The sequence below is a fragment of the Vicia villosa genome, linkage group LG7, assembly GCF_029867415.1.
Source record: "Vicia villosa cultivar HV-30 ecotype Madison, WI linkage group LG7, Vvil1.0, whole genome shotgun sequence".
In the NCBI taxonomy this organism is placed as follows: domain Eukaryota; kingdom Viridiplantae; phylum Streptophyta; class Magnoliopsida; order Fabales; family Fabaceae; genus Vicia; species Vicia villosa.
In genome coordinates, this window is record NC_081186.1 from 7,447,762 (window position 1) to 7,519,850 (window position 72,089).

The following is a 72,089-nucleotide window of genomic DNA, read 5'->3' on the forward strand; positions in this document are numbered from 1 at the left end:
ACTTCTGAACCAATCAACAATGAGTTTTTAAATTCTTTGTATTTGAGAATTGCGACCGTTAGGTTAAATGATCTTGTGAGGATCACCTTACTTAGTAGGCACATTTCTTATTATGGTTAAGCACATAATTATTATTATGAGGATCATACACTTATATTCATCGACTCTCTGCGTAGTTGGTATCTAAGACGGTGCCGACTGCTAGAATAAACTACTAAGGGTTACTTCAAAAATTAAAGTCGATGGTTTCGGTATAAAGGGTATTCAAATCGGTTACGCATACTTGGGGGTTTTAGAGTGTAGGGACAATAAGGATATTGACTAAAATCTTAGCCAATTGCTATGTGTTCGGTGTTTAAGTAGCTTCGTATTTCTCGAACATGTGGGGTTTTTGCGTTTATCGTTTAAGAGCAAAAAATTTTGTTATGGCTCAAGAAAATGGAAGAAATTGAAATAAATACGGAATTATAAAAAATAACCCTTGAAATTCCATAAATATTCTTTATTGAATTAGAAAAAAAACATTACAAGGAAGGGAAATAAAACTAGAAAAAGGAAAGGAAAATAAACTAAAGCAAGTAATGCGACTCCCCGAGACTTAGATGATGCAGTGTCCTCAATGCATGAGAACTACTCCTCAATGTTGCGGTTGCGAGAACTGCTTGCGCCTCTTGTACGAACACGACGACGTCTATCAGTAGGAGAGCCACTCACACGAATGTTAAGATCATGCAATTGTGTAGCAATTTCAGTGTATTGGCCTTCGTTTCTAATAGCATAGGCACGGTGCTCCTGTTGCATCTCTCGAATAAGCCTCAGTGTTTCATTTTGATTTGTCTGCATAGCTTGAAATAGGTGGTCTTGTCGTTGAATTGCCGCATACATGGCATCAAGAGTGATAGGCGGAGGGTTGTTTTGAGGAGGTTGGTTGTCATCAGCTTGTCCTTGGTTGAGTTCTTCTTCATTTGCATCCACAGGTTCATTAGGATGATCAGGTTGGTTATCTTGAGGATTGTCTTCAATAAGCCTCCAACGTTGAACATAACGAATGTTGATTCTTTCGGGGCACGGAAGGATGACATAAGGAATCAGAACTTTGTTGACGACCAAGGTGTATCGGCCATCATGGCGGGGTGAAACCAAGTGGGAGTCACGGCAATAAGTGAGGTCGAGTGATTGAGTAGGCATCATGAGATGAGAGAGTGAAAGGAGCTCATCACCAAGACCTAAGGCACAGGCCAAGGAAGTAATAATACCGCCAAACAGAAAGGGGTTTGTAGCGGGGGCGTTGACACAGCCTTGGATGTGTTGGAGCATAAACGGTGCGGCATTGAAACGAAGATTGTTTAGCGCACAGTAGAGGAAAAATAGTTCATGTTGATTTACCTTGTGGTTGTTGGATCTCGCAAAAACAGTATGCCCCAAAACACGTTGAAAATAACGTATAGCGGGGTTTTGAATGTGAGAAGCATGAAGAGCCCTCCAACCAGTTTGAACTTCGCCAGTGAGATTAAACCATAGGTCGAAAGCATGCTGTTCCCATGAACGACCATTGAGTTCTTGAAAGATAGTGCGGAGAGCATTTGGTGACGTATTAAAGTGCAAATACGTAGCCACAACTTCTTGATCCAAAGTATATTCACGGTTGAACATCCGAAATTGGATGCTACCGGTTAAGAGTGGTTGATCAGAAGGAGTGTCGTAATTGAAAGAACTCAAGAACTCTAAGACGAGCGGCTCATAAGTAGGTACGAGTTCGGTACAAAGATGGTGTAGGCTAGATTTAGTGAGCAAACGGGTGACACCATCAATGAGGCCTAGAGTTTCTAGACATTCGGTGTTCACAAATTTTGTGGGAACAACCGAACGTTCATAAAAAGCGAGGTATTTGGTTCTTTGAGCATCATTGTCGTCTTCTCGGAATATAACATTGTTAAGGTTAGGGGGTGGTCTCTCAGGACGCACACTACGGATGATTGAACGTGGAGGCATGGTGAGTTTGAAAAAGAAAAATAGAAATGATAGTAGAATGGTAGAAAAGAAATGGTATGAAGGTTGTGAAAAATAAAAGTGGTGGTGGTGTGGTTTTATAGTGAGGTTTGAAAATGGTGTGGTTAATGTAGAATTAAAATGGATTAATGGTGGTGTTTGAAGTTTGAATGGAATGGAGAAATGGGAAATGATGTAGAGTTAAAGAGGTGAATGATGGAGGATGAATGATGTTTATGGTGTTTAAATGGAATAAATAGGGGAAGAATGAGGAAGAATGAATTTTGAGGAAGAATGAATTTTGAAATTCAAATTCAAAATTCAAGAGGGAATAAAGATGGTCTTTTGCGTGGTCAAAAGGTGCAGACTGCTGGCCTTGGGGGACGCGCGTCTCAGGCAGCCAGTCTGCTGGGGAGCAGAGCATGGAGACGGTCGTCTCCTGTCCTTAGCATGCAGGGGTTGGGTCCCATAGAGGTGGAGACGTGCGTCTCCTAGCCTAGGGAAAGGGGTTTCCACGCGTGCAAGGGTGGACCAACTCTGACAGTAGCATTAATACATAATAACAGCTCAGTACAGTGTAATTGTATCATACTATAAACGGCAAAAATATGGTATACAGGAATGCATAGCAGTTTAATAGTGATATAGTAAAAACACAGCAGCAGTAATAAATAGAAAATTGCATTTAATATTAAACCAGTACTGAGTGTAGACAGAAACAGAATGTAAAAGTGCAGAAAAATGAGAATCTAAACTAGGAATAGAAATTACTAAAACTAGGAATAAAATCTAATAATCTAAATGGTAACATCTAGCCACGTCTATTGTTGTGCACATTAGAATAAATGTGTTTGAAGACTTCGTCGAATTGAGCATTGACGGTGTCGATGAAATCGAAGAAATGCATTTGCAAAGTGTGAAGCTCGTTGCGCACATGTTGTACATCTTGTTGCAGTGCATTGATGGCTTGCTCGTGCGTGTTCATATTAGGCATTCTTTGATTCACCAATGCGGTGGATGCAGCGGGTTGTTGTGGCTCGAGCTCGATATCAGTCATGTCAACAGTGTACTCATCAGCAGAATCTTTAGAAGGAGTCTCAGGCTCATACTCGGGTATAGGTTCATCTTCAAGTAAAGGGTACATACTCAGGAATGGGTTCATCTTTAGGTAAAGGTTCATACTCAGGAATGGGTTCATCTTCAGGTAAAGGTTCATAGTATCTAGGAGGTGTTTCAGGCTCAGATTCAGATACATGCATTTCCTCATCAAAATGTTCATAAGCTTGAGGAGTTTCAGGTGAGGGCTCTCTCTCAGGAATCTGACCATAGTAAAGCCAGTTGGCAGGGTTGTGCACACTCGTCCTAGGATTCGGTAAGGTGAACTGATACCAAACTTTGTTGTCAATGAGCAATTCAAACCGATCAGGTCCAAGGTTACTGATGATACCTCGATTAAAGCAGAAGTTAATGTCCATAGAGTTATGGGAACCAAGAGGTGTCAATCTAAGCAAAGGTACTCTCATTCCTATAGCATTAGCAATCATAGTGACAAATCCGCCGATCCTAATAGGTGAAACTTCGTCTTGCGTGATGCGCTCGAAGTTTGTTAGCATGAATGCGATGGCATTAACCGGGCAATTCTGAGAGGAGCAGAATATGATGAATAACTCTTCTCTAGAAACTTCAGTGACATTATCCGGTTTTCCTAAGATGTAGTGAGCAATGATCTTATGGAAGTATCTGCAAGCGGGGTTATGGATGTTCTCAGATTGGACTTCGTTTTCTTCAGGGTTGTCGTTTCCAGTGATCTTGCCCCAGTATCTTTCCAATTCCCAGTAAGCAAGACTGTCTTCAGCTACTTTAGTGTATGCATCTGATCCATGAGGTAGCTCTAGCATTTCAGCAAAATCTCGGATGCAAAAATTAAATTCCATACCAAAGAGTCTAAAGAGAATGACTCCTTTGCTCAGTTCTTGTCCACTGTTGGGAAGATAGGTCAGGGATCTCAAGAATTCCAGAGTGAGCTTCCGGTAGGTACTAAACATGCGGAACAAGTGAGAACCAGTCCAACCGATTTGGTCTAGCAGGTGCAAAACGCTTTCTTCGATACCAAGTCGTACCATAGTCGGTTGGTGAGGGTAGCAAGTCAAATCCATTTGTCTTTCAGCCAGCTTATTAAATCTTGCTTCTTGTCCTCTACCACGGAACACAACTTCCATATTATCGACTTCTTGCATCTTAGTTAGTAGTTAAGAAAAACCTAGAAGTTGAAAATATTAAGATTAAGTTAGAATTAGGCTAGTGTTTATTTAAAATAAAAAAATAAAATTAAGTAACAAGTTATAATAATAAATATAATTATAAAAAGGAATATTTTCTCAATTTAAGATAGCAGTTATAATTATAGTAATTATTATAAGATGTATGAAAAAGTAAAAAAAATGATTAAAATTAAAATAATGAAAAATAGAATAGAATGTTTAAATGAAAATAAAAGATTAAAAATAAAAATAAATTAAAATAGAAGAATAAATAAATGTGGGTTGTCTCCCACCAAGCGCTTTGTTTTATGTCGTAAGCTCGACGATTTTAAAAATAGAAAACTATTTTTTCAAATGAGCGGGCAGCTCGTCAAGTTTAAAAACTTCGATGTTTTCATCGTGTTCGAGATGATGGTAATACTTTAGACGTTGCCCATTTACGACAAAAGGCTTTATGGTTTCTCCTTTGATTTCTATCGCTCCACTCGGAAATATGTTAGTTATTTCGAAAGGGCCAGACCATCTAGATCGTAACTTACCAGGAAATAATTTTAGTCTAGAATTAAATAAAAGTACTTTATCGCCTATGCTAAAATTTTTCTTAGATATACGCTTGGCGTGCCATTTTTTCGTTCTCTCTTTATAGATTTTTGCGTTTTCATAAGCGTCTTGTCTAAATTCTTCTAATTCGTTTATGTCAAGAAGTCGTTTCTCACCAGCGGCAGTGTAGTTTAGGTTTAAATTTTTAATGGCCCAATAGGCTTTATGTTCTAACTCTACCGGTAGGTGGCATGATTTTCCATAAACGAGTTTGAATGGGGTAGTTCCTATTGGAGTTTTGAAAGCTGTTCTATAAGCCCATAAAGCTTCGTTTAGCTTGGTTGACCAATCTTTCCTAGATATAGCAACAGTTTTCTCCAATATTTGTTTTATTTCGCGGTTAGATGCTTCTACTTGTCCGCTTGTTTGTGGATGGTATGGTGTAGCTATTTGATGATTTACTCCATATTTTCGAAGGAGTTTCTCAAGTACTCTTGAAATGAAATGGGAACCACCATCGCTAATTACCAATCTTGGCACACCGAACCTAGGAAAGATGACGTTTTTAAAGAGTTTGGTGACTACTCGTGTATCGTTTGTAGGAGAAGCGATAGCCTCTATCCATTTTGAAACGTAATCGACGGCTACGAGTATATATTGATTTCCAAACGACGATGGAAACGGACCCATAAAGTCTCTTCTCCAGACGTCAAATATTTCTACTTCAAGAATGCCTTTTTGAGGCATTTCATCACGGCTCGAAATATTTCCGGTTCGTTGGCATCTATCACAGTTTATTACAGCAAAGTAAACGTCTTTCCACAGGTTAGGCCAGAAAAGTCCAGATTGAAGGATTTTGGCGCAGGTTCTAGATGTGCTATGGTGTCCTCCACACGGTGCAGAATGGCAGTGTGTTATTATACTTCCTATTTCTTCTTCAGGTACACAACGTCTAAAGATCCCATCGGGGCCTCTTTTGAACAGGAGTGGGTCGTCCCAATAGTAATGTTTTAGGTCGTGAAAGAATTTCTTCTTCTGTTGGTAACTTAGATCAGGAGGAAGCACACCAGCAGCTAGGTAGTTTACGTAATCTGCATACCAAGGTGTATCAGAGCGGGCTAAAGCTATTTCAGCTAAGTTGTTAGTTTCAGCGTTTGGATGGTAAGGTTCGAATTCATTTGCTTCTAATTGAACCATGAGTCTTTCATAAGGGAAATCATCGTCAATTGGTACTTGTTCGGGTTTTAGATTTTCCAATCGAGAGAGGTGATCTGCTACGACATTTTCAGTACCCTTTTTATCTTTAATTTCTAGGTCGAACTCTTGTAGCAACAAAATCCATCTCAAAAGTCTTGGTTTGGCATCCTTTTTGGTTAGGAGGTACCTAATGGCGGCATGGTCAGTGTATATGATTATCTTGGCTCCTACCAGGTAAGAACGGAACTTGTCTAGTGCAAATACGACAACTAATAATTCTTTTTCTGTCGTGGCATAATTCATTTGAGCTTCGTCTAGGGTTCTACTCGCATAGTATATGACATGTAGTTTCTTATCCTTTCTTTGCCCTAGAACGGCTCCTACTGCATAATCGCTCGCGTCGCACATTATTTCGAAAGGCTCATTCCAGTCGGGAGGTTGCATAATTGGCGCAGAGATTAATGCTCGTTTAAGCGTATGAAATGCATTAGTGCATTTATCGGTAAAAATGAATTCAGCGTCTTTCATTAGTAGTTCAGTTAAGGGTTTTGTAATTTTAGAGAAATCCTTAATGAAACGTCGGTAAAAACCAGCGTGTCCTAGAAAACTTCTTATTTCTCTAACGGTTTTGGGAGGTTGAAGGTTTTCGATAATTTCAATTTTGGCTTTATCTACTCCGATCCCTCTATCGGATACGATGTGTCCAAGTACAATTCCTTGTCGAACCATGAAATGGCATTTTTCCCAATTAAGGACTAGGTTTACGCTTACGCATCGTTTAAGTACCAGTTCAAGGTTCTCTAAACATGTTTCGAAACTTCCTCCACATACAGAGAAGTCGTCCATAAAGACCTCCATTATTCCATCTAGGAAGTCGGCAAATATTGCCATCATGCATCTTTGGAAGGTCGCGGGTGCATTGCAAAGCCCAAAAGGCATTCGTCTATAAGCGAATGTACCATAGGGACAGGTAAACGTGGTCTTCTCTTGGTCGTCAGGGTGGATAGGAATTTGGAAAAATCCGAAGTATCCATCCAGATAGCAGAAATGCGAGTGTTTAGTTAGGCGTTCGAGCATCTGATCTATGAAAGGTAAAGGGAAATGGTCTTTTCGGGTAGCTTTGTTTAACTTCCTATAGTCAATGCACATTCACCATCCAGTTTGGGTACGTTGTGCTACAGATTCGCCTTTAGCGTTAGTGATTACAGTAACTCCTCTTTTCTTTGGTACGACGTGAACAGGGCTAACCCATTTACTATCAGATATAGGATATATTATTCCGGCTTCTAGTAGTTTATGGATTTCCTTTTTAACCACATCGCTCATAATAGGATTTATCCGCCTTTGATGTTCTCTAGATGTTTTATAGTCGTCTTCGAGCATAATGCGGTGCATACAGAGGGAAGGACTTATTCCTTTCAAATCTGATATGTTATATCCTAAAGCGGTTGGGTATTTTCTTAGGATAGTAAGTAATTTTACAGTTTCGGTTTGTCCTAAGTTGGCGTTCGCTATAACAGGTCGGTTTAGTTCCTCGTCTAGGAATTCGTATCTAAGATCAGTAGGTAGTGTTTTCAGTTCTATAGCAGGTTTCTTCGGTCCAAGTATAGGATCAGGAGTAAGTGCCAAGCATTCACTCAAGTGGTTATCTTGATATTCCCCACGCCAGTTGTCATCTTCAAGGATTGGCGGTATAGGAATTTTTAGGATCTCGGTTTCCTTATTTGGCTCGGATTGTATTTCATTAACACACTCGTCGATTATGTCAGCAGAACAACATGTGTCAATTATAGAAGGTGCTTTTAGGAATTGGGAAAGGATAAATTCTATTTTCTCTTCTCCTACTTCGAAAGTAAGCTTTCCTCGCTTTACGTCTATAATTGCACCAGCGGTTGCTAAAAATGGTCTTCCTAATATGATCGGAATGTTAGAATCTTCTTGGATATCCATAATGATGAAATCAGTTGGGATGTAGAATTGACCTACACGAACAGGGATATTCTCTAACATTTCTACAGGGTATTTTACTGAACGGTCTGCTAGTTGAAGAGACATTCTCGTTGCTTTAAGCTCACCTAGATTTAGTTTCTTACAGGTTGAAAGAGGCATCAAACTAACACTAGCTCCCAAATCGCACAGGGCCTTCTCTATAATGGTTTTACCTATTACGCAGGGTATAGAGAAACTACCAGGGTCTTTCAGTTTTGGAGGCATGTTATTTTGGATGATAGCGCTACATTCAGCGGTAAGCGTCACGGTTTCGTTATCCTCGAGTTTCTTTTTGTTTGATAAGATTTCTTTCAGAAATTTAGCGTACGAAGGCATTTCAGTTATGGCTTCTGTGAAGGGTATGGTTATGTTTAATTGTTTCAGAAGTTCTACAAATCTTTTAAATTACGCTTCAGTTTTTGATTTAGCTAATCTCTGAGGATAAGGAATTGGCGGCTTATAAGGTGGTGGTGGAACATAAGGTTTTTCCTTTTCAGATTCCACTTCGTTATTGTTCTCTTTAGTCTTAGCAGTTTGGTCATCATTTGATGTCTTTTGGGTTTCCTTTGGCTCTTGTTGTGACATGGGTACGTTTTGAGTTCTAGGATCAATGGGTACATCGTAATTCGTTCCACTTCGTAGTGTTATTGCGTTCGCATGTCCTTTAGGATTAGGTTGTGGTTGAGCAGGAAACGTGCCAGCAGGGGCAGCGGTAGGTGCTTGTTGTTGAGCTACTTGTGATATTTGAGTTTCTAGCATTTTGTTATGCGTAGCTAAAGCATCTACTTTGTTCGATAGTTGTTTTAGTTGCTCGCTATTGTGAATGTTTTGATTCAGGAAGTCTTTGTTGGTTTGTTGTTGGGAAGCTATAAAGTTTTCCATCATGATTTCTAGATTCGACTTCCTAGGGGTGTTTTGAGCAGCTACAGGCGCTTTTTGGTAGCCAGGTGGTACAGCAGGTGCTTGTCCAGGTGCGTACAACGCATTGTTGTTTTTATAGGTAAAGTTCGGATGGTTCTTCCATCCAGGGTTGTACGTGTTAGAATAAGGGTTTCCTTGAGCATAGTTTACTTGATCAGATGGGGCTCCAGTCAAGAGTTGACATTCGGCAACTACATGTCCAGTCAATCCACAGATCTCGCAGTTAGGTGTTACAGCAGCAGCGGTGGCTGAAGGAGTGATGGTTAAGTTCTCGATCTTTTAAGTTAAAGCGTCTACTTTCGCATTAACGCGGTCTATACCACTTATTTCGTACATTCCTCCTTTGGTTTGGGCTTTCTCTAGAGCGGCTCGTTCTCCACCCCATTGGTAATGGTTTTGTGCCATGTTCTCTATGAGGTTATATGCTTCATCATGAGGCTTGTCCATTAATGCTCCGCCAGCAGCGGCATCTATAGTCATTTTAGTGTTATATAAGAGACCACCATAGAAAGTATGGATGATCAGCCATGGTTCGAGTCCATGATGAGGGCATAGTCTAAGCATGTCCTTATAACGTTCCCAAGCTTCGAAGAGTGATTCGTTATCTTTCTGGGTAAATCCGTTGATTTGACCTCTGAGCATAGCAGTTTTGCTAGGCGGGAAGTATCTCGCTAAGAATACTCTCTTCAATTCGTCCCATGTAGTTATGGAATTTGAAGGCAGGGATTGAAGCCACGCTCTAGCTCTATCTCTCAAGGAGAAAGGAAAGAGACGTAATCGAATAGCTTTGGAACTAACGTTGTTAGCTTTGACGGTGTTGGCGTATTGCACGAACACAGATAAATGGAGGTTAGGGTCGTCTACAGGGCTTCCAGAGAATTGATTCTGTTGAACAGCTTGGACCAGTGAAGGCTTCAGTTCGAAATTGTTTGCCTCAATCGCAGGTGGTGCGATACTTGAGTGCGGTTCAGCGCGCGAAGGAGCGGCATAGTCTCTAAGAGGACGAGGAGCAGCCATCTCTAACTTTGGGGTGAATTGATTAATTTGATCAGTAAAAGTCAATTCCTGATTAATCGGAATTGGGTCTACTTCGGGAAGATTGCGAGCTCGACGTTTGACGTTAATGAAACGTTCGATCTCGTTAATTCGTTGTATTAAATCTCCTCCTTGTGAACGAGTATTTGGCATACAATCGTTCAGAAAGAAAGAGAAAATTTGTCCTAGTCTCTACGGTGTAACAGTGAGTTACAATATCGACTTAAATAGTCCCCGGCAACGGAGCCAAAAACTTGATCGCGACTTTACGTGTCTATAAATCTGATGACTGCAAGTGCACAGTCGTGTCGTGTAGTTTTAAAAGATATCGAATCTACAGGGACTATGAATCGATCTACCGTTATCTAAGGTTACTATGTAAAGCTAGGGCTACTAAAATTTTGATTGTTCCTAAGGGAGAGTGATTGTGAGGAATAAAGAATATAATAAAAGACAGGTATCAGTATGTATTTCGTTTAACTTAAGGTAATCCGAAGGTCCATTGGCTTTTGCATAATTAAATTAAAAATCTTTACTAATTCAATTGATTAAAAATCCTCGTCTCAAACTTTCGCTCTGTTGATTCAGATTACTATCCTAATCCTAATGTACGCTTTCGCCATCCCATTAGATTTTAGAAGAGCTTTTTGGAAACAACGTAATTAATAAAATTCCTATTTTATGAAGTTGTTATCTATTTAAATCTCCTAATCTCAAACTTTCGCTCTGTTGACTCGGAGCAAGCTAATATCCCTAACGTACGCTTTCGCCATCCCGCTCGGGTGTAAAAACAATTTTTGAAAATAAATAAGTCCCAATTAGTTTTAATACGCTTTCGCCATCCTTAAAACTAATGTCCTATGTCTACTATCTGGTTAACGATCTCAAACTTTCGCTCTATTGATTTTAACCTTTGACCGTCTTAACCCCTCAAACTTTCGCTCTATTGGTTTTAAGACTTATAATTAAATTAGACATATAAACCAAAAATAAGTGATATTTAATAAAACATAATTAAGCCAATTTATTTCGGATCCCACGGTTAACTTACTCTACATACCGACACCTTAGTAATTTAGCCAGACATATTAATACGGTTAAACATGCATAAATAGATTCGGTTTATAGTAATAGGCATGTTAATAGGCATATAATATATCATGCAAATAAATATATAAATAAGGCGGTAAATATTAAACCTGAATTAAATAAACGGCAAATAAATCTTCAAGTATCGAACCTCCACCACAGGTTGGCTGGATCGTTCTTCGGAATTTAAACGGACGGAAAATAAAACAAGGAAATAAAAGCGATAAATCTAACGTAAGGCTAGATTTATAAAAAGTTCACAACAATTTCCGGTGTAGAAATCGTTGTGAGAAAATAAGTGTTTGACTGAAAGCAGAATGAAAATACGGTTCGCGGTACAATTTCGGCAGCAGTTCGTTAGCAGAAAATCGGACAGGTTGAAGTGAAGTATCTACCTCTATTTATAGGCGAGGCTTTGCAGTTGAAATCCGAGAATTTAGGGAGCTTTTCTGACTGGGACTTGGAGACGTGCGTCTCCGATTCTTCTGGGAGACTGGGTGCGTGACTTGAGACGTGCGTCTCAAGTGGAGAATCTTTAGGGAAGTGGAGACGTGCGTCTCCCTTCTGCTGAGGTGGCATAGACGTGCGTCTCTGCGTAGTTGTGTGGCTTTGGTTGCTATCCTTCGTGGGCTGGATTGCTTCAATGGGTCTTTGGGTCTCTTTCAGCACACTTGGGCCTTATTTGCACCCCTCTTTCACTTCAGCACTCCTTTTTCATCTTTTAGGCATAGAAAGGGGTCGTTTTAGCTCCATTTTTCTCTTTTTCACAATTAGTCATAATAAGAGTGTAAAACCTGAAACAAAGCAAAAACTCGCGTAATATCATAATAAATCAATATAATAAACGGAAAATGCTATAAATATCTATGGATTTCAAGCTAAATATACGATATAAAATCGTGTTATCATAGATGATGGTAGATTTCGTGTTTATACATGTTTAATTGCTGTGTTAGAATGAGTTTTTAGTGGGGTAAGGGTGATTGTGTAGGTCTGTTACTGCTATCATTTTTTATCAAAATCACGCTCCCGCTAAGCGGACATGGGTTCGCTAAGCGGATGTTGTTTCATATGGAAAAATAAAGAGGCTCACTAAGTAGAGCCAGTCCGCTAAGCGGAGCCTGTTTCATAAAAAGCTTCTGCCACCCACCGCTTGAAGCGGGGTTATTGAAATTTCATTTCCCTAAGCACGCTTGAAGGTCGCTAAGAAGACCTTGTTGTGCAAAACTTGTTCATACTTTAAAATGATGTATCCTTTGAACTGTAACTCCTTTCTATGTGCCGTTTGAACCTCCATGAAGCTCTAATTGATGTCTTTACATTGTATATGCTTTTTATATATTTGGAAACTCTTTTGAATCCTTTTCTTGAATTGGATTATTATATGATGTGAATGTTGTTGTGAGATGAATTGTTGTCGTATGATAATGATGCAACATGGTGACGTGTTAATGACGTAATGTATTCTTATGAGTGATGGCGGTTTCTTTGTTGTTGAAGTTTGACATTTTATTGAAAATGTTCGATGGTTGTTTAGATAATGTTGTGACGTATTGTTATGTTGTATTTGTGGATGTGCATCTTGTGGTGTCGTTTTCTTTACCTCCCCGTTTCACTTGGGAGGACGGCACGCTAAACCCTTCACGCGAAATTTGGGAGGAGAATGCGCCCGTGGTGGGATGAATTTTGTTTCAGTTCTTCCTACGAGTAGGAAAGGGAAAAAAAGATCTCAACTAAACCCTAGGAGTTTGCTAAGTGTGGGGATTTCACCTAGACTAGAAATTCTGGAGTCCGGGGGGTCGGTTATACATAGGGAAGTGTTTAAACACCCTACATATCTGTAGTACTCTACAGGAACCTTCTCTGTGTCATTGTGATTGTATTTGCTGCTAATGATTGGGAAAGTTTCTCCTTTGTGTTAGGAGAGAGAATTGAATTGATTAAAGAAAGACAGACAAATAGACAGACTGACTATTTTTGGTATTTTATTAGCTCGCTGAGATTCCTTGTGAACCTCATGCCTACATATCCCTAGTGGAAGTCAGAGCTTAATGTAGTTCGGGGAACTAACTAGGGAAATTAATTGTTTTTGGTGCCTTGCTTGAAGCTCAAGGTTGAAGCTTTGAATTTAATCTCTGTTTACAGTAAAGAGACATGAAATCATCTTTACAGAGAGGTATTTGTACTATTCTACCACAAACATTTAAAGGAGTGACAGAATAACTGGATTCATTTCATTCAAGAGGGGGACCTTACTTGTGTGTGCAAGTATGCCAGTCAGATGCCTCTTAAATGAAAGAAAGATGCTCGTCCAAATTAGGGAAAGTGTACAAGTCTGGGGATGTGCCAGAGCATGTCTTTCAGAGTCCTAAATGGGAGACTTTGATTGAAATTGAAATTGAAATGTTTGTTTGTTTGAATGTGGTAGAGTAGTAAAAATATCTCTCTATAGAGATAAGCTATGTCTGTTTACTATATGAAAGATTTGACTTTAGCTGGCTTGAATGAGGCCCAAGCTTGAGGTTTTTTTTTGATTGATTTATTAATATTATTGACTCTGGGAGATGACTCCACTGGGGATTAATTACAGGGTATTTTTGTGTTATGTACAAAGCCCAGAATTGAGGCTGACTCTATTTAGGGAGACTCTATTTGTGTGCCTTGTACAAAGCCCAAGGTTGTGGCTAACTGCTGAGGATAACTGAATTTTTGAGACTATGAATGACTCTATTTTGTGTGCCTTGTACAAAGCCCAAGGTTGTGGCTGACTCTAGCTAGGGAAAACATTATTTTCTGCCTTGTACAAAGCCCAAGGTTGTGGCAGACTCTTAAATAAACTGAGTATGGATGACTCTATGGGGAAAAGATCCTAGGTGTTAGGAATCTTTGACACATGAAAATATGGTTTATCTGCCTTGTACAAAGCCCAAGGTTGTGGCTACTGAGTGATGAAGAACTCACTGGGGAGACTCTATTATCTGCCTTGTACAATGCCCAAGGTTGAGGCTGACTCTTGACAGGGGAGTTTTGTTGTTTGGTGCCTTGTATGAAGCCCAAGGTTGAGGCTAACTATTTTTGTTGGTTTATACTCTACTGAGGAGATTTTATTTATTGAAAGACTGTTTTTCTTTGGAAGCTAACCCTTTCCAGGGATTTTGACTCAGCTGGAGAAATTATTTAGTAAAAGACTGACTTTATCATGTTTTTTGGAGGCTGACCCTTTCCAGGGGTTTTGACTCTTTTGGGGAAATTATCTCCTAAGAGAAATGAATCTTTATTTTTTTGACATTTTTATTAATTGACTTTGGAGGCTAACCCTTTCCAGGGAATTTTATTGAAATGATGGATTGATTTTAATTGACTTTGGAGGCTAACCCTTTCCAGGGGTTTTTATTGAAATGATTGGCAGAAAGATTATCTAGTGGAGACTTCTTGTTTAAAGCCCAAGATGAAGGCTGACTCATGCTGAGGATAAGAAAATATGGATCCTAGACTCTGCTAAGGAAGATTGATGAAGATAAGGGTGACAGAGACTGTCCATGTCTCTCATTCCAAAAGGTGTACTCAATGCAAAATTGAGACAAACTTAGCTTGTTTAAAGTCTGGTTTAAATTGGAAGAAAACTCACCAGGGTAGGCTAAAAGGTGACTAAAGACCTGTTCCTATGTTTATAAGAAACCTGATGGGTCCTTGTATACAAGCTCAAGAGGAAGCTGGAAATGCTTTTAAGAAGCCTGTGGGTCCTTGTACAAAGCCCAAGAGGAGGCTAATCGAGGGTCCTTGTTATAGCACAAGAGAAAGCTATGTGGTTTTGAACTTATTTTGGCTCTAAGCAAATGGGTAAGAGGTTTCACCGGGAATAATTCCTCTTTGGGTGGATGTGTCCTATGTTTTTGGATTCTAAGATTTTTGCCAAGATGTTTCACCGGGAATAATTCATCTTGGGGGTTTGAACTACAGATCTCTAATTAGGAAAGAGCATTCACCGGGAAGACATTCTCAATCCTAGGTCATATTCCTATAATATATATATAGTTTAACTGTCTTAAGGTTTATACTCAAACGTAGTTCTAAACTAATATATGCACAGTTTATATTTGACAGTAATTTAAATAAAGACTGTAAATTGAAAGCTTGTAAAGCCTAACCTGGATGGAGTGGAGGCCTTTGGAGAAGTATGTACAGAGCCTCAACAGTAATTGGTGGATAACAGTTGAATATATATATGATAAACATTTAAGGATTTTTGAAAACAGAAGAAGTGAAGATGGACAAAGGTCACATAGGTATTTGAAGAGTTTCACCGGGAATAATGCCCTTCAAATACCAGAAGAATGTTTTGAAAACAGAAAGAAGATTTTGAAAATACAGTTTTGAAAACAAGCTAAGAAGAGAAGGTGTTTGGGACTTACACTCTATTAGAGGCCCATGAAAATGATTTACTGTTTATGAGAAACAGTTGAATGATTTTGAAATACTGTTGTGAAAACAGTTGATTAATGATTTGAAATGATTACTGTTATGAAAACAATTTAAGAGTTTTAGGCTTACCTCGAAGAATGAGAAAATTGAATTTCTGAGTTTGAGGTGTTACCTTGATCCTCAAGTGATATGCTTGGAATAAATTAGGATCTCAACAGATATTAAGCATCCACACCAGCAAAAATAGAACGTCGGATAAGCTTGCAGCTTACAGCATTCAATGATTTTCCAGCAATTGTTCATGGACTTCTACAGCAAATGGAAGACCAAACAAACAGACAAAAGAAAAAAGACAACGGAGAAATAATCTCGAAGTCTTGGGTGAAGTGAGAAAATTCCAATTGTATATGCAACAGTAATCAGATAAAATTTAAATGATTAACTATACAAAATAATATGAAAATATTAAATTCAAAGGAAATTAATCTAAGAAAATATATCCTTTTTTTGTGATTTTTCATGGAATAATTAGAAACATAAATATAAGTATGTATCTAATATATATTTTGGTATTTTAATAAAGATTAGAAAAAACTAAACTATATCTTATATTAAAATAAAATACTAAATCTTTTTATGAAATTAAGAAAATTAAAGAGATGAATAAAAAAACTTAGTAATGGGCCAGGATGTGTTGAAATCTGAAAAGGGGGTGCAGCCCAAATGACTGAAAGCTGAATGCAAAATAAAAAGAAGTGGACTGGACCGGGTCGGGTCAGTGTGACCCGGATCCGCCCATTCTCTTAATGTAAGCTGGGTTTTGAGAAAACCCTAAACTAATCACAAGAGGGACCACGCCTCTTTCTCACTCTCTCGTTCACGAGAAAACAACAATGGAGGAACAGAACAAAATTTCCTCTCTGGCTTGCTTTGAATCACTTTCGATCTCTGTTCTCTCTTGATTTCTCTTTACTCGCGGTGACAACGACAACAGCAACTTGTCGTCTCTCTCAATCGGTACTCGTCTTTCACTCTTAGAACAACAACAAGCTTTCATTCGGTTTATTTCTCTCACTCGTTCATTCTCGCGGTGAACAGCAACAACAACAACTTAAGCTCTCACTCGGTTTCTCTTTGCTCAAATCCCTCACCGATTTCTTTCTCTGAATTCTCGGTCTCATCACTCATGATAACAGCAACGATTGAGTGATAACAATTATCACTCTTGGATTCTTATGGCTCATGGTTAGTTTTAATTTAAATTTCTTCTTTTTATGACATAGCAACAAACTAATAATCTCTCTATTTTGATTTTCGGATGATGAACAAAAACAACATATTTGCAGTAACAATTAGTAGTAATACCGAGTGTGAGAGCAGAAACGACTTACCTGCGGAGAGGAGATTTTCACCGGATTTGGTTGAAGGTATGTGCTATTTACTTATGCCCTTTAGAATCTGCTGTAAGTTCGTTGTAGCTACTGTGTTGATTCTGAATTCCAAGTCTGGACCGCTACTGTGTTGTTACGGCTTCGAACTTATCACGAATTGTTGCTGTTGCACTTCTGAAGTGTGAATTGTTGTTTTGACAGGGTTGTCTGTGTTTCTTCTTGCAGATTCGGCCCTTGCAAGTGAGCAAGAAGCGTGTACTCGCCGGCTGTTGTGTTGAAGATGTAAGTTCTGAACTTTACTTTGAACTGCTACTTCCTTTTTCCTCCTGCTTGCGCCAATTGTTCCAGTTTGTTGATGCTGCCATCATCTTTTGAATTGTTCTTGCTTGTTGAAGAACAACTTCGAACTTGTTGCTAACAACTTTGAATTGTTGTTGTAGGCTTTTGATGAAGGTGATGCCATAACACCTCTTTGGATTGTGGGAGAACTTGAAGATGGAACTTCAAGTTGTTGGAAGCTTGAAGATGAAGATCTTCAAGAAAGGTATGAAGAACTACCTTTTCCTTCTTCCTTACTTTGTAACTAGAATGCTCACCTCCAATAGAGAATCTCTTGGCTTGAGAATTTCTTCTTGCCAAGAGGTCTATTGAACAATATATGAGCAATAGAGAGAAGAGAGAAAGCAAGAATTTAAGTTGCTTTGGTGTGGTTTTTGAATGAGAAAGAGGCCTCTATTTATAGGCAATTGGTTCAGAGCGATTGATCATAGTAAGCTTGCTTAGTGTAGTGAGTTTGGTTTCTTAGCCATGAAGGAATTCAAAGAATATTCCAAGTGCAATGATGAGCTCTTTGATACCACTCCCTAGCCCTCGGTTTTGCTTGATCTTAGGGGACCAAATGACTGCAGAAATGAGCTCCAATTGGTTAGGAGAAGATTCCTTTGATGAATCACCAATTTGTCATAAATTCAAAAATGCAATCATTACATAATCACATGCCTTTGTTTTTGGGAATCTTCTCTAATCCTTATGCAATGATGGAAATTGATGTATGGTATGGTTTCAGATGCATTAGAGGTCGTGTAGCATCACTTAGTGAAGCAAAATGCACAAAATTGCAAAGTTTCAAATTGTACATGACCTATAATTTTACTTCATGAGGCCAACTTTGAACAAGCATAACTCCTAGCTCAAATTGAATTTGGAGAAGTTTGAACACAATTTGGAAAGCCCTAAACATCTACTTCAAATCATTAGTTTGGAGTTTCTTCAGAATCCTTTGGCAAATTTGTGAAAAATGAGGCCAAAGTTGGAAGAAAACTAGGTTAAAACACTTAGAAAATTTTCTAAGTGTTTATGACCTAAAACTCCAAAATTTCCAAAACTCTTAAATGATTGATCTTTTGAAAAAAGTTCCTTTGTAAGATGTTGTTTTATTTTGCAAGATCTACAACTTTCATGTTGGAAGTTTTTTGAGTTGTGTAGGTGAAATTTTGAGTTCTCACCATGCCTTAAAAAACCCTAATTCCCGACTTTTTGCTCCTTGATGAATTTCTTTGAATTTCTTTGGTCAAATGACTTCATTATCCATATATTGATGATATTGATCCTTAAAAGTCATGGTTTGACCAAAAATCTCAAAAGTCAATGGTGATCCCATGCAGTTGACTTTTTCCTAGTAAGGTGAGATTTTGGACTTTTGTGTAGAATCAAGATCTTCTCCTCAAATGAATGATGTAAATGGATTATATTGAGGTAGTAGAGACTCTTGAATCATGTCTTGAGTTTTGGATCCATGCCCTGATTAAAAGTCAACTATCTTGGTGAATTAGGTCAAAAACCCTAATTGTCGACCAGAGGACAATGATGACTGTAGACTCTGAACTGAGGTGTAATGTCCAGTGGATCTTGTCATATGAGTTATTTGAAGATGATTGATGTCTTTGAATGATCCCCTGGGGCTTTTTAGGGTTTCCCAAAGGTGATCCCTGATTTTAGTCCTTGATAGGCTCCAAACCCTAGTCTGTTGATCTGAGTAATTCTGTACTTAGATGACTGGGTGTCTAATCAATCATAGGTGAAATAATGAAGCTTTTGAGTCTTATGATTGTATTAGAGACTAATCCCTCTATTGATTGATCCTTTGCCTGAGTTTTCTTGTCTTTGAACACCCTTGATTGAATGCCAGACTGCCCTGGGTACTTACTTTGACTTGATGAAAATCCTGAAGATATGTCATCTCAGGGGGGTAAAAAATTAGGGTATGACAGATGCCCCTATTTAAGTTTCTTTTATCTGGAGGGAGAGAGATTGAGATCTCGATCTCTCCTGCATAAAAGAGACTTAAATATCAAAGAATGCCCGAATTTTGGGCGCTCCTGAGATGATAAAATCTTTGCATGATTTGATCCCATTGTCGCACTTGGCGGGGGATGAGGAGACAAACTCCTGCAGAAATACTTGATGTGGATTCTGGAGAATGGATGGCAGTGTAGGATGCGCAATCCATCTTCTTTAACTAAGTGTTGACACTTAGAAAAAGGTGTGGTGTCGTTTTCTTTTACCTCCCCGTTTCACTTGGGAGGACGGCACGCTAAACCCTTCACGCGAAATTTGGAAGGAGAATGCGCCCGTGGTGGGATGAATTTTATTTCAGTTCTTCCTACGATATCACACGAACTTTCTTATTTGTCCTACGAGTAGGAAAGGGAAAAAAAGATCTCAACTAAACCCTAGGAGTTTGCTAAGTGTGGGGATTTCACCTAGACTAGAAATTCTGGAGTCCGGGAGGTCGGTTATACATAGGGAAGTGTTTAAACACCCTATATATCTGTAGTACTCTACAGGAACCTTCTCTGTGTCATTTGTGATTGTGTTTGTTGCTAATGATTGGGAAAGTTTCTCCTTTGTGCTAGGAGAAGGAATTGATTTGATTTGAAGAGACAGACAGACTGACTGACTGACTATTTTTGGTATTTTATTAGCTCGCTGAGATTCCTTGTGAACCTCATGCCTACATATCCCTAGTGGAAGTCAGAGCTTAATGTAGTTCGGGGAACTAACTAGGGAAATTAATTGTTTTTTGGTGCCTTGCTTGAAGCTCAAGGTTGAAGCTTGGAATTAAATCTCTGTTTACAGTAAAGAGACATGAAATCATCTCTACAGAGAGGTATTTGTACTATTCTACCACAAACATTTAAAAGTGACAGAATAACTGAATTCATTTCATTCAAGAGGGGGACCTTACTTGTGTGTGTGCAAGTATGCCAGTCAGATGCCTCTTAAATGAAAGAAAGATGCTCGTCCAAATTAGGGAAAGTGTACAAGTCTGGGAATGTGCCAGAGCATGTCTTTCAGAGTCCTAAATGGGAGACTTTGATTGAAATTGAAATTGAAATGTTTGTTTGTTTGAATGTGGTAGAGTAGTAAAAATATCTCTCTATAGAGATAAGCTATGTCTATTTACTGTATAAAAGATTTGAATTTAGCTGGCTTGTATGAGGCCCAAGCTTGAGGCTTTTTGATTGATTAATTAACATTATTGACTCTGGGAGATGACTCCATTGAGGATTAATTACAGGGTATTTTAGTGTTCTGTACAAAGCCCAGAATTGAGGCTGACTCTATTTGGAGAGTGTTTATTTGATAGATTTTATTTGGTGTTCTGTACAAAGCCCAGAATTGAGGCTGACTCTACTGAGGGAGACTCTATTTATGTGCCTTGTACAAAGCCCAAGGTTGTGGCTGACTGTTGAGGATAATTAAATGAATGACTCTATTTTGTGTGCCTTGTACAAAGCCCAAGGTTGTGGCGGACTCTTAAATAAATGAATTGAGTATGGATGACTATATGGGGAAAGATCCTAAGTGTTAGGAATCTTTGACACATGAAAGTATGGTTTATCTGCCTTGTACAAAGCCCAAGGTTGTGGCTACTGAATGATGAAGAACTCACTGGGGAGACTCTATTATCTGCCTTGTACAATGCCCAAGGTTGAGGCTGACTCTTGACAGGGGAGTTTTATTGTTTGGTGCCTTGTATGAAGCCCAAGGTTGAGGCTAACTGTTTTTGTTGGTTTTAGCTCTACTGGAGATTAAAAAGACTGTTTTTCTTTGGAAGCTAACCCTTTCCAGGGATTTTTTACTCAGCTGGTGAATTTGTCTATTAAAAGACTGACTTTTATCATGTTTTTTGGAGGCTGACCCTTTCCAGGGGTTTTGACTCTTTTGGGGAAATTATCTCCTAAGAGAAATGAATTATTATTTTTTGACATTTAATAATTGACTTTGGAGGCTAACCCTTTCCAGGGGTTTATATTGAAAATGAAAGAATGTGTGGAAGCTAACCCTTTCCAGGGATTTTATTGAAATGATGGATTGATTTTAAATTGACTTTGGAGGCTATCCCTTTCCAGGGGTTTATATTGAAAATGAAAGAATGTGTGGAAGCTAACCCTTTCCAGGGATTTTATTGAAATGAATGGCAGAAAGATTATCTAATGGAGACTTCTTGTTTAAAGCCCAAGATGAAGGCTGACACATGCTGAGGATGATCAAACATGGATCCTAGACTCTGCTAAGGAAGATTGATGAAGATAAGGGTGACAGAGACTGTCCATGTCTCTCATTCCAAAAGGTGTACTCAATGCAAAATTGAGACAAACTTAGCTTGTTTAAAGTCTGGTTTAAATTGGAAGAAACTCACCAGGGTAGGCTAAAAGGTGACTAAAGACCTGTTCCTATGTTTATAAGAAACCTGATGGGTCCTTGTATACAAGCTCAAGAGGAAGCTGGAAATGCTTTTAAGAAGCCTGTGGGTCCTTGTACAAAGCCCAAGAGGAGGCTAATCGAGGGTCCTTGTTATAGCACAAGAGAAAGCTATGTAGTTTTGAACTTATTTTGGCTCTAAGCAAATGGGTAAGAGGTTTCACCGGGAATAATTCCTCTTTGGGTGGATGTGTCCTATTATTTGGATTCTAAGGTTTTTACCAAGATGTTTCACCGGGAATAATTCATCTTGGGGGTTTGAACTACAGATCTCTAATTAGGAAAGAGCCTTCACCGGGAAGACATTCTCAATCCTAGGCCATATTCCTATAATATATATAGTTTAACTGTCCTAAGGTTTATACTCAAACGTAGTTCTAAACAAATATATGTACAGTTTATATTTGACAGTAATTTAAATAAAGACTGTAAATTGAAAGCTTGTAAAGCCTAACCTGGATGGAGTGGAGGCCATTGAAGAAGTATGTACATAGCCTCAACAGTAATTGATGGATAACAGTTGAATATATAGGATAAACAGTTAATGGTTTTTTGAAAACAGAAGAAGTGAAGATGGACAAAGGTCACATAGGTATCTGAAGAGTTTCACCGGGAATAATGCCCTTCAAATACCAGAAGAATGTTTTGAAAACAGAAAGAAGATTTTGAAAATACAGTTTTGAAAACAAGCTAAGAAGAGAAGGTGTTTGGGACTTACACTCTATTAGAGGCCCACTGAAAATGATTTACTGTTTATGAGAAACAGTTGAAAATGATTTGAAATGATTACTGTTGTGAAAACAATTTTTATGAGTTTTAGGCTTACCTCGAAGAATGAGAAATTGGATTTTTGAGTTTGAGGTATTACCTTGATCCTCAAGTGATATGCTTGGAATAAATTAGAATCTCAACAGATGTTAAGCATTCTCACCAGCAGAAAAGAAACATCGGATAAGCTCACGGCTTACAGCATTCAATGATTTTCCAACAATTGTTTATGGACTTCTACAGCAAATGGAAGACCAAACAAAACAGACAAACCCATAAGACAACGGAGAAATAATCTCTAAGTCTTGGATAAAGTGAGAAAATTCCAGTAATGTACAACAGTAATCAAATAAAATTTTAAATGATTAATTATACAACAATAATATAAAAAATATCAAGTTCAAAAGAAATTAATCTAAGAAGAGATATTTTTTGTGATTTTTCATGAGGAAATAAAATAATTAGAAAAACATAAAATCAAATATGCATCTAAAATATTTGTGTGTTTTCAATAAGGATTAGAAAAATTAAACTATATCCTATATTTAATTAAAATATTAAGTCTATTTTCAAAAGAAAACTAAAAGAAAATTAGTTAAAAACTTAACAATTGGGCTTGAGGGAGTGTGAAACTCGGATGGAGGGTGCATGGCCCAATTGCTGAAAGCTGCATAAAAAATAAAAAGAAAGGTTGGGCCGGACCGAGTCGGGTCAGAATGACCCGGATCCGCCCAACTCTGGTAACACAAGGAATGGGTTAGTAAAAAACCCTAAAACACAAAGAGGCCACGCCTCTTTCTTCCATTTTTTTGTTTTAACGCTTCTGGTAGCAAGAAGAAAAGAACAACAACGTGAATCTCTCTCTTAGCTTCTCTCCTCCGCTCGGAACGGCAACATCAACGGCGAAGCTTTTTTTCTCAAATTCGTGATGCTCTCTCTCGTGTTCTTCTGCTCTCGGCTTGTTCTCACTTGTTATCTCTTGCTCTCTCGGTTTCTTTTTCTCGGAACAAACACAACAGCAACTCAATCGGTGAACGAGAACAACTCCTCTCACTCGGTACTTTTTCTCTTCCGATTCATGTTTTAAAATTCTAATCTCATAATGTTTGGATAATAAAACTTATGTGTTCACAGCAGCAAATTAACAGGGATATGAGGGTGAAATCGAATTACCTGCGGCGAGGAGGCTTTCGCCGGTTTATTGTTGAGGTGAGTCTTTAATCCTTCTGCTTCTGACATAAACTCTATATCAAGCTGGATGTACTTGCCGCGCTTTGAACTTGCTGAATATATTGTTGTTATTGCTTTGAATTGATTGATGTTGCATCTGAATTTTGAATTGTTCTTGCTATGGCCGCGATTCTGAACCGTTTGCAAATTGTTGTTTGCTGCTGAACCACCGCTTACAACATCAATGTTTTGAACGCAGGTGATCAATGACCTTCGGCGATGTTGTTATTGCAACAGTTGTTGCAGAATTTTTGAACCCTCTGCTTGCTGCTAGTTGTTAACAACCTTGAATGGTAACTTGGTTACTAACAATTTCAGAATTGTTAATTGTAACAATTTTGAATTTTCACTAACAATTCTTCTAACAATTTTGCTTCTTGATGTAGGCTTTTGATGAAGGTGATGCCATAACACCTCTTTGGATTGTGGGAGACTTGAAGATGAACTTCAAGTTGTTGGAAGCTTGAAGATGAAGATCTTCAAGAAAGGTATGAAGAACTACCTTTTCCTTCTTCCTTACTTTGTAACTAGAATGCTCACCTCCAATAGAGAATCTCTTGGCTTGAGAATTTCTTCTTGCCAAGAGGTCTATTGAACAATATATAAGCAATAGAGAGAAGAGAGAAAGCAAGAATTTAAGTTGCTTTGGTGTAACAAATACTATGGAGAGCCCTTATATTTATAGGCAAAAATTAGGATATGTTAGGTATTATGTAACTTTGTAGCCAAGTTTGTGATCATGGCAAGAAAGGAATATTCCCTTTAGGCTAATCATTACCAAGCTTTCTTAGTTGTTGAATTTTCTTGGTGGCCAAGTATCACAAATTGTGCACATGGAAATATGCACATGGGATGGAAAGATTCTTTTATAACTTCTTGCAAGTTCTACGACATGTGCTTTCTCTTATGTCATAAAGTTAGTAACTTCAATGTGTAGTAGTTATGACATAAGATATCTTTCTTTGACTTTCTTTGACTTTTTGACTTTTTGAATTCTTTGACTTTCTTTGACTTTCTTTGACTTTTTGACATTTGAATTTTTGCTAATTTCACCCCTTTTATGTTTCTTTTTTTTTTCCATGTCACATGAGGACTTTTGTAGAAAACATGAAGAAGGAGACTTGGACATCAAGAATGGATACTTGAAGATTTCAAGAATGAATTCAAGAAAGTCTTGAAACTTTATTTTTTTCATTTGTTCTTGTAATTCCAATAGAATTTGTATGAACTTGTATTCTTGGAAATAAATGGGACTTTGAATGTTGTATCTTGAATTTTGAATATAGTCCACTTTGTAATTCATTTGGAATTTAGAATTTGGTTCATGTAAAAGAACTTCACTTGTAATGTTTGAATTTCCTTTAAAATTCTTTGAATGAAATTGTTATTCAAACATGATGTTTGAACATTCTTGAATGATTTTTTTGAATTCAGAAATCCAATTCCCTTTGATGTAGAAAATGACGGGAAATCCTTCAAGTATCATGAAGCTTTTAATCTTGAAATATATTCTTGTATCATGAACTTGAAAGATGTTTTGAATTCGAATCCAACATTCGATGGCCTTGAATAAATGATCTTGAATAATCACTTGAAATAATCTTTTCAACAAATGTGCTAAAAAGATATTTTTCTTGCAAAATGTGATGAAATTCCCATGAATGATCTTGAACTTGTACCAACTTTCAAATAATCCATATGAACGAATTTTCTCCATTATGATGAATCCATAGGCCAAAAGTCACGAAATAAATTCCAAACGATCCTCTTGAATCCATAAATTGGAAATGGCGCACTTTATTTGAAAAACCTCCATGGACATGACATTATTTTGCAAAGAATGAGTGAACGAATGAAATCTTGATCACGGCTTCCAAACCGATCAAGAAACATTTTTGAATTTGACGCCTAGGACGTGACATCTCAGGGGGGTCAAAAATTAGGGTATGACAGATGCCCCTATTTGAGTTTCTTTTATCTGGAGGGAGAGAGATTGAGATCTCGATCTCTCCTGCGTAAAAGAGACTTAAATATCAAAGAATGCCCGAATTTTGGGCGCTCCTGAGATGATAAAATCTTTGCATGATTTGATCCCGTTGTCGCACTTGGCGGGGGATGAGGAGACAAACTCCTGCAGAAATACTTGATGTGGATTCTGGTGAATGGATGGCAATGTAGGATGCGCAATCCATCTTCTTTAACTAAGTGTTGATACTTAGAAAAAGGTAAACAACCTCCTCTCGTTCCGGATGTCCAATTCTCGAAACTGGTCTTAGTTGTGTTTGGACAATATCTCAGATAAAGAGAAAATCTCCAAAGGTCTGTTTCCTCATCAAACTTCTTACCAGCGCTTGGAGGTAAGATGCCATTTGACGGCTGTAGAGAAACTTCAAAGGTTTGTTTCCTCGTCAAACTTCTTACCAGCGCTTGGAGGTAAGATGCCATTTGACGGCTGTAAAGAAACTTCAAAGGTTTGTTTCCTCGTCAAACTTCTTACCAGCGCTTGGAGGTAAGATGCCATTTGACGGCTGTAAAGAAACTTCAAAGGTTGGTTTCCTCGTCAAACTTCTTACCAGCGCTTGGAGGTAAGATGCCATTTGACGGCTGTAAAGAAACTTCAAAGGTTTGTTTCCTCATCAAACTTCTCATCAGCACTTGGAGATGAGATACCATTTGATGGTAATAAAGAAACTTCACCATCTTCCCTTTTGACTTGACGTCTTTGAAAGAATGTCATATGGCCTCATGATCTTTTGAGGGGCTAATGACTTTGTTTGAAGGCGGACGAACTGTTTTCGGGGTGAAAACTGCCATTCGTCGACTGATGCCTGGGGAATCAACAAACTGTTTTCCTAAGAGGAAAACGGCCATTCATCGACTCTGTGGGGAGTTAAACATCCCAGAAACAGACAAACTGTTCGAAGAAACTGCCATTTGTCGATCTCTTGAGTATTTAACAGACAAACTGTCTTTTCTTGGGAAAAGACTGCCATTTGCCAATTGCTAGGGGAGCAAACTGTCTTCTACTGGGAGAGACTGCCATTTGTCGGCCCTGTCATGAAAGAAAGTGAGCAAACTGTCTTCTGCTGAAAGAGACTGCCATTTGCTGAATTTGTTATGATAGAAAGTGAGCAAACTGTCTTCTGCTGAAAGAGACTGCCATTTGCTGAATTTGTTATGATAGAAAGTGAGCAAACTGTCTTCTGCTGAAAGAGACTGCCATTTGCTGGCTCTGTTGTGATAGAAAGTGAGCAAACTGTCTTCTGCTGAAAGAGACTGCCATTTGCTGACTTTGTTGGGGAATCTGAACTATCTTCTGGACGAAGACTATCATTCACTGACTCCGCTGGGGATCGTGAACTATCTTCCTGGATGAAGACTACCATTTACTGACTCCGCTGGGGAATCATTTGTCGATCCGCTGGGAATCTTTGACACATGAAAGTATGGTTTATCTGCCTTGTACAAAGCCCAAGGTTGTGGCTACTGAATGATGAAGAACTCACTGGGGAGACTCTATTATCTGCCTTGTACAATGCCCAAGGTTGAGGCTGACTCTTGACAGGGGAGTTTTATTGTTTGGTGCCTTGTATGAAGCCCAAGGTTGAGGCTAACTGTTTTTGTTGGTTTTAACTCTACTGGAGATTAAAAAGACTGTTTTTCTTTGGAAGCTAACCCTTTCCAGGGATTTTTGACTCAGCTGGTGAATTTGTCTATTAAAAGACTGACTTTTATCATGTTTTTTGGAGGCTGACCCTTTCCAGGGGTTTTGACTCTTTTGGGGAAATTATCTCCTAAGAGAAATGAATCTTTATTTTTTGACATTTAATAATTGACTTTGGAGGCTAACCCTTTCCAGGGGTTTATATTGAAAATGAAAGAATGTGTGGAAGCTAACCCTTTCCAGGGATTTTATTGAAATGATGGATTGATTTTAAATTGACTTTGGAGGCTAACCCTTTCCAGGGGTTTATATTGAAAATGAAAGAATGTGTGGAAGCTAACCCTTTCCAGGGATTTTATTGAAATGAATGGCAGAAAGATTATCTAATGGAGACTTCTTGTTTAAAGCCCAAGATGAAGGCTGACACATGCTGAGGATGATCAAACATGGATCCTAGACTCTGCTAAGGAAGATTGATGAAGATAAGGGTGACAGAGACTGTCCATGTCTCTCATTCCAAAAGGTGTACTCAATGCAAAATTGAGACAAACTTAGCTTGTTTAAAGTCTGGTTTAAATTGGAAGAAACTCACCAGGGTAGGCTAAAAGGTGACTAAAGACCTGTTCCTATGTTTATAAGAAACCTGATGGGTCCTTGTATACAAGCTCAAGAGGAAGCTGGAAATGCTTTAAGAAGCCTGTGGGTCCTTGTACAAAGCCCAAGAGGAGGCTAATCGAGGGTCCTTGTTATAGCACAAGAGAAAGCTATGTAGTTTTGAACTTATTTTGGCTCTAAGCAAATGGGTAAGAGGTTTCACCGGGAATAATTCCTCTTTGGGTGGATGTGTCCTATTATTTGGATTCTAAGGTTTTTACCAAGATGTTTCACCGGGAATAATTCATCTTGGGGGTTTGAACTACAGATCTCTAATTAGGAAAGAGCCTTCACCGGGAAGACATTCTCAATCCTAGGCCATATTCCTATAATATATATATAGTTTAACTGTCCTAAGGTTTATACTCAAACGTAGTTCTAAACAAATATATGTACAGTTTATATTTGACAGTAATTTAAATAAAGACTGTAAATTGAAAGCTTGTAAAGCCTAACCTGGATGGAGTGGAGGCCATTGAAGAAGTATGTACAGAGCCTCAACAGTAATTGATGGATAACAGTTGAATATATAGGATAAACAGTTAATGGTTTTTTGAAAACAGAAGAAGTGAAGATGGACAAAGGTCACATAGGTATCTGAAGAGTTTCACCGGGAATAATGCCCTTCAAATACCAGAAGAATGTTTTGAAAACAGAAAGAAGATTTTGAAAATACAGTTTTGAAAACAAGCTAAGAAGAGAAGGTGTTTGGGACTTACACTCTATTAGAGGCCCACTGAAAATGATTTACTGTTTATGAGAAACAGTTGAAAATGATTTGAAATGATTACTGTTGTGAAAACAATTTTTATGAGTTTTAGGCTTACCTCGAAGAATGAGAAATTGGATTTTTGAGTTTGAGGTATTACCTTGATCCTCAAGTGATATGCTTGGAATAAATTAGAATCTCAATAGATGTTAAGCATTCTCACCAGCAGAAAAGAAACATCGGATAAGCTCACGGCTTACAGCATTCAATGATTTTCCAACAATTGTTTATGGACTTCTACAGCAAATGGAAGACCAAACAAAACAGACAAACCCATAAGACAACGGAGAAATAATCTCTAAGTCTTGGATAAAGTGAGAAAATTCCAGTAATGTACAACAGTAATCAAATAAAATTTTAAATGATTAATTATACAACAATAATATAAAAAATATCAAGTTCAAAAGAAATTAATCTAAGAAGAGATATTTTTTGTGATTTTTCATGAGAAAATAAAATAATTAGAAAAACATAAAATCAAATATGCATCTAAAATATTTGTGTGTTTTCAATAAGGATTAGAAAAATTAAACTATATCCTATATTTAATTAAAATATTAAGTCTATTTTCAAAAGAAAACTAAAAGAAAATTAGTTAAAAACTTAACAATTGGGCTTGAGGGAGTGTGAAACTCGGATGGAGGGTGCATGGCCCAATTGCTGAAAGCTGCATAAAAAATAAAAAGAAAGGTTGGGCCGGACCGAGTCGGGTCAGAATGACCCGGATCCGCCCAACTCTGGTAACACAAGGAATGGGTTAGTAAAAAACCCTAAAACACAAAGAGGCCACGCCTCTTTCTTCCATTTTTTTGTTTTAACGCTTCTGGTAGCAAGAAGAAAAGAACAACAATGTGAATCTCTCTCTTAGCTTCTCTCCTCCGCTCGGAACGGCAACATCAACGGCGAAGCTTTTTTTCTCAAATTCGTGATGCTCTCTCTCGTGTTCTTCTGCTCTCGGCTTGTTCTCACTTGTTATCTCTTGCTCTCTCGGTTTCTTTTTCTCGGAACAAACACAACAGCAACTCAATCGGTGAACGAGAACAACTCCTCTCACTCGGTACTTTTTCTCTTCCGATTCATGTTTTAAAATTCTAATCTCATAATGTTTGGATAATAAAACTTATGTGTTCACAGCAGCAAATTAACAGGGATATGAGGGTGAAATCGAATTACCTGCGGCGAGGAGGCTTTCGCCGGTTTATTGTTGAGGTGAGTCTTTAATCCTTCTGCTTCTGACATAAACTCTATATCAAGCTGGATGTACTTGCCGCGCTTTGAACTTGCTGAATATATTGTTGTTATTGCTTTGAATTGATTGATGTTGCTTCTGAATTTTGAATTGTTCTTGCTATGGCCGCGATTCTGAACCGTTTGCAAATTGTTGTTTGCTGCTGAACCACCGCTTACAACATCAATGTTTTGAACGCAGGTGATCAATGACCTTCGGCGATGTTGTTATTGCAACAGTTGTTGCAGAATTTTTGAACCCTCTGCTTGCTGCTAGTTGTTAACAACCTTGAATGGTAACTTGGTTACTAACAATTTCAGAATTGTTAATTGTAACAATTTTGAATTTTCACTAACAATTCTTCTAACAATTTTGCTTCTTGATGTAGGCTTTTGATGAAGGTGATGCCATAACACCTCTTTGGATTGTGGGAGACTTGAAGATGAACTTCAAGTTGTTGGAAGCTTGAAGATGAAGATCTTCAAGAAAGGTATGAAGAACTACCTTTTCCTTCTTCCTTACTTTGTAACTAGAATGCTCACCTCCAATAGAGAATCTCTTGGCTTGAGAATTTCTTCTTGCCAAGAGGTCTATTGAACAATATATGAGCAATAGAGAGAAGAGAGAAAGCAAGAATTTAAGTTGCTTTGGTGTAACAAATACTATGGAGAGCCCTTATATTTATAGGCAAAAATTAGGATATGTTAGGTATTATGTAACTTTGTAGCCAAGTTTGTGATCATGGCAAGAAAGGAATATTCCCTTTAGGCTAATCATTACCAAGCTTTCTTAGTTGTTGAATTTTCTTGGTGGCCAAGTATCACAAATTGTGCACATGGAAATATGCACATGGGATGGAAAGATTCTTTTATAACTTCTTGCAAGTTCTACGACATGTGCTTTCTCTTATGTCATAAAGTTAGTAACTTCAATGTGTAGTAGTTATGACATAAGATATCTTTCTTTGACTTTCTTTGACTTTTTGACTTTTTGAATTCTTTGACTTTCTTTGACTTTCTTTGACTTTTTGACATTTGAATTTTTGCTAATTTCACCCCTTTTATGTTTCTTTTTTTTTTCCATGTCACATGAGGACTTTTGTAGAAAACATGAAGAAGGAGACTTGGACATCAAGAATGGATACTTGAAGATTTCAAGAATGAATTCAAGAAAGTCTTGAAACTTTATTTTTTTCATTTGTTCTTGTAATTCCAATAGAATTTGTATGAACTTGTATTCTTGGAAATAAATGGGACTTTGAATGTTGTATCTTGAATTTTGAATATAGTCCACTTTGTAATTCATTTGGAATTTAGAATTTGGTTCATGTAAAAGAACTTCACTTGTAATGTTTGAATTTCCTTTAAAATTCTTTGAATGAAATTGTTATTCAAACATGATGTTTGAACATTCTTGAATGATTTTTTTGAATTCAGAAATCCAATTCCCTTTGATGTAGAAAATGACGGGAAATCCTTCAAGTATCATGAAGCTTTTAATCTTGAAATATATTCTTGTATCATGAACTTGAAAGATGTTTTGAATTCGAATCCAACATTCGATGGCCTTGAATAAATGATCTTGAATAATCACTTGAAATAATCTTTTCAACAAATGTGCTAAAAAGATATTTTTCTTGCAAAATGTGATGAAATTCCCATGAATGATCTTGAACTTGTACCAACTTTCAAATAATCCATATGAACGAATTTTCTCCATTATGATGAATCCATAGGCCAAAAGTCACGAAATAAATTCCAAACGATCCTCTTGAATCCATAAATTGGAAATGGCGCACTTTATTTGAAAAACCTCCATGGACATGAAATTATTTTGCAATGAATGAGTGAACGAATGAAATCTTGATCACGGCTTCCAAACCGATCAAGAAACATTTTTGAATTTGACGCCTAGGACGTGACATCTCAGGGGGGTCAAAAATTAGGGTATGACAGATGCCCCTATTTGAGTTTCTTTTATCTGGAGGGAGAGAGATTGAGATCTCGATCTCTCCTGCGTAAAAGAGACTTAAATATCAAAGAATGCCCGAATTTTGGGCGCTCCTGAGATGATAAAATCTTTGCATGATTTGATCCCGTTGTCGCACTTGGCGGGGGATGAGGAGACAAACTCCTGCAGAAATACTTGATGTGGATTCTGGTGAATGGATGGCAATGTAGGATGCGCAATCCATCTTCTTTAACTAAGTGTTGATACTTAGAAAAAGGTAAACAACCTCCTCTCGTTCCGGATGTCCAATTCTCGAAACTGGTCTTAGTTGTGTTTGGACAATATCTCAGATAAAGAGAAAATCTCCAAAGGTCTGTTTCCTCATCAAACTTCTTACCAGCGCTTGGAGGTAAGATGCCATTTGACGGCTGTAGAGAAACTTCAAAGGTTTGTTTCCTCGTCAAACTTCTTACCAGCGCTTGGAGGTAAGATGCCATTTGACGGCTGTAAAGAAACTTCAAAGGTTTGTTTCCTCGTCAAACTTCTTACCAGCGCTTGGAGGTAAGATGCCATTTGACGGCTATAAAGAAACTTCAAAGGTTTGTTTCCTCGTCAAACTTCTTACCAGCGCTTGGAGGTAAGATGCCATTTGACGGTTGTAAAGAAACTTCAAAGGTTTGTTTCCTCATCAAACTTCTCATCAGCACTTGGAGATGAGATACCATTTGATGGTAATAAAGAAACTTCACCATCTTCCCTTTTGACTTGACGTCTTTGAAAGAATGTCATATGGCCTCATGATCTTTTGAGGGGCTAATGACTTTGTTTGAAGGCGGACGAACTGTTTTCGGGGTGAAAACTGCCATTCGTCGACTGATGCCTGGGGAATCAACGAACTGTTTTCCTAAGAGGAAAACGGCCATTCATCGACTCTGTGGGGAGTTAAACATCCCAGAAACAGACAAACTGTTCGAAGAAACTGCCATTTGTCGATCTCTTGAGTATTTAACAGACAAACTGTCTTTTCTTGGGAAAAGACTGCCATTTGCCAATTGCTAGGGGAGCAAACTGTCTTCTACTGGGAGAGACTGCCATTTGTCGGCCCTGTCATGAAAGAAAGTGAGCAAACTGTCTTCTGCTGAAAGAGACTGCCATTTGCTGAATTTGTTATGATAGAAAGTGAGCAAACTGTCTTCTGCTGAAAGAGACTGCCATTTGCTGAATTTGTTATGATAGAAAGTGAGCAAACTGTCTTCTGCTGAAAGAGACTGCCATTTGCTGGCTCTGTTGTGATAGAAAGTGAGCAAACTGTCTTCTGCTGAAAGAGACTGCCATTTGCTGACTTTGTTGGGGAATCTGAACTATCTTCTGGACGAAGACTATCATTCACTGACTCCGCTGGGGATCGTGAACTATCTTCCTGGATGAAGACTACCATTTACTGACTCCGCTGGGGAATCATTTGTCGATCCGCTGGGAGATTCTGAATTTTTCTTTGACAAGAAGTGGCACCTCTTGACCTTGCTGGGGGAATACCAAACCTGTAGGGAATTCCAAGATGTGAAGCAGACTATCTTATTTGAAGAAGACTGTTGAATGTCGCTCTGCAGGAGATTCTCGGCTGAGGAATTCCAAAAGTGAACAAACTATCTCTTTGAGGGAGACTACCATCTGTTGACTTGCTTGGTGAGATCCTCGTGTATGAACTGTTGTTTCGAAGGAAAAAGTTTCTCTCTGACTTGCAGGGGAAACTTGAGTTCATGCCTTAATGACTTAGGCATTCACAGGATCATAGCCTGATTCGGCTATGCAATTATGATGTAATGTATGCATGAATATTATGACAATGATAAAATGTAAAGTGAATGTGAATAGAATTGTCGCGGATGTAAAATCCTGTGATACGACTTGGATTCTTGTTGATCAGAAGATGTCCTCTTCTTGTAGTTCGAACTCTGTTTGGAATATCTGGCTATCAGTTGTCCGCTGTCCGAAGTAAGTAATATGAATTGAAGTAAAGATCCGTCATCGGGAGATGTTCGCAAAGCGACCTCATGGGGAAATATTGGTTCCCGGAGTCTCAACCGTTCTCGGAGCAACTGTTTGCATTCTTCCTATTGTTTGTAATCCTTAGAAAGAAATTTCACCTTTATTTTTGCAAGTAAATTCATTTTTATTTTATGAAAACATTTGTTTCAAGAAATTGACTGTTTAAACTTAAAATGCATTCCAAGAAACTGAATAAGACTAGATTGCAAAGGAAAAGCACAAGGCTCAAGTTATTATATATGGAATGGTAATCAGCCAAATGCTTGATTCCATGGAGTATTTACAAAGTTGGAAATTGGTAATTTTCGGGAAAAGGGCTACGATGAAACGTGACGACCGTTATCTCTCCCTTCCACTCCGAGTTGCGCTGTATTCGTGCTTCGTAGAAGATGACCTACTGCTGATGAACACTCCGCTATGGATTTTGAATGATCAAGTTTGTCCTGAACACAGTTACCTGCCATATATCCCTAACTTTTGCGTAAACTACCCCTTTCGGGTTTTAAGTTTACCGGGATTGATTATTTATTTTTTTATGTCTCTAACTTTTGCCTGAATCGCCCTTTCGGGTTTTCGATCCATCGAGACGCTCTTTTTTGCCTAAGCCGCTCTTTGCGAGTTTTCAACTTAGCGAGCTGTTCTTTTGTTTATTTAGGTGAAGTTGAAACTTCCGTAAGCGTTGAAATAACTTTGTCAGATTATGTATGTGATCTTCTTCATTTTCTGATTTGGCAATCATGTCGTCCACATAGACTTCCACTTCCTTATGCATCATGTCGTGGAAAAGCGTAGTCACGGCCCTTTGATAAGTTGCCCCTGCGTTCTTTAGTCCAAAAGGCATAACACGGTAGCAGAACGTGCCCCAGGGGGTGATGAAAGCTGTTTTTTCCATGTCTTCAGGTGCCATTTTGATTTGGTTGTATCCTGAAAATCCGTCCATGAATGAGAAAACTTTGGATTTTGCTGTACTGTCTACCAACATATCAATATGTGGTAAAGGAAAATCATCCTTAGGGCTAGCTTTGTTCAAATCTCCGTAGTCGACGCACATGCGGACTTTTCCGTCTTTCTTAGGAACGGGAACAATGTTAGCTAACCACTGAGGGTATTCTGAAGTGACGAGGAAACCTGCGTTGATCTGCTTTTGAACTTCCTCTTTGATTTTCATGGCCATCTCCGGATGAGTTCTTCTCAATTTTTGCTTGACCGGAGGGCATTCTGCTTTTAATGGCAAGTGATGCTCCACTATACTGGTATCCAACCCTGGCATATCTTGATAAGACCAAGCGAAGACATCTGAGAATTCTTTGAGTAGCTGTATCAAACTCTCTCTGATCTCTGAACTGAGTGAAGCTCCAATCTTAACCTCTTTTTTGTTTCCATCGGAACCAAGGTTAATGATCTCTAGAGGCTCATTGTATGGCTGAATGGCCTCTTCCTTTTGTTGAAGTAGCCGTGAAATTTCCTTTGATATTTCTTCGTCTTCTTCTTCCTCTGCCTCGAATACAGGAAACTCAAAGCTTGGAGAAGTCATACGGTCGCACGTTTCAACGGGGTATTTTATGATTAATCTGCATATGTGTGATAAGTTTTATTTAGACAACGAGGGAAGACTCGGTGTATGCAGTTAATGGAATATTTGATGTTTTTTAAGGGTGTTTTTTAGGATTACCAATTTCCGAAAAAAAAGAAAAGGGAAAACTAAACGAAGGAACAGAATGACATTTTTATTTATGGACAGTCATTTCTTGAAACAAAGACCCTATAAAACAAAACTCTATTGCTTTGGGCGAAGCAAAGAGGGACATTTTCCTAAGAAATAGTAAAATGCAAAGCCCTATGAAACATCTCTTCACCCTGGGCTATGGTGAGAGGACAAAATAACGGTGAAAGTTCCTACTTAGGAGTGCGAACAACAGTTGAAACTTCAACAGCTGTCCAGTAGTGGCGAACCCCATTGTGCACTAAGTAATCTGGAACCTTAGGCTTAAGCTGGCCTGTGGTAGGTCTTGATTTACCAACCACTGTCTTTGCAACACTCAGACGATCTTCTTCTACTTCAGCAGACTGAGCGGTGTGAGCATACCCATTTCCAAGTGGAGTATGTCGGTTTTTCTTTTGAGGAAACTTCCAATCTTCTGAATGGAGAGACTCGTTGTCGGAGACACTTTCGAGATCGTCCTCTTCTGTATTTTGGTCTTGCTCTTCTCCCAAGATGGCATTGACTAGATATGTGAACTCTAGATCCGTAGCCTCGGAAGGTGACTTGGGGATATAATCCTCAATGATGATTTCACCAGTAGATGATGATGAATAGCAAGGGTTATACATCTCTTTTGGCTGAGAGAGGTACTCATAATCAATGTTCCATCCAGTTGGAACAATATCTTCAAGAGAGATTCTTGAACTTTCAGGAGCGGAGTATTTCACCATGTAGTCGAATTTTCCGCTTGGTTCTCCTAATGTATCCCAAGTCTCTTCGGGGATAGGAGGAACTTCTTCTGATGAACCATGACTTCTGGTGGTGAAGCTGTTAGTAACTTCATCACTGCTTGGTTGAGTCTTACTTTCAGATCCTTTAGTCGGATAACAGCAAGGTGGTTCAGACTCTGGTAGGGAGATGTATCCTGCTTTGTTAAGATAGGATAACCATTCCTCTTCATCGGTGTTTTCCGTACCGATGGTATTGACTGTTTGTTGAACAGGTTGAAGAAAACCTCCACTGCAGAAAGTTTCTTGAATAGGGAGAACTACCTCAATCCCTGGAATAGCTTTTGATGATGTTGGAAAGAATCCAATTCCTGTTCTGTTCTTGTTGTTGGTAGGAATATTAATGTGCCCCCAACCACTGGTAGTGCCATCCTTTACAACTTGGATTGCATCTTTGTATGAAGAGATAGACGCTGCTTTCTCCTTTCCTTTGTCTAAGGAAAGTGCTTGGAATTTAGTTCCAACAACTTCTTTTGGTTCTATGTCGGAGAATGATGACAGGTTGCTGACGATCAGAGCTCGTTCTCCACATACGGTTACCAATTTGTCATTTCTTATGAACTTCAGTTTCTGATGAAGTGTTGAAGTAATTGCCCCAGCCTCATGAATCCATGGGCGACCTAGCAAACAACTGTATTGTGCTGGAATATCCATAACTTGGAAAGTGATTTTGAACGTCTGAGGTCCAATAGTTATGGGAAGATCTACTTCTCCGAAAACTGACTTTCTTGATCCATCAAATGCTTTGACGATGACATGACTTTTTCTTAGAGGGTAATCTTCGAAAGATAATCTTGATAATGTTGATTTAGGCATGACGTTGAGAGAGGATCCATTGTCTATTAGGACTCCTGTGAGTGTATCACCCATGCAGCCAACTGAGATGTGAAGTGGAAGATTGTGGTCCACTCCTTCTTCAGGAAGATCTTCGTCACAGAAACTTAGGTTAGTTCCGGCGGAGATGTTGGCAATGATGTTGTTGAATTGGCTTATAGTAACACTTGGTTCTACGAAAGCTTGTTCCAAAACTTTCTGTAGAGCTTCCCTATGAGCTTCAGAACTCAATAGCAGGGAAAGAACAGAAATCCTAGACGGAGTATGTAGTAATTGATCTACAATGTTGTATTCACTCCTCTGGATTAACTTCAAGATCTCATCATTTTCTTTCGCTTGAACAGCATTGGTCGGATGATTGTCTTGCCTATGTGGTACTTCCTCCGAAGGTTTCTCCACATTTTCTGTTGTTCTGTTGAAGACTCGTCCACTTCTGGTGACTCGACTAACATCAGCAATGTTGACAACAGACGGTAATGGTATTTCCTTACCATTTTCAATGAATGTAGCGTTGTACTTGTATGGTATAGCCTTGCTGGACTCATACGGTACAGGACCTGGTAAGTAGATGACTAGTGGTGCAACTGCTGTCTTCCTGCTATCATACTTAACTTGCATAGGTTCATCTTGATTAATTTGAGGAGATACGGTAAAGACTTCATCATCTTCTCTGTTGGCAAGAACAGTAATGGTATTGTCATCCATCAGCTTTTGAATGTCGTTGCGAACACGCAAACATCCTCGTGAATTTCTTCGACAGATTTCGCATCTACTGTAAGCGTGGAAATCTGTTCCAAAGTAGGCAAGTCCATTTAAAGTTTTGTGGAACCTGACTACCGATCCTTCAAGGTCTTCAACTTTGTAGATTTTGTATTCTCCTGGACATCCTTGAACCATGTTGATGTCATGTTCAGTTCTGACTCGGATATGTTGAATCCATCCTAAGTCCATTTGTTCTTGTAATGCAGCTTGAACTACGGCACATCCTTGATTATTCTTTGGACAAATTTCACATGTGAAGTAGTTGTGAGGTGGTACATGACCGTACCCAGCTTGTTTAGCGTGCATCTTGACAAGATTTTCCCCTATCTGACGAATGTCGTAGATTTGAATGACATTGGGGTGTTGGTCTATCAGATTTACTGAAGCTTCTTTATGCTGCGGCAAAGGATTTGCTTGGACGTTTGGATTAGTATCTTTGAAGGATAGCATTCCGCTCTTCACTAATCGTTGGACGTCAATCTTGAAAGAGAAACAGTTCTCAATATTGTGACCTGGTGCCCCCTGATGATAGGGACAAGATTGGTCAGCCTTATACCATGGTGAGGAACTGTTTGTAGGATTTGGAGGACTCCTTGTCTGAATGAGTCCTTTTGCCAGTAATGTTGGAAACAATTCTGCATACGGCATTGGTACGGGGTCAAAGGCAGGATACCTTGGAGCCCGATTGTTGTAATTTGGAGGTCGAACCTGCTGCTGAGGTTGCTGCGACCTTTGTTGAATTTGTTGTTGCGAGACCTGAGGTTGATAAGCTGGCGCTGAGTTAACAACCGGAGTTATTGTTGCAACTTGAGGTTGGAATTTCTTCTTGATTTTGTGCAAGACATTGCTGACATCTTGATCCTTTTTCTTCTGGAAAGAACTTCCATACTTCCTTGGACCAACAGAAGATTCTGGTTCTTTGTTCAAGCGTCCTTCTCGAACTGCTTCTTCTAAACGCACACCCATGTTTACCATCTCGGTAAAGTCACTTGGTGCACTTGCAACCATTCGTCCGTAGTAAAATGGACTCAAAGTTTTGAGATAGATTTTTGTCATTTCTTTCTCTTCAAGTGGTGGACAAATTTGAGCAGCAACTTCACGCCATCTCTGAGCGTATTCCTTGAAGCTTTCTCTATCCTTTTGAGTCATGGCCCGGAGTTGATCTCTGTCGGGAGCCATATCCAGATTGTACTTATACTGTTTGACGAAGGCCTCTCCGAGGTCTCGAAAAGTACGAATCTCTGAACTGTCCAAGTTCATGTACCATTTGAGTGCAGCACCAGTCAGGCTGTCTTGAAAATAATGAATGAGCAATTGTTGATTATCAGTCTGAGTTGACATTCTTCGAGCGTACATCACAAGATGACTTTGTGGGCATGAATTCCCTTTATACTTCTCGAATTCTGGTACTTTGAATTTGTGAGGAATCTTAACATTTGGAACCAGACAGAGGTCTGCAGCATTCTTTCCAAATAGATCTTGTCCTCGGAGAGTCTTGAGTTCCTTCTGCATTTGCAGAAACTGTTCTTGGAACTCGTCCAATCTTTCATACACGCCAGCATCCTCACTTGGAGCGTGATGATATACTTGTCCGCCCTGCGGGGGAAAAGTATGCATAATGGGCTGTGGAGAAGCCATGACAGCAGATCTCGGTATCTCAGCATTCTGTTGTGCGAAACCCATTGCCGTTGCTCTTGGAACTTCAATTTCCAGAGGTTTGTAACCCTCCGGTGGACGCATATCCATGGTGACTTTTGGAGCTTCAGAAGCTGGAGGTATGTACCCTTCTGGAGTAAAGTTATACGGCATGCCCCAAGGTCGATCAGGCGGCATGGTATACTGAGGAATAGGAGTAGAAACAATCTCGGAAACCACAGTCCTTTGTGGTTCTTCTGGCGTTGGTCGATTCTGCGCAACTACCAGGGCTTCTACCATACTATTGAGTCTTTCAACAGTACCTTTGAGAGTATTAATCTCTTCTCTGAGTTCTTCATTCTCTTGCTCAAAGTCTTCCATTCTTTTCTTGCGACTTGAACGAGTGTTGTATGGATGAGACAGCTTGAAAGTCTTGGTTCACCTCCTTCTCCTCCTCTCTTTCTGGAGAAAGGAAAGTGACTATTAGATCCGCGACAATTCTCGTGTCAGTGCGTACGACTAAAGCGATGTATGATATGCAATTAAGTTATTATTTTTCAAGGAAACACCATAATTACGTTATGAAACATCAAACTTTTATTAATTAAGCGAAAACGCCGTTTTTACACACTTTGAAAATGGAAATACAGAGAAACTGAGAGAAAGGACTCTAAAACTTTGATGAAGAGCCGACTTCACGTTCTAACATCTTCTTCTGTTTCTTGAGCTGAGCGTTCTCTGACGTGAGCTGATCGATGATCCAGGAAGCAGGAGGGATATGATGAGAAAGTGACGTTTGTGTCACTTGTCGATCGAGTACTTCAAGTAACTCATCCTTCCTTCTTAGGATGTTTTGAATCTCAACATTTTCCGTGTTGACAATTCGATACTTGTTCCTCCAAGCATTCCTTTCTTGGCATACCTTGTTTAATGCCGCTTGCAGTTTTTCAACATCGGTGGAGAAAAGGTAAATTGGTTCCCTTAGGGGAATAGGTTCTTGATGTTGATATGGCATCCTGAGCTTGAATGCTCTGACGCGTACCCATTGAAGGTAAGGATCCAGGGAGATGCAAAGATGTTTTCCTAACAATCTTCTCCCTTTGCTGTGAACAAGACGCCAGGCTTGGACAATTTCCTTCTTCAGCATGTTGCCATGATCGTCGATGTTCTTGAAGAACAGACCCTCCAATTGGATGTTACTTGGAATATTTTTCATGGGATAGCCGTATTGACGACGGGCTAAAGCTGGATTGTAACTGATTCCTCCCTTAGTTCCAATAAGGGGTATGTTGGGAAAACTTCCGCAACTGAAGATGATCTTGGTTTCGTCGTTGTCAGGACTACACCACTCAATGTCCGTATGAGTGAGAGACATGATTTTCTGTGACCAGTAAAGGCCATCCCTCATGTTCCAGAAAGTGCTAGACTTTGGCAGGTGTGAAACGAACCATTCGTATAACAACGGTACGCAGCATGTGATTAATCCTCCTCGCTGCAGGTTTCTTGAATGCACAGAGTGATAAGCATCCGCAAGCAAGGTTGGAACTGGATTTCCAATTAAGAAGATCTTAATTGCGTTGATGTCGACGAAATCGTTAATGTTAGGGAACAAAAACAATCCGTAGATAAGCAAAGCCAAGACTTCCTCAAAAGCGCTCATATCTTGGATGCTGACGAAGTACCGAGCTTGATCAAACAGGAATTTGGAGGGCAATCCTTGAATTCCTCCTCTACTCACCATATGAGTTCTGATGTCGACTACGTTCAAAGGAGTAGTTGCAGCAATGATAATGTCGTCAGGATTCTTTTCCAAACCGGAGTACGGATCTTGCGCGTACACGGGTATTTCAATCAGACGAGAGTACTCCTCTAACGTAGGCATGAGCTGATAATCTGGAAAGGTGAAGCAGTGATACGTTGGATCGTAAAACTGTACCAAGGTGGGAAGGATCCCATCCACCATGTTGGTATTGAGCAAAGGCAGAAGTTTTCCATACTTCTCCTTGAAAGCCTGGGGGTTGACCACCAGTTTTCCGAGCTTTCCCAGTTCCTCGACCTGGGGAATCTTGAAGGTGTATTTCCTAGCTCTCTTTCTTCCGTAATCCATAATATAGATCCTTAAGTCCTTTCTCCGTTTCTCTCTTTCTCTGAAGTTCAAAACGTTCGTTATTTAGTTTCCTTGAAAAACGACTCGAAAAAGACTCTTTTTGTTTTTAGTTGTTTATTAATGAATGATGCATGAATGCATGAATGCACACACAAGAGTTTTAAACAAACATGGCGTTGAAGGGTATAGTGGTCATGAAGTCAAAACGCAATCCCCGCCCCAATGGTAAACTAAGGTTAAGGATTTTTGTACCTGTAGAACGGGTTCTAGGGGTCTCAGAGTTTTTGCTCAACCTTAAAGATACGTTGATTGGTATCTATAAGAGAGTTTTCTCTGAGTGTAGTATCTGCGTGACAATTACTTCCGTAATCACCGCTCTACGTCCTAAAAAAAAGGCTTTAAGTGGGGTTAATGTGTTTCTAGGTCCTCCTGGTACAAATCAGTCTCGGAATGCAGTGGCGCAGTTAATCACAACCAGCCAGGCAAATCCCAAGAGTAGACTTGGAAACCAAGATTAGAGGGCCTTCACCGGGAAGACATCCTCCATCCTATCTTATGTTGCACTCAAATCCGGGTATAGGATTTCTCACCACAAGGGGGAATCAAGCCCTTTCCCGATACAGAATAAACAAAATAAACAAATATATATGCAACAAACACATGATATGACACAGAGGTTAGGCAGGACCTCTCTTGTTTGAGGGGGAATTTGGCATCCCTAATTCCTCATTGGGGCTGGACCAGCAACAGGTCAACCATTGGTTTGGATGAAAAACCAAGGTTTTGAACACTTATATCCCCAGCAGAGTCGCCATTTTTCTGTGGTGTCGTTTTCTTTTACCTCCCCGTTTCACTTGGGAGGACGGCACGCTAAACCCTTCACGCGAAATTTGGAAGGAGAATGCGCCCGTGGTGGGATGAATTTTATTTCAGTTCTTCCTACGATATCACACGAACTTTCTTATTTGTCCTACGAGTAGGAAAGGGAAAAAAAGATCTCAACTAAACCCTAGGAGTTTGCTAAGTGTGGGGATTTCACCTAGACTAGAAATTCTGGAGTCCGGGAGGTCGGTTATACATAGGGAAGTGTTTAAACACCCTACATATCTGTAGTACTCTACAGGAACCTTCTCTGTGTCATTTGTGATTGTGTTTGTTGCTAATGATTGGGAAAGTTTCTCCTTTGTGTTAGGAGAAGGAATTGATTTGATTTGAAGAGACAGACAGACAGACTGACTGACTGACTATTTTTGGTATTTTATTAGCTCGCTGAGATTCCTTGTGAACCTCATGCCTACATATCCCTAGTGGAAGTCAGAGCTTAATGTAGTTCGGGGAACTAACTAGGGAAATTAATTGTTTTTTGGTGCCTTGCTTGAAGCTCAAGGTTGAAGCTTGGAATTAAATCTCTGTTTACAGTAAAGAGACATGAAATCATCTCTACAGAGAGGTATTTGTACTATTCTACCACAAACATTTAAAGAGTGACAGAATAACTGAATTCATTTCATTCAAGAGGGGGACCTTACTTGTGTGTGTGCAAGTATGCCAGTCAGATGCCTCTTAAATGAAAGAAAGATGCTCGTCCAAATTAGGGAAAGTGTACAAGTCTGGGAATGTGCCAGAGCATGTCTTTCAGAGTCCTAAATGGGAGACTTTGATTGAAATTGAAATTGAAATGTTTGTTTGTTTGAATGTGGTAGAGTAGTAAAAATATCTCTCTATAGAGATAAGCTATGTCTATTTACTGTATAAAAGATTTGAATTTAGCTGGCTTGTATGAGGCCCAAGCTTGAGGCTTTTTGATTGATTAATTAACATTATTGACTCTGGGAGATGACTCCATTGAGGATTAATTACAGGGTATTTTAGTGTTCTGTACAAAGCCCAGAATTGAGGCTGACTCTATTTGGAGAGTGTTTATTTGATAGATTTTATTTGGTGTTCTGTACAAAGCCCAGAATTGAGGCTGACTCTACTGAGGGAGACTCTATTTATGTGCCTTGTACAAAGCCCAAGGTTGTGGCTGACTGTTGAGGATAATTAAATGAATGACTCTATTTTGTGTGCCTTGTACAAAGCCCAAGGTTGTGGCGGACTCTTAAATAAATGAATTGAGTATGGATGACTATATGGGGAAAGATCCTAAGTGTTAGGAATCTTTGACACATGAAAGTATGGTTTATCTGCCTTGTACAAAGCCCAAGGTTGTGGCTACTGAATGATGAAGAACTCACTGGGGAGACTCTATTATCTGCCTTGTACAATGCCCAAGGTTGAGGCTGACTCTTGACAGGGGAGTTTTATTGTTTGGTGCCTTGTATGAAGCCCAAGGTTGAGGCTAACTGTTTTTGTTGGTTTTAACTCTACTGGAGATTAAAAAGACTGTTTTTCTTTGGAAGCTAACCCTTTCCAGGGATTTTTGACTCAGCTGGTGAATTTGTCTATTAAAAGACTGACTTTTATCATGTTTTTTGGAGGCTGACCCTTTCCAGGGGTTTTGACTCTTTTGGGGAAATTATCTCCTAAGAGAAATGAATCTTTATTTTTTGACATTTAATAATTGACTTTGGAGGCTAACCCTTTCCAGGGGTTTATATTGAAAATGAAAGAATGTGTTGAAGCTAACCCTTTCCAGGGATTTTATTGAAATGATGGATTGATTTTAAATTGACTTTGGAGGCTAACCCTTTCCAGGGGTTTATATTGAAAATGAAAGAATGTGTGGAAGCTAACCCTTTCCAGGGATTTTATTGAAATGAATGGCAGAAAGATTATCTAATGGAGACTTCTTGTTTAAAGCCCAAGATGAAGGCTGACACATGCTGAGGATGATCAAACATGGATCCTAGACTCTGCTAAGGAAGATTGATGAAGATAAGGGTGACAGAGACTGTCCATGTCTCTCATTCCAAAAGGTGTACTCAATGCAAAATTGAGACAAACTTAGCTTGTTTAAAGTCTGGTTTAAATTGGAAGAAACTCACCAGGGTAGGCTAAAAGGTGACTAAAGACCCGTTCCTATGTTTATAAGAAACCTGATGGGTCCTTGTATACAAGCTCAATAGGAAGCTGGAAATGCTTTTAAGAAGCCTGTGGGTCCTTGTACAAAGCCCAAGAGGAGGCTAATCGAGGGTCCTTGTTATAGCACAAGAGAAAGCTATGTAGTTTTGAACTTATTTTGGCTCTAAGCAAATGGGTAAGAGGTTTCACCGGGAATAATTCCTCTTTGGGTGGATGTGTCCTATTATTTGGATTCTAAGGTTTTTACCAAGATGTTTCACCAGGAATAATTCATCTTGGGGGTTTGAACTACAGATCTCTAATTAGGAAAGAGCCTTCACCGGGAAGACATTCTCAATCCTAGGCCATATTCCTATAATATATATATAGTTTAACTGTCCTAAGGTTTATACTCAAACGTAGTTCTAAACAAATATATGTACAGTTTATATTTGACAGTAATTTAAATAAAGACTGTAAATTGAAAGCTTGTAAAGCCTAACCTGGATGGAGTGGAGGCCATTGAAGAAGTATGTACAGAGCCTCAACAGTAATTGATGGATAACAGTTGAATATATAGGATAAACAGTTAATGGTTTTTTTGAAAACAGAAGAAGTGAAGATGGACAAAGGTCACAAAGGTATCTGAAGAGTTTCACCGGGAATAATGCCCTTCAAATACCAGAAGAATGTTTTGAAAACAGAAAGAAGATTTTGAAAATACAGTTTTGAAAACAAGCTAAGAAGAGAAGGTGTTTGGGACTTACACTCTATTAGAGGCCCACTGAAAATGATTTACTGTTTATGAGAAACAGTTGAAAATGATTTGAAATGATTACTGTTGTGAAAACAATTTTTATGAGTTTTAGGCTTACCTCGAAGAATGAGAAATTGGATTTTTGAGTTTGAGGTATTACCTTGATCCTCAAGTGATATGCTTGGAATAAATTAGAATCTCAACAGATGTTAAGCATTCTCACCAGCAGAAAAGAAACATCGGATAAGCTCACGGCTTACAGCATTCAATGATTTTCCAGCAATTGTTTATGGACTTCTACAGCAAATGGAAGACCAAACAAAACAGACAAACCCAAAAGACAACGGAGAAATAATCTCTAAGTCTTGGATAAAGTGAGAAAATTCCAGTAATGTACAACAGTAATCAAATAAAATTTTAAATGATTAATTATACAACAATAATATAAAAAATATCAAGTTCAAAAGAAATTAATCTAAGAAGAGATATTTTTTGTGATTTTTCATGAGAAAATAAAATAATTAGAAAAACATAAAATCAAATATGCATCTAAAATATTTGTGTGTTTTCAATAAGGATTAGAAAAATTAAACTATATCCTATATTTAATTAAAATATTAAGTCTATTTTCAAAAGAAAACTAAAAGAAAATTAGTTAAAAACTTAACAATTGGGCTTGAGGGAGTGTGAAACTCGGATGGAGGGTGCATGGCCCAATTGCTGAAAGCTGCATAAAAAATAAAAAGAAAGGTTGGGCCGGACCGAGTCGGGTCAGAATGATCCGGATCCGCCCAACTCTGGTAACACAAGGAATGGGTTAGTAAAAAACCCTAAAACACAAAGAGGCCACGCCTCTTTCTTCCATTTTTTTGTTTTAACGCTTCTGGTAGCAAGAAGAAAAGAACGACAACGTGAATCTCTCTCTTAGCTTCTCTCCTCCGCTCGGAACGGCAACATCAACGGCGAAGCTTTTTTTCTCAAATTCGTGATGCTCTCTCTCGTGTTCTTCTGCTCTCGGCTTGTTCTCACTTGTTATCTCTTGCTCTCTCGGTTTCTTTTTCTCGGAACAAACACAACAGCAACTCAATCGGTGAACGAGAACAACTCCTCTCACTCGGTACTTTTTCTCTTCCGATTCATGTTTTAAAATTCTAATCTCATAATGTTTGGATACTAAAACTTATGTGTTCACAGCAGCAAATTAACAGGGATATGAGGGTGAAATCGAATTACCTGCGGCGAGGAGGCTTTCGCCGGTTTATTGTTGAGGTGAGTCTTTAATCCTTCTGCTTCTGACATAAACTCTATATCAAGCTGGATGTACTTGCCGCGCTTTGAACTTGCTGAATATATTGTTGTTATTGCTTTGAATTGATTGATGTTGCTGCTGAATTTTGAATTGTTCTTGCTATGGCCGCGATTCTGAACCGTTTGCAAATTGTTGTTTGCTGCTGAACCACCGCTTACAACATCAATGTTTTGAACGCAGGTGATCAATGACCTTCGGCGATGTTGTTATTGCAACAGTTGTTGCAGAATTTTTGAACCCTCTGCTTGCTGCTAGTTGTTAACAACCTTGAATGGTAACTTGGTTACTAACAATTTCAGAATTGTTAATTGTAACAATTTTGAATTTTCACTAACAATTCTTCTAACAATTTTGCTTCTTGATGTAGGCTTTTGATGAAGGTGATGCCATAACACCTCTTTGGATTGTGGGAGACTTGAAGATGAACTTCAAGTTGTTGGAAGCTTGAAGATGAAGATCTTCAAGAAAGGTATGAAGAACTACCTTTTCCTTTTTCCTTACTTTGTAACTAGAATGCTCACCTCCAATAGAGAATCTCTTGGCTTGAGAATTTCTTCTTGCCAAGAGGTCTATTGAACAATATATGAGCAATAGAGAGAAGAGAGAAAGCAAGAATTTAAGTTGCTTTGGTGTAACAAATACTATGGAGAGCCCTTATATTTATAGGCAAAAATTAGGATATGTTAGGTATTATGTAACTTTGTAGCCAAGTTTGTGATCATGGCAAGAAAGGAATATTCCCTTTAGGCTAATCATTACCAAGCTTTCTTAGTTGTTGAATTTTCTTGGTGGCCAAGTATCACAAATTGTGCACATGGAAATATGCACATGGGATGGAAAGATTCTTTTATAACTTCTTGCAAGTTCTACGACATGTGCTTTCTCTTATGTCATAAAGTTAGTAACTTCAATGTGTAGTAGTTATGACATAAGATATCTTTCTTTGACTTTCTTTGACTTTTTGACTTTTTGAATTCTTTTACTTTCTTTGACTTTCTTTGACTTTTTGACATTTGAATTTTTGCTAATTTCACCCCTTTTATGTTTCTTTTTTTTTTCCATGTCACATGAGGACTTTTGTAGAAAACATGAAGAAGGAGACTTGGACATCAAGAATGGATACTTGAAGATTTCAAGAATGAATTCAAGAAAGTCTTGAAACTTTATTTTTTTCATTTGTTCTTGTAATTCCAATAGAATTTGTATGAACTTGTATTCTTGGAAATAAATGGGACTTTGAATGTTGTATCTTGAATTTTGAATATAGTCCACTTTGTAATTCATTTGGAATTTAGAATTTGGTTCATGTAAAAGAACTTCACTTGTAATGTTTGAATTTCCTTTAAAATTCTTTGAATGAAATTGTTATTCAAACATGATGTTTGAACATTCTTGAATGATTTTTTTGAATTCAGAAATCCAATTCCCTTTGATGTAGAAAATGACGGGAAATCCTTCAAGTATCATGAAGCTTTTAATCTTGAAATATATTCTTGTATCATGAACTTGAAAGATGTTTTGAATTCGAATCCAACATTCGATGGCCTTGAATAAATGATCTTGAATAATCACTTGAAATAATCTTTTCAACAAATGTGCTAAAAAGATATTTTTCTTGCAAAATGTGATGAAATTCCCATGAATGATCTTGAACTTGTACCAACTTTCAAATAATCCATATGAACGAATTTTCTCCATTATGATGAATCCATAGGCCAAAAGTCACGAAATAAATTCCAAACGATCCTCTTGAATCCATAAATTGGAAATGGCGCACTTTATTTGAAAAACCTCCATGGACATGAAATTATTTTGCAAAGAATGAGTGAACGAATGAAATCTTTATCACGGCTTCCAAACCGATCAAGAAACATTTTTGAATTTGACGCCTAGGACGTGACATCTCAGGGGGGTCAAAAATTAGGGTATGACAAAAGGCAAACAACCTCCTCTCGTTCCGGATGTCCAAATCTCGAAACTGGTCTCAGTTGTGTTTGGACAATATCTCAGATAAAGAGAAAATTTCCAAAGGTTTGTTTCCTCATCAAACTTCTCATCAGCACTTGGAGACGAGACGCCATTTGATGGTAGTAGAGAAACTTCAAAAGAAACTTCAAAGGTTTGTTTCCTCGTCAAACTTCTTACCAGCGCTTGGAAGTAAGATGCCATTTGACGGCTATAAAGAAACTTCAACATCTTCCCTTTTGACTTGACGTCTTTGAAAGAATGTCATATGGCCTCATGATCTTTTGAGGGGCTAATGACTTTGTTTGAAGGCGGACGAACTGTTTTCGGGGTGAAAACTGCCATTCGTCAACTGATGCCTGGGGAATCAACGAACTGTTTTCCTAAGAGGAAAACTGCCATTCATCGACTCTGTGGGGAGTTAAACATCCCAGAAACAGACAAACTGTTCGAAGAAACTGCCATTTGTCGATCTCTTGAGTATTTAACAGACAAACTGTCTTTTCTTGGGAAAAGACTGCCATTTGCCAATTGCTAGGGGAGCAAACTGTCTTCTACTGGGAGAGACTGCCATTTGTCGACCCTGTCATGAAAGAAAGTGAGCAAACTGTCTTCTGCTGAAAGAGACTGCCATTTGCTGACTTTGTTATGATAGAAAGTGAGCAAACTGTCTTCTGCTGAAAGAGACTGCCATTTGCTGACTTTGTTATGATAGAGAAGTGAGCAAACTGTCTTCTGCTGAAAGAGACTGCCATTTGCTGACTTTGTTGGGGAATCTGAACTATCTTCTGGACGAAGACTATCATTCGCTGACTCCGCTGGGGAATCATTTGTCGATCTGCTGGGAGATTCTGAATTTTTCTTTGACAAGAAGTGGCACCTCTTGACCCTGCTGGGGAAATACCAAACCTGTAGGGAATTCCAAAATGTGAAGCAGACTATCTTATCTGAAGAAGACTGTCGAATGTCGCTCTGCAGGAGATTCTCGGCTGAGGAATTCCAAAAGTGAACAAACTATCTCTTTGAGGGAGACTACCATCTGTTGACTTGCTTGGTGAGATCCTTGTGTATGAACTGTTGTTTCGAAGGAAAAAGTTTCTCCGGAACTTGCAGGGGAAACTTGAGTTCATGCCTCAATGACTTAGGCATTCACAGGATCAAAGCCTGATTCGGCTATGCAATTATGATGTAATGTATGCATGAATATTATGACAATGATAAAATGTAAAGTGAATGTGAATAGAATTGTCGCGGATGGAAAATCCTAAGATACGACTTGAATTCTTGTTGATCAGAAGATGTCCTCTTCTTGTAGTTCGAACTCTGTTGGGAATATCTGGTTATCAGTTGTCCGCTGTCCGAAGTGAGTAATATGAATTGAAGTAAAGATCCGTCATCGGGAGATGTTCGCAAAGCGACCTCATGGGGAAAACTTGGTTCCCGGAGTCTCAACCGTTCTCGGAGCAACTGTTTGCATTCTTCCTATTGTTTGTAAACCTTAGAAAGAAATTTCACCTTTATTTTTGCAAGTAAATTCATTTTTATTTTATGAAAACATTTGTTTCAAGAAATTGACTGTTTAAACTTAAAATGCATTCCAAGAAACTGAATAAGACTAGATTGCAAAGGAAAAGCACAAGGCTCAAATTATTATATATGGAATGGTAATCAGCCAAATGCTTGATTCCATGGAGTATTTACAAAGTTGGAAATTGGTAATTTTCGGGAAAAGGGCTACGATGAAACGTGACGACCGTTATCTTTCCCTTCCACTCCGAGTTGCGCTGTATTCGTGCTTCGTAGAAGATGACCTACTGCTGATGAATACTCCGCTATGGATTTTGAATGATCAAGTTTGTCCTGAACACAGTTACTTGCCATATATCCCTAACTTTTGCGTAAACTACCCCTTTCGGGTTTTAAGTCTACCGGGATTGATTATATATTTTTTTTTATGTCTCTAACTTTTGCCTGAATCGCCCTTTCGGGTTTTCGATTCACCGAGACGCTCTTTTTTGCCTAAGCCGCTCTTTGCGAGTTTTCAACTTAGCGAGCTGTTCTTTTGTTTATTTAGGCGAAGTATTTCTTGACTGCGTCGACGTTCACAGGACGGGTGAATTCTTCTCCATCCATAGTCGTGAGTATTAAGGCTCCTCCTGAGAAAGCTCTCTTGACCACGTAGGGGCCGTCATAATTGGGAGTCCATTTCCCTCTCGAATCTGTGAGAAAAGATTGAATCTTTTTGAGTACAAGGTCGCCTTCTTTGATTGTGCGAGGTCGAACCTTTTTGTCGAAAGCTTTCTTCATTCTTTGTTGATATAGCTGTCCGTGGCATAAAGCTGTCATGCGCTTTTCTTCGATTAAGTTCAATTCATCGAATCTGCTTTGACACCACTCGGCTTCTGTTAATTTTGCCTCCATCAAAACTCTCATTGATGGAATCTCAACCTCTATAGGTAGGACTGCCTCCATGCCATATACAAGGGAGAAAGGAGTTGCTCCAGTCGAAGTACGTACTGATGTACGGTAACCATGAAGAGCATACGGGAGCATTTCATGCCAATCTTTGTAAGTGATGACCATCTTCTGAATGATTTTCTTGATGTTTTTGTTAGCTGCTTCTACAGCTCCATTCATCTTTGGTCTGTAAGGAGATGAGTTGTGATGTTCGATCTTGAATTCTTCACAAAGCTCCTTCATCATTTTGTTATTCAAATTTGACCCATTGTCAGTGATTATCTTGCTAGGAATGCCGTAGCGACAGATGATGTGATTCTTGATAAACCTGACGACAACTTGTCTTGTAACGTTTGCATATGAAGCTGCTTCAACCCATTTGGTGAAATAGTCTATGGCTACCAAGATGAAGCGATGTCCGTTGGACGCTTTTGGTTCGATCATTCCAATCATGTCGATTCCCCACATGGAGAAAGGCCAAGGGGAAGAGAGTATGTTGAGAAGAGATGGTGGCACATGAATTCTATCGGCGTAGATCTGGCATTTGTGACACCTCTTTGCGTACTGGTAGCAATCTGACTCCATCGTCAGCCAATAATATCCTGCTCTCAGTATTTTCCTTGTCATGGTATGTCCATTGGTGTGAGTACCAAAGGAACCTTCATGTATTTCTCTCATGAGTATTTCTGCTTCTTTTCTGTCAACGCATCTGAGCAGAACCATGTCGAAGTTTCTCTTGTACAGAACATCTTCATTCAAGAAGAATCTACAAGCTAACTTTCTCAAAGTCTTTCTATCTTTCTTTGATGCCCCAAGAGGGTACTCTTGCTTTTGAAGAAAGTTCTTGATGTCGTGATACCACGGTTTGTCGTCGATGATTGCTTCTACTGTGAACACATGAGCGGGCCTATCCAGGCGCATAACATCGATCCGAGGAATGTCATTCCAATGATTTATCCTAATCATGGAAGAGAGTGTGGCTAATGCATCAGCCAAATTGTTTTCTTCACGAGGAATGTGATGAAAATCTACCCTGTCGAAGAATGGTAACAATCTTCTCGCGTAGTCTTTGTAAGGAATTAGCCCTGGTTGGCGTGTTTCCCATTCTCCTTTGATTTGATTGATGACCAAAGCAGAATCTCCGTATACATCCAAGTGTTTGATTCTTAGATCCATGGCTTCTTCGAGACCCATGATGCAAGCTTCATATTCGGCCTCATTGTTTGTGCATTTGAAAGTTAATCTGGCAGTAAATGGAATATGGGTACCCTGAGGTGTAACAATGATTGCCCCAATTCCTCGTCCATAAGCATTGACAGCTCCGTCAAAGATTAAGCCCCACTGGGATCCTATCTCAGGTCCTTCGTCTGGTAGTGGCTCGTCGTAATCTTTCATCTTGAGGTACATGACGTCCTCGTCCGGAAAGTCGAAACTGGTTGATTCATGACCATTGAGTGGGTGGTGAGCCAGGTGCTCAGCTAGAATGCTTCCTTTCACGGCTTTCTGTGCGTGATACTCAATGTCATATTCTGATAACAACATCTGCCAACGGGCAATTCTCCCGGTTAAAGCAGGCTTCTCAAAGATGTACTTGATTGGATCCATATGAGAGATCAAACAAGTAGTATGTCGAATCATGTACTGGCGGAGACGCTTGGCAGCCCAGGCCAAAGCACAACACGTCTTCTCGAGCATGGAGTAGCGGGATTCACAGTCAGTGAATTTCTTGCTCAGGTAGTAGATGGCATGCTCTTTTCTCTTTGTCTCGTCTTGCTGTCCAAGGACACAACCCATGGAGTCTTCTAAGACGGTTAAGTACATTATCAAAGGTCTTCCTTCCACTGGAGGAGACAAGATGGGTGGTTCGAGCAGATATTCCTTAATGCTGTCGAACGCTTTCTGACAATCGTCTGTCCAGACGCAACTTTGATTTTTCCGTAGAAGTTTGAAAATAGGAGCGCAAGTTGCAGTCATGAGATATATGAATCTCGAGATGTAATTCAGACGTCCAAGAAATCCTCTAACTTGTTTCTCGGTTCTGGGCGAAGGCATTTCTTGAATTGCCTTGACTTTGTCTGGATCTACTTCAATTCCTCGTTTGCTGACAATGAAACCAAGGAGTTTTCCTGAGTAGACACCAAAGGTGCACTTGTTGGGGTTCAGGCGAAGCTGAAACTTCCGTAAGCGTTGAAATAACTTTGTCAGATTCTGTATGTGATCTTCTTCATTTTCTGATTTGGCAATCATGTCGTCCACATAGACTTCCACTTCCTTATGCATCATGTCGTGGAAAAGCGTAGTCATGGCCCTTTGATAAGTTGCCCCTGCGTTCTTTAGTCCAAAAGGCATAACACGGTAGCAGAACGTGCCCCAGGGGGTGATGAAAGCTGTTTTTTCCATGTCTTCAGGTGCCATTTTGATTTGGTTGTATCCTGAAAATCCGTCCATGAATGAGAAAACTTTGGATTTTGCTGTACTGTCTACCAACATATCAATATGTGGTAAAGGAAAATCATCCTTAGGGCTAGCTTTGTTCAAATCTCTGTAGTCGACGCACATGCGGACTTTTCCGTCTTTCTTAGGAACGGGAACAATGTTAGCTAACCACTGAGGGTATTCTGAAGTGACGAGGAAACCTGCGTTGATCTGCTTTTGAACTTCCTCTTTGATTTTCATGGCCATCTCCGGATGAGTTCTTCTTAATTTTTGCTTGACCGGAGGGCATTCTGCTTTTAATGGCAAGTGATGCTCCACTATACTGGTATCCAACCCTGGCATATCTTGATAAGACCAAGCGAAGACATCTGAGAATTCTTTGAGCAGCTGTATCAAACTCTCTCTGATCTCTGAACTGAGCGAAGCTCCAATCTTAACCTCTTTTCTGTTTCCATCGGAACCAAGGTTAATGATCTCTAGAGGCTCATTGTATGGCTGAATGGCCTCTTCCTTTTGTTGAAGTAACCGTGAAATTTCCTTTGATATTTCTTCGTCTTCTTCTTCCTCTGCCTCGAATACAGGAAACTCAAAGCTTGGAGAAGTCATACGGTCGCACGTTTCAACGGGGTATTTTATGATTAATCTGCATATGTGTGATAAGTTTTATTTAGACAACGAGGGAAGACTCGGTGTATGCAGTTAATGGAATATTTGATGTTTTTTAAGGGTGTTTTTTAGGATTACCAATTTCCGAAAAAAGAAAAGGGAAAACTAAACGAAGGAACAGAATGACATTTTTATTTATGGACAGTCATTTCTTGAAACAAAGACCCTATAAAACAAAACTCTATTGCTTTGGGCGAAGCAAAGAGGGACATTTTCCTAAGAAATAGTAAAATGCAAAGCCCTATGAAACATCTCTTCACCCTGGGCTATGGTGAGAGGACAAAATAACGGTGAAAGTTCCTACTTAGGAGTGCGAACAACAGTTGAAACTTCAACAGCTGTCCAGTAGTGGCGAACCCCATTGTGCACTAAGTAATCTGGAACCTTAGGCTTAAGCTGGCCTGTGGTAGGTCTTGATTTACCAACCACTGTCTTTGCAACACTCAGACGATCTTCTTCTACTTCAGCAGACTGAGCGGTGTGAGCATACCCATTTCCAAGTGGAGTATGTCGGTTTTTCTTTTGAGGAAACTTCCAATCTTCTGAATGGAGAGACTCGTTGTCGGAGACACTTTCGAGATCATCCTCTTCTGTATTTTGGTCTTGCTCTTCTCCCAAGATGGCATTGACTAGATATGTGAACTCTAGATCCGTAGCCTCGGAAGGTGACTTGGGGATATAATCCTCAATGATGATTTCACCAGTAGATGATGATGAATAGCAAGGGTTATACATCTCTTTTGGCTGAGAGAGGTACTCATAATCAATGTTCCATCCAGTTGGAACAATATCTTCAAGAGAGATTCTTGAACTTTCAGGAGCGGAGTATTTCACCATGTAGTCGAATTTTCCGCTTGGTTCTCCTAATGTATCCCAAGTCTCTTCGGGGATAGGAGGAACTTCTTCTGATGAACCATGACTTCTGGTGGTGAAGCTGTCAGTAACTTCATCACTGCTTGGTTGAGTCTTACTTTCAGATCCTTTAGTCGGATAACAGCAAGGTGAATCAGACTCTGGTAGGGAGATGTATCCTGCTTTGTTAAGATAGGATAACCATTCCTCTTCATCGGTGTTTTCCGTACCGATGGTATTGACTGTTTGTTGAACAGGTTGAAGAAAACCTCCACTGCAGAAAGTTTCTTGAATAGGGAGAACTACCTCAATCCCTGGGATAGCTTTTGATGATGTCGGAAAGAATCCAATTCCTGTTCTGTTCTTGTTGTTGGTAGGAATATTAATGTGCCCCCAACCACTGGTAGTGCCATCCTTTACAACTTGGATTGCATCTTTGTATGAAGAGATAGACGCTGCTTTCTCCTTTCCTTTGTCCAAGGAAAGTGCTTGGAATTTAGTTCCAACAACTTCTTTTGGTTCTATGTCGGAGAATGATGACAGGTTGCTGACGATCAGAGCTCGTTCTCCACATACGGTTACCAATTTGTCATTTCTTATGAACTTCAGTTTCTGATGAAGTGTTGAAGTAATTGCCCCAGCCTCATGAATCCATGGGCGACCTAGCAAACAACTGTATTGTGCTGGAATGTCCATAACCTGGAAAGTGATTTTGAACGTCTGAGGTCCAATAGTTATGGGAAGATCTACTTCTCCGAAAACTGACTTTCTTGATCCATCAAATGCTTTGACGATGACATGACTTTTTCTTAGAGGGTAATCTTCGAAAGATAATCTTGATAATGTTGATTTAGGCATGACGTTGAGAGAGGATCCATTGTCTATTAGGACTCCTGTGAGTGTATTACCCATGCAGCCAACTGAGATGTGAAGTGGAAGATTGTGGTCCACTCCTTCTTCAGGAAGATCTTCGTCACAGAAACTTAGGTTAGTTCCGGCGGAGATGTTGGCAACGATGTTGTTGAATTGGCTTATTGTAACACTTGGTTCTACGAAAGCTTGTTCCAAAACTTTCTGTAGAGCTTCCCTATGAGCTTCAGAACTCAATAGCAGGGAAAGAACAGAAATCCTAGACGGAGTATGTAGTAATTGATCTACAATGTTGTATTCACTCCTCTGGATTAACTTCAAGATCTCATCATTTTCTTTCGCTTGAACAGCATTGGTCGGATGATTGTCTTGCCTATGTGGTACTTCCTCCGAAGGTTTCTCCACATTTTCTGTTGTTCTGTTGAAGACTCGTCCACTTCTGGTGACTCGACTAACATCAGCAATGTTGACAACAGACGGTAATGGTATTTCCTTACCATTTTCAATGAATGTAGCGTTGTACTTGTATGGTATAGCCTTGCTGGACTCATACGGTACAGGACCTGGTAAGTAGATGACTAGTGGTGCAACTGCTGTCTTCCTGCTATCATACTTAACTTGCATAGGTTCATCTTGATTAATTTGAGGAGATACGGTAAAGACTTCATCATCTTCTCTGTTGGCAAGAACAGTAATGGTATTGTCATCCATCAGCTTTTGAATGTCGTTGCGAACACGCAAACATCCTCGTGAATTTCTTCGACAGATTTCGCATCTACTGTAAGCGTGGAAATCTGTTCCAAAGTAGGCAAGTCCATTTAAAGTTTTGTGGAACCTGACTACCGATCCTTCAAGGTCTTCAACTTTGTAGATTTTGTATTCTCCTGGACATCCTTGAACCATGTTGATGTCATGTTCAGTTCTGACTCGGATATGTTGAATCCATCCCAAGTCCATTTGTTCTTGTAATGCAGCTTGAACTATGGCACATCCTTGATTATTCTTTGGACAAATTTCACATGTGAAGTAGTTGTGAGGTGGTACATGACCGTACCCAGCTTGTTTAGCGTGCATCTTGACAAGATTTTCCCCTATCTGACGAATGTCGTAGATTTGAATGACATTGGGGTGTTGATCTATCAGATTTACTGAAGCTTCTTTATGCTGCGGCAAAGGATTTGCTTGGACGTTTGGATTAGTATCTTTGAAGGATAGCATTCCGCTTTTCACTAATCGTTGGACGTCAATCTTGAAAGAGAAACAGTTCTCAATATTGTGACCTGGTGCCCCCTGATGATAGGGACAAGATTGGTCAGCCTTATACCATGGTGAGGAACTATTTGTAGGATTTGGAGGACTCCTTGTCTGAATGAGTCCTTTTGCCAGTAATGTTGGAAACAATTCTGCATACGGCATTGGTACGGGGTCAAAGGCAGGATACCTTGGAGCCCGATTGTTGTAATTTGGAGGTCGAACCTGCTGCTGAGGTTGCTGCGACCTTTGTTGAATTTGTTGTTGCGAGACCTGAGGTTGATAAGCTGGCGCTGAGTTAACAACCGGAGTTATTGTTGCAACTTGAGGTTGGAATTTCTTCTTGATTTTGTGCAAGACATTGCTGACATCTTGATCCTTTTTCTTCTGGAAAGAACTTCCATACTTCCTTGGACCAACAGAAGATTCTGGTTCTTTGTTCAAGCGTCCTTCTCGAACTGCTTCTTCTAAACGCACACCCATGTTTACCATCTCGGTAAAGTCACTTGGTGCACTTGCAACCATTCGTCCGTAGTAAAATGGACTCAAAGTTTTGAGATAGATTTTTGTCATTTCTTTCTCTTCAAGTGGTGGACAAATTTGAGCAGCAACTTCACGCCATCTCTGAGCGTATTCCTTGAAGCTTTCTCTATCCTTTTGAGTCATGGCCCGGAGTTGATCTCTGTCGGGAGCCATATCCAGATTGTACTTATACTGTTTGACGAAGGCCTCTCCGAGGTCTCGAAAAGTACGAATCTCTGAACTGTCCAAGTTCATGTACCATTTGAGTGCAGCACCAGTCAGGCTGTCTTGAAAATAATGAATGAGCAATTGTTGATTATCAGTCTGAGTTGACATTCTTCGAGCGTACATCACAAGATGACTTTGTGGGCATGAATTCCCTTTATACTTCTCGAATTCTGGTACTTTGAATTTGTGAGGAATCTTAACATTTGGAACCAGACAGAGGTCTGCAGCATTCTTTCCAAATAGATCTTGTCCTCGGAGAGTCTTGAGTTCCTTCTGCATTTGCAGAAACTGTTCTTGGAACTCGTCCAATCTTTCATACACGCCAGCATCCTCACTTGGAGCGTGATGATATACTTGTCCGCCTTGCGGGGGAAAAGTATGCATAATGGGCTGTGGAGAAGCCATGACAGCAGATCTCGGTATCTCAGCATTCTGTTGTGCGAAACCCATTGCCGTTGCTCTTGGAACTTCAATTTCCAGAGGTTTGTAACCCTCCGGTGGACGCATATCCATGGTGACTTTTGGAGCTTCAGAAGCTGGAGGTATGTACCCTTCTGGAGTAAAGTTATACGGCATGCCCCAAGGTCGATCAGGCGGCATGGTATACTGAGGAATAGGAGTAGAAACAATCTCGGAAACCACAGTCCTTTGTGGTTCTTCTGGCGTTGGTCGATTCTGCGCAACTACCAGGGCTTCTACCATACTATTGAGTCTTTCAACAGTACCTTTGAGAGTATTAATCTCTTCTCTGAGTTCTTCATTCTCTTGCTCAAAGTCTTCCATTCTTTTCTTGCGACTTGAACGAGTGTTGTATGGATGAGACAGCTTGAAAGTCTTGGTTCACCTCCTTCTCCTCCTCTCTTTCTGGAGAAAGGAAAGTGACTATTAGATCCGCGACAATTCTCGTGTCAGTGCGTACGACTAAAGCGATGTATGATATGCAATTAAGTTATTATTTTTCAAGGAAACACCATAATTACGTTATGAAACATCAAACTTTTATTAATTAAGCGAAAACGCCGTTTTTACACACTTTGAAAATGGAAATACAGAGAAACTGAGAGAAAGGACTCTAAAACTTTGATGATGAGCCGACTTCACGTTCTAACATCTTCTTCTGTTTCTTGAGCTGAGCGTTCTCTGACGTGAGCTGATCGATGATCCAGGAAGCAGGAGGGATATGATGAGAAAGTGACGTTTGTGTCACTTGTCGATCGAGTACTTCAAGTAACTCATCCTTCCTTCTTAGGATGTTTTGAATCTCAACATTTTCCGTGTTGACAATTCGATACTTGTTCCTCCAAGCATTCCTTTCTTGGCATACCTTGTTTAATGCCGCTTGCAGTTTTTCAACATCGGTGGAGAAAAGGTAAATTGGTTCCCTTAGGGGAATAGGTTCTTGATGTTGATATGGCATCCTGAGCTTGAATGCTCTGACGCGTACCCATTGAAGGTAAGGATCCAGGGAGATGCAAAGATGTTTTCCTAACAATCTTCTCCCTTTGCTGTGAACAAGACGCCAGGCTTGGACAATTTCCTTCTTCAGCATGTTGCCATGATCGTCGATGTTCTTGAAGAACAGACCCTCCAATTGGATGTTACTTGGTATATTTTTCATGGGATAGCCGTATTGACGACGGGCTAAAGCTGGATTGTAACTGATTCCTCCCTTAGTTCCAATAAGGGGTATGTTGGGAAAACTTCCGCAACTGAAGATGATCTTGGTTTCGTCGTTGTCAGGACTACACCAATCAATGTCTGTATGAGTGAGAGACATGATTTTCTGTGACCAGTAAAGGCCATCCCTCATGTTCCAGAAAGTGCTAGACTTTGGCAGGTGCGAAACGAACCATTCGTATAACAACGGTACGCAGCATGTGATTAATCCTCCTCGCTGCAGGTTTCTTGAATGCACAGAGTGATAAGCATCCGCAAGCAAGGTTGGAACTGGATTTCCAATTAAGAAGATCTTAATTGCGTTGATGTCGACGAAATCGTTAATGTTAGGGAACAAAAACAATCCGTAGATAAGCAAAGCCAAGATTTCCTCAAAAGCGCTCATATCTTGGATGCTGACGAAGTACCGAGCTTGATCAAACAGGAATTTGGAGGGCAATCCTTGAATTCCTCCTCTACTCACCATATGAGTTCTGATGTCGACTACGTTCAAAGGAGTAGTTGCAGCAATGATAATGTCGTCAGGATTCTTTTCCAAACCGGAGTACGGATCTTGCGCGTACACGGGTATTCCAATCAGACGAGAGTACTCCTCTAACGTAGGCATGAGCTGATAATCTGGAAAGGTGAAGCAGTGATACGTTGGATCGTAAAACTGTACCAAGGTGGGAAGGATCCCATCCACCATGTTGGTATTGAGCAAAGGCAGAAGTTTTCCATACTTCTCCTTGAAAGCCTGGGGGTTGACCACCAGTTTTCCGAGCTTTCCCAGTTCCTCGACCTGGGGAATCTTGAAGGTGTATTTCCTAGCTCTCTTTCTTCCGTAATCCATAATATAGATCCTTAAGTCCTTTCTCCGTTTCTCTCTTTCTATGAAGTTCAAAACGTTCGTTATTTAGTTTCCTTGAAAAACGACTCGAAAAAGACTCTTTTTGTTTTTAGTTGTTTATTAATGAATGATGCATGAATGCATGAATGCACACACAAGAGTTTTAAACAAACATGGCGTTGAAGGGTATAGTGGTCATGAAGTCAAAACGCAATCCCCGCCCCAATGGTAAACTAAGGTTAAGGATTTTTGTACCTGTAGAACGGGTTCTAGGGGTCTCAGAGTTTTTGCTCAACCTTAAAGATACGTTGATTGGTATCTATAAGAGAGTTTTCTCTGAGTGTAGTATCTGCGTGACAATTACTTCCGTAATCACCGCTCTACGTCCTAAAAAAGGCTTTAAGTGGGGTTAATGTGTTTCTAGGTCCTCCTGGTACAAATCAGTCTCGGAATGCAGTGGCGCAGTTAATCACAACCAGCCAGGCAAATCCCAAGAGTAGACTTGGAAACCAAGATTAGAGGGCCTTCACCGGGAAGACATCCTCCATCCTATCTTATGTTGCACTCAAATCCGGGTATAGGATTTCTCACCACAAGGGGGAATCAAGCCCTTTCCCGATACAGAATAAACAAAATAAACAAATATAAATGCAGCAAACACATGATATGACACAGAGGTTAGGCAGGACCTCTCTTGTTTGAGGGGGAATTTGGCATCCCTAATTCCTCATTGGGGTTGGACCAGCAACAGGTCAACCATCGGTTTGGATGAAAAACCAAGGTTTTTAACACTTATATCCCCAGCAGAGTCGCCATTTTTACTGTGGTGTCGTTTTCTTTACCTCCCCGTTTCACTTGGGAGGACGGCACGCTAAACCCTTCACGCAAAATTTGGAAGGAGAATGCGCCCGTGGTGGGATGAATTTTGTTTCAGTTCTTCCTACGATATCACACGAACTTTCTTATTGGTCCTACGAGTAGGAAAGGGAAAAAAAGATCTCAACTAAACCCTAGGAGTTTGCTAAGTGTGGGGATTTCACCTAGACTAGAAATTCTGGAGTCCGGGGGGTCGGTTATACATAGGGAAGTGTTTAAACACCCTACATATCTGTAGTACTCTACAGGAACCTTCTCTGTGTCATTGTGATTGTGTTTGCTGCTAATGATTGGGAAAGTTTCTCCTTTGTGTTAGGAGAGAGAATTGAATTGATTAAAGAAAGACAGACAGATAGACAGACAGACTGACTATTTTTGGTATTTAATTAGCTCGCTGAGATTCCTTGTGAACCTCATGCCTACATATCCCTAGTGGAAGTCAGAGCTTAATGTAGTTCGGGGAACTAACTAGGGAAATTAATTGTTTTTGGTGCCTTGCTTGAAGCTCAAGGTTGAAGCTTTGAATTTAATCTCTGTTTACAGTAAAGAGACATGAAATCATCTTTACAGAGAGGTATTCGTACTATTCTACCACAAACATTTAAAGGAGTGACAGAATAACTGGATTCATTTCATTCAAGAGGGGGACCTTACTTGTGTGTGCAAGTATGCCAGTCAGATGCCTCTGAAATGAAAGAAAGATGCTCGTCCAAATTAGGGAAAGTGTACAAGTCTGGGGATGTGCCAGAGCATGTCTTTCAGAGTCCTAAATGGGAGACTTTGATTGAAATTGAAATTGAAATGTTTGTTTGTTTGAATGTGGTAGATGTCGCACCCCAATTTTTGCCCTACGCATTTCATTCGTTTAGACATGCCACATTCATACTAAAAAATTGACTTTTTTATTAAAGTCAGCAAAAATAGCTTGCATTTCATATTTTTATTCGAGTTATCATTATTTCAGAGTTTTTGTTTGTTTAGACTCCATAGTTTTTTTAATTTTTATAAAAAATATCAAAAAAAGAATAATTACGTTTTAATAATTTAGTTTAATTTTGTCTTAAGTAGTATTATTATATTTTTATTATTTTATTTTATACAAATAGGAAATTGAAATAGAATCTATTATGGTGTAAGGCCCATTTCTTCTAGTTTAAGCCCAATTTGCTTTTCATTTCTTAAGTCCATTACACAAAAAAAATAGTAGTACAAAAAGAAAAAAGAAAAGGGTAAGGGCAAAGCCTTGTCTTCACGTTTGGGCATCTCCAAATCCTTGTTACGCCAAAAAGAAAAGTCCAAATACTCTGCATTTTTGCTGCATACACAGTCCCAAATTTGCTTCAAAACAAGCCAAAATTTTCACTAATTCAGCCATACCAAAACCTGCATTAAAAAAGGACCAAAATCAGTTAGCAAATAAGTTCAAACTTCATCTGATTTTCCCCCCATTTCTCACTTGACCCTCACTATAAAACCCAGCTTCATTCACTGCAATAGGGGGGAGCCAAAAAAACGAAAAAAACACAAAAGGAAGGGAGCCACACGAAAAAGAAACCACACTGAAACTCTGCCAAAATTAATCTCCAACTTCTTCCAAACCACCCATTACAATCTGCATTAAACCTGAACCATATTCACAACATTTCCAGAAAATCGATCCATATTTTCAACCTCTTTTCACTGATTCACCACCAAACAACAACCTTCACATACCAAGACCTTACAACCTCACAAACAGAATAACCACCACACCAAATCTTCAACCATAACCATCATCCATCGATTCAGCAACACAACACCGAATCACCTTCGACAAAAAGCTCTCGATTAAACTTCAAAGCAGAAGAAGCATAGTAGAAAGAGAAGCTGAGCTAAACATAAAGGTTCACCGGACTTTCTTTCTCCGTTAACTTTCGGATTGGTAACCTCTAACCTCAATTTAGTGTATATCCTCTTGGACTTGTAATGTTTATAACTTGAAAAACTTGTTTTCCGTTGCCTGACTATTTGAATTTTGAATTGAACTGTGCTTTGTTGTTGTTACTCGTATCGAATGAAATTTTATTGTTGTTGTTGTGAAATCAAGCGGACTGAGAGATTAGAGAAACAGAGCGATTGAATAGAGATCCGCGAGAGAGTTTGATCGAGCAGAGAGAGGTGAGAGACGGAATAGAGGGAAGGCTGAGATTGAGAGAGCCGATTTCGGCCATTTGAAACAGAGTGTGAAGTAGCAGAGACGAGACCGAGAGAGATGAAGAGAAATGGGGCGGATCCTTTGTTAGTTGATTAGGTTTTCTTTTTGTTATTCCAATTGGGCCTCAGCCCATTTTCTTTTCCATAGACCCATCCCATGCGAATCACACCCCTCTCCGGCAGCTTTCATTTGTTTTGGGCTTGCCCCATTTAAAGCCCAGCGGGTTTTCTTTGATGCACTTCCCATATTTGCTTGGTTTCAAGCCTATTTCTATTGTCGTTTTGTTTTAATTGTTTTCTTTTATTATTATAATTATGATGTTGTTTATTTAAATAAAATACAAAAAATATTAATATTGTGTAGTTTTAATTTTATTCTTATGATATAATAAAACAGAAAAAAAATTTTTTTATGTAGATTTGTTAGATTTTACTTCTTGTATTAAAATATCAAAAATATTAGATTAATCTCAATCCAAAATCAATAAACCTTGGTTCAACGCCAAGTCGTTACAAATAATTCTCGATCCAACGTCGAGCTTCTTCTTTTCGAAAACTTTTTTCTTAACCATACCGAAAGATCGTGTGACAAGAAGTGTACACCTCTTGAATACCTCGATTCTTTTAGATTAACACCTTTTTCTTAAAACTTTTTTTAATCAAAACTAAAGTGATCAAGTGACAAGGGGTGTACACCTCTTGAATACCTCGATCCTTTTGGACTAACACTTCCTTTTTTTTAAACCTTTCTTTAATAAAATCGAAAGATCTTGTGACAAGGGGTGAACACCTCTTGAATACCCTGATCTTTTGAAGCTAAAACACATTAATAAAATCAAAGTGATCAAGTGACAAGAAGTTCACACCTCTTGAATACCTTCGATCCTTTGAATCAAACAATAAAAAACTTTCTTAATCAAATCAAAGAAATCAAGTGACAAGAAGTGCACACCTCTTGAATACCTTGATTTTCTTGAACCAAAACTCTTTAATTAATCAAAGTGATCCTGTGACAAGAAGTGCACACCTCTTGAATACCTTGATCCTTTGAATCAAAATACATCAATCAAACCAAGAGATTGAGTGACAAGGGGTGCACACCTCTTGAATACCTTGATCTTTTGAATAAATTAATTAACAAGGACAACAAGTGACAATGGGGCTCGCTCCTGTTCAATAACTTGGGTAAAGACGCGCTAGGTGAACACCTATGCTCAATCCTTTGCTAAATGTCCACTTAAAACACAATTTCAATTTCATTCAACCTTTTTTGCCTTATGGCTTTTAAATCTCTTTTCATAAACGAGACACTTATTCAATTTCAATACGAATATACTTCCACATGTGAAGATCGAATATCTTCCACTCGAATGCGATGATGGCCAAAATCATGTCTTATCTTGATTTAGTTATCCATTCTTGTAGTGATGTCATATCCATGTGCGCATAGTATTTCCATTTGAAAGCGATCGAGTACCTCTCGCTAAAATCAATCAACAAACTTTTCGTGGTTCTTAGCCCGAACTACGATTGCTCTGACTTTCCCATTGCACTAGGGAATACGTAGGCACAAGATACAAACGTCTTGGCGAGCATAATAATAAAAATATTTTCTTTTTTCTTCATAATAATAAAACCCTAAAAAACATTTTCTTTTATCTTTTCTCGATTAATAAGCTAAAGAACGCAAACATTACGCTAACACTCAAACACTAAACTAACTAAATGGGTCCCATCGAGTACGATGGAGGTGAGGGGTGCTAATACCTTCCCCTTGCTTAACCGACTCCCGAACCCTAATTTGGTTGCGATGACCATCTTATCCGTTATCTTTTTATTCGTGGGTTTTATCGATATTTTCCCTTTCCTTTTGGAATAAATAAAGTTCGGTGGCGACTCTGTTGTACTTCGAATGCGCGAAAGCGCGTCGAGTCACATTTTTACCGCTACAGAAAGTGGCGACTCTGCTGGGGACATCCTAAGAGAGTCAACCCTAGTTTAGTTTGTTTTATGTTTGAGTGTTTTATTTTGTTTGTTTATTCATGTGTTCTTTATGCTTATGTTCTTTATATTTATTCTTGTATTATTTATGTTTCTTTACTCCTGTTTTACCGCTTTTATTTTTATTTCTGTATATACTCATTTGTGGGTATGGGAATGATACTTGAGAGAAGCTCTCAACCCGAGCTTTGAAAAACAAGAGAAAAACATAAGTTAGGAGGTGGTTGTGTAGTGCTAGTCCCCAAGGTGAACACCTTGAATGGCTAATACGAAAACCCCACTTGGAGGAGACTTAGTCATGAAATTTGTCATAAGATGGTTCGCCCATCGCATGGCAGAAATCTGATTTCGTCGCTAACTCCAAGGACCTTTAGAACCCGTTCCATCTGTAGAGGTTATGTTATATCCATAAACTCTAGAGCTAACCTTGTGAGGGGATTCTTGGGTAAAGAACTTAGAACTGTCCTAACTTAGGGAGCCTTCCTCAATAGGTTGTTTTTGTTATCACGCTTTGCATCCAACATTGCATGACATTGCATATCATTTGCATCACGCCAGTACCTCATTCCAACTGTCTCTTTCATTCAGTTATCTATCAACTGTCAAACTGGTTCCTCGACACGAGTACGAGACTAGAGCCAACGTCAGACGAAGAATGGCGGATCAAGAACAACATAATGCCGAAGTTAGAATGGAGATTGAGGATTTGAAGTCAGGAATGACTAAGCTCACCGAGATGTTGCAAGTTCTGATTGCTAGAGGAGAACCACCTCAAAGGACTGTCACTCAAGAGGTCGCCGACGATGTTGAAGACCCTATTCCTGTTCAGAGGCCCGCCACTACTTGGCCCGAGTTTGGTTTACCTCCAAATTATTCTCCACCTCACGCCACTGCTGCTATGATAGGTCAACCTTCACGACCAATGTTCCAAGCACCAATCATGACTGAGTCTCAGCCAATTGTGCACGCTGCTGCCCAAACTACTTATGGGAATCCTCTCTTTGAGCACCATGCTGGAGATCATCAAAGTGAAAGTCAAAAAGAAGCTGGTGACATCGATGAAGTCAAAGAACAATATCAAATCCTGGAGAAAAGACTAAGAGTCATGGAAGGTGCTGGTTATTTTGGGGTTGCTGCTGAGAACATGTGTTTGGTTTCCGACCTAGTCATACCTGCCAAGTTCAAAACTCCTGAGTTTGAAAAGTACAAAGGGTACACTTGTCCAAGAAGTCATTTGACCATGTACTACCGCAAGATGGCTGCCTATACCAATAACGACAAACTGCTGATTCACTGCTTTCAAGATAGTCTGACTGGCGCTTCCCTGAAGTGGTATATGGGACTGGAGAGGAGTCGTATCCATTGCTTCCAAGATCTGACTGATGCTTTCATGAAGCAGTACAAGTACAACCTGGACATGGCTCCTGATCGCCGTCAACTTCAAAACATGTCTCAAAAGGAAAGAGAATCTTTTAAGGAGTATGCTCAACGCTGGAGAGAGCTAGCTTCTCAAGTGGAACCTCCTCTGGCTGAAAAAGAATTAACTGGAATGTTTATGGATACTCTCTCACCTATCTATTGGGAGAAGATGATTGGAAGCGTTTCCTCCAACTTTACTGATTTGGTGACCATTGGTCAAAGGCTAGAGGAAGGAATCAAGAAAGGCAAGGTTGCCAATGCTGCTGAATCCTCCAATGGGGCAAGAAAATCTTTTGGAAACTTCTTTAAGAAAAAGGAAGGAGAAACAAATGCTGTGAGCGATGAAGGAAGAAGACCTCGTCAAAGGACTAATAACTATGATCAACCAATTGTAGTTACTGTTGCTCCTGTGACTAAGGTTCCGCAAGTTCAAGCTGCTCGACCTCAGGCTGCTAACCCGAATCAGACTCGTAATAGGGTTGATTTCGATCCTATTCCAATGACTTATACTGAGTTGTATCCAGCTTTGGTCCACAAAGGGTTGATTACAACAAGATCTATGCCTCCGCCTCGGAATCCTCTCCCTGAAGGTTTCAGATCTGATCTTCATTGCCTTTTTCATCAAGGTGCGGCAGGCCATGATTTGGAAAGATGTTTTCCTCTGAAAGAAAGAGTACAAGAGTTGGTTAGAACGAAGATGCTCACTTTCAAGGATATCAATCCCAATGTTGTCAAGAACCCTTTGCCCGAGCATGACAAAAGTGGCTGAAGTTGAGAATGACAAGTTGTTTCCTAAAGCCAAGTGTTTCGGACCGGATAGCTCCTCCTCGTCGCTGATTAGTCACTAGGCCTTGTTTTTCTTCTGTTTGCAATTTCCTTGTTTTATCTCGTGTACTGCATTTAAACTTTGTTTGTTTCTGAATGTTTAATTTTAATGAAATGAGCATTACATATTTGAATCAATTCGTTTACATCCACTGTGTTTGTCTTTATGTTTTATCTATCTAAAAAAAAAAACAAAACAAAATATATATATCTTGTTCACTTTCTTCTATCAAACTTGTGTTTTATGCAAAGATTGGAGGGAGGATGATGACAATGAAATACCCAAACTGTTGAATTGTATGCTTTCAAATAGAACTTTGCTGATGATGTAAAGGCATTGTTTCAATCCTTAAACACTGGAGAAATAAGGAAGTTAATCCCTAGTCAACCCCTTTGAGCCTTCGAAGTCGGAGTTTCTTTTTTTAAAAAACTGAAAAAAACCAAAATTTTAACCTGGGGCAGGGTAGTTCTCAGTTAATTTGTTTATGCATTCAATTCCAGGATAATCATTAAGTACACCTTTCAATAAGGGTTTCGATCAAAAGTGACCAAGATGGTTATCGTTAATCATTTTCAAGGCAGTCACTATCTTTCAAATACAAAAAATATTTAAAAAAAAAAAAACCCGCTAAGTCAAAACCTACGAAGGAGACTTAGGAAAATTGGGGCATCCCGTTGACTGTAATCCTAAAAAGAAACAGTTCAGGCAAAAGTTAGGGATTTAAAAAAAAAAAGAGAAGTCAATAAGTTCCTGAACAACAATAAAATGTTGTGACTATCAAAAGGAAGAGGTGACTGCCATCTCTAAGATTCCCTTGGTCTTTAAACCATCATCATCATAGGTGCAATTCCAAAGTCTCTTGGAACCTGAATGTATAGTCTGATTTAACTGAGCGTAGGATTGAAGTTCATCACGAAGAATGGGGTGGGTACGAATATACTTTGAGCCTATTTCCTTTGTTTCTAAAACCGTGAACCAAGCCACGTTACAACCTTCAAAAGACCTAATTGAAGCAAGGTTTATTTTGAAGGCATACTATAACAAGGTTGCGTTAACCTGACTCCTAAAGATCTTTGCAAATTGTTTGTTTTACCATACCTTTTGCTTTATCCATCAATTTGAATGTCTAGACAATTGTGTTTGGACCTTTGATTCATTTTCTTTACATCAATAACATCATTCCAATAATGACTTTGATTTCAAAATATGCTTTGATCATTGCATTAAAATTACCATTTTTTAATGAACATTTTATTTGTAAGTACTCTTCTTCAAGGAAGTTCAAACAGTCGAGAAACTTGATAAGTGATCCTATCAGGGGCACGTTACTTCAAGATCCTGTTATTCAAAAGTTATACTGGGGGCAAGTATTACCGACATTCATTTCAAGAGCTGAAGCAACAATCAGTTAAAGATCAGTCAGTGAGGGGCATTCTTCTTCAGCAACCCCCATGCAGTTTAGCAGTCCTTCTCAAAGGGATCATCAGTGTGACATAACAGAGTTGGCAATGTTCTTGTGTTGAGGAATCAGAATTCCAATCTTCCTTCACAAAGAGTCTACCTCAGTTATTATAATCAATTGCGTTGCATTCATCATTCATGTATCATGCATTGAAATAATTATATATCATGCATACCCATGCGCCTTTTCCCAAACCTTGTTGTTTGTAATATCTCACCTTATGGTTAAAATCCAACTTGCTTGGCATTTGTCAAACTTCTCTTCATTCATGTTTTACCTTGAGTGTCCTTAATACTTTGTTCTCGAAATCCAATCATGTTTTATCTTGATTGTCTTTGATGTTCTTCAATCATGTTTTACCTTGATTGACCTTCGATGTCGTTCGTCCATGTTTTATCTTGAATGCCTCTGATATTTTCTTTTCAAAGGTCCAACCATGTTTTACCTTGATTGTCTTTGTTGCTTCAATCATGTTTTATCTTGATGATCTTCAGTCATGTTTTATCTTGATGATCTTCAATCATGTTTTATCTTGATGATCTTCGATCATGTTTTGTCTTGACGATCTTCAGTCATGTTTTATCTTGATGTTTCTTCGGTCATGTTTTATCTTGATTCCCGTTCAACACTGGAGTCAGTCATGTTTTATCTTGGTTGTCTTCAATCATGTTTTATCTTGGCTATCTTCAGTCATGTTTTATCTTGATGTTCTTAAGTCATGTTTTATCTTGATGTTCTTCAGTCATGTTTTACCTTGATTGTTATTTGTTGTTCTCCAATCATGTTTTACCTTGATTGTCCTTTGATAGTTCTTCAGTCATGTTTTACCTTGATTGTCTGTTGATATTCTCCGATCATGTTTTACCTTGATTGTCATTTAATACAGCCTCGTTCATGTTTTATCCTGGGCATCTCATATATTCTTTTCCCGAAGCTCAATCACGCTTTACCCTGATTACCTTTGTTGACTATCTTTCCTCTCCGATTTCATTCACGTTTTACTCTTAAATGTCTTTGGTGTGATCGCTTGTTTCAAGTCTTATTCCCCATAAAATTCAAAGTCTGTCTCATATCATATTGCATTCAAAATAACAAAAAAGAGTCCATGCATTACATTTCATTTGCATATGAAGGACAAAAATTGTGTACTTTGTATTTAAGTCTCTTCACATCGTCGATGGAAGAAACTTAAATAGGGGCATCTGTCGCACCCCAATTTTTGCCCTACGCATTTCATTCGTTTAGACATGCCACATTCATACTAAAAAATTGACTTTTTTATTAAAGTCAGCAAAAATAGCTTGCATTTCATATTTTTATTCGAGTTATCATTATTTCAGAGTTTTTGTTTGTTTAGACTCCATAGTTTTTTTAATTTTTATAAAAAATATCAAAAAAAGAATAATTACGTTTTAATAATTTAGTTTAATTTTGTCTTAAGTAGTATTATTATATTTTTATTATTTTATTTTATACAAATAGGAAATTGAAATAGAATCTATTATGGTGTAAGGCCCATTTCTTCTAGTTTAAGCCCAATTTGCTTTTCATTTCTTAAGTCCATTACACAAAAAAAATAGTAGTACAAAAAGAAAAAAGAAAAGGGTAAGGGCAAAGCCTTGTCTTCACGTTTGGGCATCTCCAAATCCTTGTTACGCCAAAAAGAAAAGTCCAAATACTCTGCATTTTTGCTGCATACACAGTCCCAAATTTGCTTCAAAACAAGCCAAAATTTTCACTAATTCAGCCATACCAAAACCTGCATTAAAAAAGGACCAAAATCAGTTAGCAAATAAGTTCAAACTTCATCTGATTTTCCCCCCATTTCTCACTTGACCCTCACTATAAAACCCAGCTTCATTCACTGCAATAAGGGGGAGCCAAGAAAACGAAAAAAACACAAAAGGAAGGGAGCCACACGAAAAAGAAACCACACTGAAACTCTGCCAAAATTAATCTCCAACTTCTTCCAAACCACCCATTACAATCTGCATTAAACCTGAACCATATTCACAACATTTCCAGAAAATCGATCCATATTTTCAACCTCTTTTCACTGATTCACCACCGAACAACAACCTTCACATACCAAGACCTTACAACCTCACAAACAGAATAACCACCACACCAAATCTTCAACCATAACCATCATCCATCGATTCAGCAACACAACACCGAATCACCTTCGACAAAAAGCTCTCGATTAAACTTCAAAGCAGAAGAAGCATAGTAGAAAGAGAAGCTGAGCTAAACATAAAGGTTCACCGGACTTTCTTTCTCCGTTAACTTTCGGATTGGTAACCTCTAACCTCAATTTAGTGTATATCCTCTTGGACTTGTAATGTTTATAACTTGAAAAACTTGTTTTCCGTTGCCTGACTATTTGAATTTTGAATTGAACTGTGCTTTGTTGTTGTTACTCGTATCGAATGAAATTTTATTGTTGTTGTTGTGAAATCAAGCGGACTGAGAGATTAGAGAAACAGAGCGATTGAATAGAGATCCGCGAGAGAGTTTGATCGAGCAGAGAGAGGTGAGAGACGGAATAGAGGGAAGGCTGAGATTGAGAGAGCCGATTTCGGCCATTTGAAACAGAGTGTGAAGTAGCAGAGACGAGACCGAGAGAGATGAAGAGAAATGGGGCGGATCCTTTGTTAGTTGATTAGGTTTTCTTTTTGTTATTCCAATTGGGCCTCAGCCCATTTTCTTTTCCATAGACCCATCCCATGCGAATCACACCCCTCTCCGG

General features: G+C 39.1%; 3 long non-coding RNA genes and 1 other non-coding gene across 9 annotated transcripts; all 4 read left to right on the forward strand.

Moving 5' to 3' along the window:
• The first annotated feature begins 9,432 nt into the window (after positions 1-9,432).
• LOC131621219 (small nucleolar RNA R71) lies at positions 9,433-9,539 on the forward strand. Its single transcript, XR_009289544.1, has one exon. It is a non-coding gene; the product is annotated as a small nucleolar RNA R71 (small nucleolar RNA).
• Positions 9,540-23,179: 13,640 nt separating this feature from the next.
• On the forward strand, positions 23,180-24,866 carry LOC131616931 (uncharacterized). Of its 3 annotated transcripts, XR_009288335.1 has the most exons (5): positions 23,180-23,426; positions 23,507-23,578; positions 23,799-23,892; positions 23,986-24,087; positions 24,702-24,866. It is a non-coding gene; the product is annotated as an uncharacterized LOC131616931 (long non-coding RNA). The 3 variants fall into 3 exon arrangements; XR_009288334.1 differs by having other exon boundaries at positions 23,504-23,578; positions 23,986-24,866; XR_009288333.1 differs by having other exon boundaries at positions 23,986-24,866.
• A 4,670-nt stretch (positions 24,867-29,536) lies between these two features.
• On the forward strand, positions 29,537-31,183 carry LOC131616932 (uncharacterized). 3 transcript variants are annotated; one of them, XR_009288338.1, is made up of 5 exons: positions 29,537-29,743; positions 29,824-29,895; positions 30,116-30,209; positions 30,303-30,404; positions 31,019-31,183. It is a non-coding gene; the product is annotated as an uncharacterized LOC131616932 (long non-coding RNA). The 3 variants fall into 3 exon arrangements; XR_009288337.1 differs by having other exon boundaries at positions 29,821-29,895; positions 30,303-31,183; XR_009288336.1 differs by having other exon boundaries at positions 30,303-31,183.
• Positions 31,184-46,383: 15,200 nt separating this feature from the next.
• On the forward strand, positions 46,384-48,058 carry LOC131616933 (uncharacterized). Of its 2 annotated transcripts, none has more exons than XR_009288340.1 (5): positions 46,384-46,618; positions 46,696-46,770; positions 46,991-47,084; positions 47,178-47,279; positions 47,894-48,058. It is a non-coding gene; the product is annotated as an uncharacterized LOC131616933 (long non-coding RNA). The 2 variants fall into 2 exon arrangements; XR_009288339.1 differs by having other exon boundaries at positions 46,699-46,770.
• Positions 48,059-72,089: the final 24,031 nt, after the last annotated feature.